The 51,251-nt window shown below is 39.0% G+C and overlaps 3 protein-coding genes across 7 annotated transcripts; 2 read left to right on the top strand and 1 right to left on the bottom strand.

Moving 5' to 3' along the window:
* The first annotated feature begins 3,785 nt into the window (after positions 1 to 3,785).
* LOC121238450 (nodulin homeobox-like) lies at positions 3,786 to 29,652 on the top strand. 5 transcript variants are annotated; one of them, XM_041135297.1, is made up of 18 exons: positions 3,786 to 3,993; positions 7,743 to 7,794; positions 8,001 to 8,126; positions 8,218 to 8,376; positions 12,330 to 12,413; positions 12,489 to 12,617; positions 20,359 to 20,583; positions 20,978 to 21,106; positions 21,250 to 21,345; positions 21,814 to 21,975; positions 22,346 to 22,637; positions 22,767 to 22,892; positions 22,983 to 23,052; positions 26,830 to 26,893; positions 27,015 to 27,083; positions 27,433 to 27,975; positions 28,081 to 28,115; positions 29,070 to 29,652. In XM_041135297.1, exons 2-18 carry the CDS (start codon positions 7,750 to 7,752, stop codon positions 29,581 to 29,583), a joined length of 2,868 nt encoding a protein of 955 aa, XP_040991231.1. In that variant the 5' UTR covers positions 3,786 to 3,993; positions 7,743 to 7,749; the 3' UTR covers positions 29,584 to 29,652. The 5 variants fall into 5 exon arrangements, with proteins under 5 accessions (XP_040991231.1, XP_040991230.1, XP_040991229.1 ...); XM_041135296.1 differs by having other exon boundaries at positions 3,787 to 3,980; positions 27,424 to 27,975; XM_041135295.1 differs by having other exon boundaries at positions 3,787 to 3,993; positions 27,424 to 27,975.
* A 3,647-nt stretch (positions 29,653 to 33,299) lies between these two features.
* On the bottom strand, positions 33,300 to 40,930 carry LOC121238343 (UDP-galactose/UDP-glucose transporter 5-like). The gene is made up of 11 exons (XM_041135181.1): positions 40,816 to 40,930; positions 39,693 to 39,806; positions 39,374 to 39,466; positions 39,147 to 39,212; positions 37,195 to 37,293; positions 36,407 to 36,486; positions 35,802 to 35,914; positions 34,322 to 34,410; positions 34,115 to 34,201; positions 33,940 to 34,008; positions 33,300 to 33,850 (listed from the first exon to the last, which is right to left on the bottom strand). Exons 1-11 carry the CDS (start codon positions 40,927 to 40,929, stop codon positions 33,743 to 33,745), a joined length of 1,032 nt encoding a protein of 343 aa, XP_040991115.1. The 5' UTR covers position 40,930; the 3' UTR covers positions 33,300 to 33,742.
* Positions 40,931 to 45,156: 4,226 nt separating this feature from the next.
* Positions 45,157 to 46,351, top strand: LOC121238106. Its single transcript, XM_041134960.1, has 2 exons — positions 45,157 to 45,306; positions 46,160 to 46,351. The coding sequence occupies exons 1-2, from the start codon at positions 45,157 to 45,159 to the stop codon at positions 46,349 to 46,351; spliced, it is 342 nt and encodes a 113-aa protein (XP_040990894.1).
* Positions 46,352 to 51,251: the final 4,900 nt, after the last annotated feature.

The raw sequence follows: 51,251 nt of genomic DNA, 5'->3' as shown, positions 1-51,251 counted from the left end.
ACAGCCTTTAGATCATGAATCAAGGCACACATCGACATCAAATGCTTAGTCATGATATGTTTATGGTTTATAATATATTACTCAAATTTCAAAGAGAGAGTACAGAGCCTAGTAGTTGATGTCTCCCTATATGTAATTTTCAGTTGGTGTCACATATCTTGGGTAGTTGGGCAGTTCTCAAACTCCTTGATAAGATCATTGTGCATATTGCTGCCAAGCATGGTAAAGCCTACACACTGATCTTTCTTTACCCAAGTATGATAGGCTTCCATATCACAACAATGTCAGAAAATATTCCCTTCCTCAGATTGTATCATAAGGTGTAATAGATTTTCAAAGACTTTTTGTACATTAGCAGATATTGGATTTTCTTATGCCACATGTCATAGTTGGTCTCATCCAGTTTCTCTCCTCTAGTAAGGTCAACAATTATATACTTAGTGGTCATTATCACTACATTCATTGCGCGAGATTAACATTAGCACACATTTAATTTTATTTCAAAATCTAACTAGACCATGAAATTCCTTCCTACATAGTGAAACCGAAGATTTTGCTAAAATCTAGTAATCTTCTCCCATTATATAAGTCAAAATATAATATCTAATTAATTTTGAATAAAATTTATAGAGTAGTTTTTAAAAAAATACTCAAAACTCGTGCACATATTTGCACATAGGGTCCACCTGAAACCTCATTAATAATTTGGTATATCATGTAAATGTGACCTTAAAATATATCGATAGACGTGAAATACATCCCTTTATATGGCCTCAATAATAAAACTACATTCCCAACAAATACATACATTATACATAAGCCCAGCAAAGTATCATTGTCAACTCTATCCATTTTAATTAAAAATAATGAATTTAAACATTCAATCATAAAAATATGCATGATAGTTCAATGGATAGAGAACCCACATTCCCAACTAACGAGAATGGTTTAATAGGTCAGCAAATCTATGGACACATATTCAATATAGACATGTATTTAAAAATATCAATTCAACACATGCATCAAAAAATAATCTATATAATTTTTCATATAACACAAAAAAAAAAAAGGACTTGAGAAAGTATGACAAGTGTCCCAAAAATGATAATAATTATTTTTTAATAAAAATGATTTAAAAAATATTTTTTCAACTCTTTGTCTTAACAAAAAAATATGTGAATAAACTTTAGACACTAACACAAGAGTACACATGCTACATGTGTCAAAAATTGGACAACGGAAGCGGCTGCATGCGCCCCCACGTGCCTCCTACGACTGTGGGCTTCGTTTTGGCTCTAGAGGTTGTCTTGCTTTTGGTTCACTTGCCGCGACAGAGAGTGTATATTACCTCTGTCATTCTCGGTATTTTCCAATATCCACACACAAAGTTCAATCATCTTAATGTGTATGTGTGTCGATAAAGTGAGTAAAAATGCACCCTAAGTGCAATGGTGGATCACACTCTCCATCACCGAGAGTGGAACTGGTAAAAAATATTGTGCATCGTCTTTTTCCTCTACCCAAATTTCTGATTTTTTTCGATTTTGACTTTCTATTTTCAATCGATCATAACTTACTCATATTAAGTCCAAACTAAGCGTATGATATGTCAAATTAAAACTTATGAACCCAGTTTTCTAACCATATAAGAATTATTTTCGAAAAAAAATAAGATTTAGTTGGTTAAAAGTTGGCTCAAAGTCATGTCCCAAACATGAACTTTAAACATGGTTAAGAGACATGGTTCTGACATTATAATGAATAGTTTCTTGTAGAGAATTCAACTTTAAACATGTCATATCGTAGTCTCTAATGAAAAATATAAAACACAAATAATCATGACATATCATCAATTACATACTGTTAAATTTATTCTAAAGTATTAAATAACATGTAATCATATTCATATGGGTAAAAATAAGCAACATAAGCTCTGATATTAATGTTAAATAAGGTTAATTTGAATACCTCAAGGAGCAGAATTTCCACAAGCCTAAATCTTTACTTGTCTTACAGCCCACATCATTTTATTGTTTGCACCTCTACATCGCTTAGGAGGCTACTAGAGTCTTCTAAAAAATTTCACACTTGAGATCAAAAGATTTAGATGGTTTCTTTAGGAAAATTATAGAGAGAGAGAAGCTTTTCGTTTGTACGTTCACTTTTTCACTATTATTAATTTAACTTACATAAAACTCTTATTTAAAGAGTTTTTTCATGGGAGGTTAATTAACTTTCTTGAAGTAAGTGGTAGCTGTGGAGAGTTAATAATAACTCCCTCATCTATGTGGACACAACATGGGTCATGGGGTACCCACTATCAACATAAATAAATGTGATAAAGTGGTTAAGAATGTGGAACAAGTCTTGCTTAGGGGTGGTGATTATAGAGAGCCACTCCATACCATCAGAAGCAGCAATCTTTCAGAACAACAAAAATCAATCAAGACGATAAACAAATGTCCTGCCTTTGCAATTGTTTCTAAGACCCTGCGACCATCAACACCAACAACCCAAACATGACCACGGCTCCTTATAATATAAGTCACCTAGAATGCCAAGTCGCAAGAGATTCCAGGATAGCACATTGCAATCCCATCCAAAACAAGGTCAGCACCAAGGCTTACTTCACTGACCAAAGAAGGTTCTTTGTGTTCAAGACCACAACCATTCCACCTTTTTCAATGTCCACTTCTTATGGAGCCTCCTCACAATTTAGTGCCATACCATCTTTATGTTCCTTCTTTGGTTCATACATTTTAAATTTCTTGTCAAGCTTGACAATTCCATTGTTCGGTTGGTATCCAACAAGGATCTTAACTGCAATCTCATCCAAATCTCATGGCTCACGAACTTAGTTGAGGATCCAGTGAAGATCCCATTAGAACCTAGAGAGTAATGTGTTTTGTTTTAATTATTCTTTCCAATTTTACAAATATATTTCATCTTAGTCAATTAGGCTTGCTAGTTGGGCCAACCGCCCTTCCATGTCGTGGGGGAGTTTGCCCCCCGGGCCCGACTCTAGCTCTAGTTAGCATATATCAAAGACATTCTAAAATTCTTATAGCAATTCTACTATATAGCACTTTTCAAAAAATTATGATAATCATAAATCACAAGAAACATGGTGTTCTCGGATACATTGTTGTAATGGTTTATTTACTCGTATTTATCCTCAAGACCTTTAAGTTTTTGCTAATGCATCAAAGAATGAGTTTTTGTATTGAGAAGTGCAACATCATAAAAAGATTTTATAAATATAATCTCATAAATTAATGTAGTTTCATGCTATATGTCAAATCTATTTTACTATAAAAATAATTTTATAATTTAACATACCACATAAAAACACGTTAGTTTATAAATTTATTTTTGTTAAATTATTGTGACTGAAATATTTTTTTAGAGTAATATTATATGCAATCATAGATTATACAAACGTCACGCAATCATTTTGAAAAAGAGTAAAGTCTATTATTAAAAAATTAATTTTTTTATATAAATTTCGTATTTACTTTTTTTTCAAAGAAATTGTACAGCGTTTGTACGCTCCCGGAAAATATGATTTCAATTGTTTTTTTATTAAAAGGTTTATGAACTTTTACGTTAGAAGTGGTACGAAATCCTCTACGGTAATGTCTATTTGAAAATAAAAGATAAACTGACGTGTCATTGTCTCATTAGTGGGTGTTAACGTAACCTTTGCTGGACGTCCGGTCAGAATATGGAACTCAAAAGTAAAGACCACTTTAGAAATAAAAGCTTGACCAGCGCACGTTAGCTAACAGCTAGTCGCAAAACAGCCATAACCAAAATAAAAACAGCAATAAAAAGCTTACAAATAATTAACGTCAGTCTTTCAATCATAGCTTTTACTTCTCAATCCCTACATCGTCGTGTGCATTAACCCCTGCACTCCCGCGAAATTTCTCTTCTTCTTTGCTTCTTTACTTTGTACTCGAAGCTCGCCGACACGGACAGTACGGTTCCCAGGTCAGCTTTCTGATTTATTTATTTTAAATTTGTTCAAGTTCTTTCTATTTTTCAACAGACTTGTCCCCGAAGCTCGCTCTGCTTTTGTAGGTTGGTTATTTTTTCTTTAACGTTCAAGTTACTTTGCTTGCTCTAAATCTAGGGTTTCCTAAATTGTGTTTTTAGATTTGTCTGTTTTATTTCACTTTAGCTTTTCTTGGTTGTGTTTGTTTGAATATGGGTAAGTTAGTATGTTGTGTAGAGAATTGACGTGCAACTATAGTTTGCCTGCTAAAATTTTCATTTTTTGTACAATTTTTGACTATTTGGGTGCTAGCTCTTACTATGAACTTTTGCTTTTCGGAGCTTGTTTGGGTGATTGGAGTAGGTTGGCAAGACAATGCTGAAATATCAATCTGTGATGACAATTAATCATTACTATTGCTTGCATCAATAAAATCATTACTACTGTCTACTTATCGAAAAATTTCCCCAAGACAAGATGTGCAAATATTTCAGCAACTTCGCACCATCTTTTGGTTTGGGATGTGAAAGTTTCAGGAAAAATCTCATTTATTTAAAAAAAAAAAAGTTTTCAACTTCAATCAAAACATCTTTTACACACCAAAACAAATTTTCATTTTTCAAAGATAATTTCCATCTAATCATTTTAGTCTAAAACTTCGCACCATCTTTTGGTTTGGGATGTGACAATTTCAGGAAAAAATGTCATTTTTTTTTTTTTTTTAAATTTTACCTTCAATCCAAAACATCTTTTACACACAAAAAAAATTTTCATTTTTAAAGATAATTTCCATCTAATCATTTTATTCTATGATTTTACAAACACCGAAAGCAAAACAGCTATCACAAAATCCAAAAACAAAAAAAGCTCACAAATATTTCTTTTCCAAATATCTCACAAAATTTTCAATAATTATATCTCAAAAACTATGCGAATAGCCTTTCAATTTTGAATAAAATCCTTGATTACCTATAAAAAACTATTTTAATCCAAACATATTTTCTACTGGCTCCATCTGGAAGTACCTAAGGAATGCGTTAGCCACATCTGTACTATAGAATCAAAAGAATAGTCAAGCTCAGTTTCACCTAGTAAGTAGCAAATGTTGGACTTAGCACTCATGACCACCTTTTTAACTAACCCACTTTATGTGCTTTATTCCTTTTCTTGGAGAAAAAAAGTGGGACTAGGGGTTGACAAACTCTCCCTCTAAGAATATGGACCATAGTTGGGGCCATGGTTTACAATGCTCTAGAATCACATGGCTAGCCTTACTAGGTGGTCTAATATCATATGTAATGGCACAAGGAAAGCGATGGCCAATATGGACTATAAACCCTAAAATATTAGTCAATTTGAAGATTTTGTAGAATTACTCGTAAAGGTTACTAAGTAGGCAATAACACTCGTGACTACTTTTATAACTTATCTTTTTTTTTTTGATAAGTAAGAATCTTTATTGAATAGAATGAAACTAGGCAATGCCCAAGTACACAGGATGTATACAAAGTGAGACACCTAATTACATTCTAGTGAACTGAAAAGAACATAAAAACTTATGGGCATTCCCACCCTTCAATACAATAGCAGAAAACCACTGTAAAAGAGAGAATACAAAAAGATTCCATATTTCCACCACTGCACGCTCCTTGTTGTTAAAATACCTATCATTCCTTTCCGACCATAGACACCATATTAAGCACAAAGGTATCATTCGCCACACTGCTGCTAGTTGAGCGCTATTATGCCTCCTGTTCCAGCACGCTAGTAGTTCCACCACACTCTTAGGCATTACCCAACTCAGCCCAGCTCTATTAAGGATACCAGCTCATAACTCCCCAGTCATCTCACAATGTAAAAGCAAATGATCTATTGATTCCCCATTCCTTTTACACGTGTAGCACCACTCTGTGACCACCATACCTCGCTTCCTTAGATTATCAACCATCAAAATCTTCCCAAGTGCAGCTCTCCAAGTAACTTATCTACGCTACGTGGATTATTCATTTTCTCGACGTGAGACTAGGGTGTTACATCATCACTTTCACGAAACCTCACAAAAACCTCTCTCCTCAAGTTTTTCCCAAAGATTTTAGAAATGATCAAGAAATTCTTTAATTCAAACTAGCCCTTAATTGTTAGGGCATAATTGAGTTCATGGTCTCTAGGGTATTGGTTTTCTTGTGTTTTGTATATAACACTTCACTTGCTTTGGAAAGAAGATGCCCCTTTTTTTTTTTTGGATTGGGGGGGGGGGGGTAATTCTATTTACGTATGCGTGTTTATGTGCATTTGCACTCGCGAGCACATATTGTAGCTAAGCTAGTTACAAGCTCTAGGAAAGTTGTATCGATTTCTATAAAGCTAGTTTTTTTTTTTATTGGCACCTGGTGTTTGAGAACAGTGTCCCGACTAATCCTGTGGGTGCACAGGCCCTCGGCAAGGAGTTTCCTGCAAGTGCACTTCGGGTAATTCAAGGGGAAAATTCTCCAGTCCGATGGTCCCTAAAGATTGTTTGCACCTAAGAGGATTTGAACCTTAGATCGTGGAGGGAGCATACCACCAAGACCAAGGTCTTTACCACTTGAGCCAACCCCTAGGGATTTCTATAAAGCTAGTTACACTCTAGGGGTAATGTTGTAATTGAATTGAGATGAATAAGAAGGATGTAGCTGTTTGGGCTATTTGTGTTGTGGATGTAGATCACTGTGGTCGAACCCATTCACTTTTTGTTTTTGGTTTCAATTTTTCCTATCTCATTGTTGTGGCTTTCATTAGATTTTTCTAGCAGCATAGAACACTCATAGTGTCTAGAATTCCTAATGTGGCCTCCATTGGTTTTTCAGTGTATTTTATATCTTACTCTTTCAAGAATTTGTTGTACTTTCTATATAGCCACTAACCTCTTTCTTGTTTTTTTATCAGCTCATTTTTTCTAACATGACATGGCCCTTCTTGGCCACATAGCACATAATTGATAACTCTTTGTGTTTTGTTTTCGATATTTTTTTTTTTTTTTTTTTTGTTAAATTTTCTCACGGTAATTTTTTTTCACATTTGCGTTGGCACCACGGCATAAATCCCATATCATTGGTTGCCAAGCATGTCCATGTTAACATATTTGGATTTTTAGGAGATTAGGTGTTTGACCATCCATATACATGTTAGATATATTAGTTGGATATGATGTAATATAACAGTTTCATTAATTTGGGATGGCAAGATCAACTTTTTCCAACATATGATATTGCTTAGTATAGTTTGTCCATGTGCAAAAGTTACCAGTATGTCATCAAGAACTTAACATTCCCAATGTTGAAGAGTAAGGTTCAATGACATTATGATGTGTGCTTGTTGCACATACTAAATATTGATGTCTTTTTGCAACTAAAAGTAAAGTACATTCTGGAATGATCACTTTAAGTTCATTTGACATTTGGACGGCATGGGAAATGCTTTTCCTTCTGGTACATTTTTTTTTGATAAGTCGCTTTTCCTTTTGGTCCATATGAAACTATATATTTATTTATAAAACAAAAAACATATGAAACTATATATCATTTTGCTTCTGTGCAGACCTCATGTCTGCCTCACTATCTAGCACTTAAAGTGGCTTCAACACATTCAATTCTCAGCTTTTTCCTGTAGTTTTATACGTATTAAATGCCTTATGGTCTTGAATCGTACTTGGTACTTATTTTCTATGCTTTTTCCAACCATATTCTTTTCTTTTTATTGGCTCTAGATTCCCCATGATGAGGCATGCAAAGGAAGAACCGTCATGTAGTGCTGCACAAGTAAGAGTTATAAATTGAAGTAAACTTTGGTGCTAAATACATTGAGACATACTTACATCCACACCCACATATGCCAGTTCATTTGGTTTGGAATTGGATGTAGACGTCTCTTTTGCATCCTTTCAAAAAGTTTGTGTTCAAGTTCATTTTGTTCTTGGGACCCAATTTCTATCTCTCATGTTTCGTTTAATTTACTGTATGAACAGGCCATTGACTTAATTGCAGCAGTGAAGGAGTTACATGGGCTTAGTTCTCAGGAACTTAACAAATTATTGAGGGATTCTGAAAATTTTACAATTCACTACCGTACTGAAAAAGGATCAATGATAAAGGTCAAACAAAACCTTTAATATCATTGTCATCTTGCAACTCTGATCTTATATTTTTATCAATATATCTTATTTGATATTATCAATTTATCAGATTGATATGGACAAGCTAGCAACCTTTCTTCCTTTGCACCTTCTTGGAGTTCTCATATCATCTGATAGGGAGGAAGCTCTTTTCAGATATTTGTTATGTGGTATTCGGCTTTTGCATACCATGTGTGACTTATCACCTCGTCATGCTAAAGTTGAGCAGGTTACTTTTAGCAATTCCTGCCATAGTTTTATTTCTTCTGTTCTGTTTTGTTGGTTTTTGTTCTTGTTGTATCTGCAGCCTATAAATCCTAATGTCATCCTTCACGATGTCCCAACATGCTTGGAAAAATGCCATGGAAAAACCATCAGGGCCCGGTGCCTTGTCCTTTGTCATACCTTTAACCACATCAAGAACTTCTTCTTCCTCAAAAGTTTGCTCCAACCAATCTGCACTCATTTGATCAATGGACTCAAACACCAGCCCCTCTAACTTTGGTCTCCATGAATGTTCTTCCGTAAAAAGCTTCTCATAATAACTCACATTGTGATCTTCAATCTCCCCAATATCGGTAAGAACATTCTCCCCATCACGAAGAACTTCAATAGCATTGAATCTACGATGAGAGTTTGCCATTTTTTGAAGAACTTTTGTACAATTGCCTTCCTTCAACCAAAGAATCCGGGATTTTTGCCTTCACGATATTTCCTCCATAAGAGAGAGCTTTTCAATTTCTGCATTCACCTCTTTTTTCTTCTCCTTCTCCTCATAGGAAATACCTTCCTACAATCTCCTTATCTTCTAGAATTTGCAACTGTTCCATGAGCTGTTGTCTTTTATTTACTACATTACCAAAAGTCTCTGCATTCCAACCCTTCAAGTCTTGTTTAAGTGCTTTAAGTTTGCCCACCAGAACAAAGCTTGGAGTGCCAGAAAAATTATAAGAGACCCACCACCTCCTATCCCTTTCAACAAAGCCCTCATCCTTCAACCACATATTTTCGAATTTAAAATATTTTCTCCCACTTATGACGCCCCCACAGTCCAAAAAGATAGGATAATGATCAGAAACAATTTTCTGCAACCTTTTCTGCCTCACTTCCGGACCACTTACGATGCCCCCACAGTCCAAAAAGATAGGATAGTGATCAGAAACAATTTTCTGCAACCTTTTCTGCCTCACTTCTGGAAATAAGGCTTCCCAAGTAGCCGAAATAAAAAATCTGTCCAACCGGGACCATGCTCTTCCATTTGACTATGAGAATTCTCCTCCTGGCATGGGTAAATCAATCAACTATAGCTCGGAAATGAGATCCGAAAAATTTGACATAGCTTTAGTAATATGATAATCCCCACCTCTTTCACAAGGAAACCGAGTAACATTGAAGTCCCCACCGAAGCACCAAGGAAGATCCCACCAACAGCAAAGACCAGCCATTTCGTCCCACAAAATGCTCCTTCTAGAGTCCGAATTTGGCCCATATACTCCAGCAAATGCCCATTCAATTCTGTCATCTTAAAATGACATGCCACTAAATAATTTCCCACATAATGATATACTAATTCCACAACCCTTCTATCTCACATAATAATGATACCTCCCGAGGCTCCATTAGAGACTAACTCAACCCAACCCACCCAGCAACAACTCCATAGGCTATTAACCACTGATTGATTAACCAACTTCAATTTAGTTTCTTGAAAACAAATAACATCTGCCTTCCACTAACGAACCATATTTTTCACATAGAGGCGTTTCCTATAGTCATTTAGCCCTCGAACATTCCAAGAAATAATCTTGGGTTTCATGAAACCCTCTCCTTGCCTTTATTTCTAAAGGCACTCCCTTCCCTGGTGTTATAGTTGATAGTACACTCCAACCTTTTCAACTCCCTTTCCTTTTTGGTAGCTGATCTGGCCAGAGCAGGTTGGCCAACCTCAATGGCAGTAAGAAGAGCTTAAATTGTTCCTCAAATCCGTCACAAGAAATCCCCATACAATTCCTAATTTCTTCCACCTTCCTTAACACCCAGTCAGAAGAATTATATGGCCATTTGATATCAGGATTAATAGAACACAGAGGAACAGGATCAGAATCTTCGTCTTCATCTGAAACAAACAGCTCACCTGATTCACCAGAAATAGAGCCTTCGCCTCCACCAATCACCATCTGTAAATTAGAGAGATCAAATTGAGCACAAGGAGCCACAGAGACAGACTTCTCGACCCCCCCTCAACCCCTCACAACTGACATCTTCTTCCACACTTGCCTTTCCTGGCACTAAAGCTAAGGAAGACGCCTCATTCCTGTCAATTGAGTAGAATCTTAACCCCATAGAGCCCCCTGAAGAATCTTCAGTTCTATCCATCCTTCTCAGAAACATTTTTTTCCTCCTTGGCCGTTATGGATTTGGACCTAACTACGCCACCAAACTGGCCTTGAGAAGGATCTGAATCAATTTATGGATTCACTTGAGACAAACCAGTCATCGTATTGCTTCCAAGGGGAACGCTGTTGACCGTCGACCTCTTTTGTGAAGAAAGAACATTTGTTGGTGCTGCCACTTGAATGGTATGATTCGCAGACTACGTTATGATATGAGAAGGTCCATTTTCCAAAATAATCGCGTTGGAACTCACCACCGGGGTACGCCTGGAGTATTTGCCCATCGCTGTCGACCCATTTTGTGATGACGGACCAACCTTCAGAGCTGCCGCGGGCATGGGCTGAAGCTTCTCCACCCTTGGGTTTATTCTTCTCTGAAGCCCACCATTGTTGGGGACTTTCTGAAAAACAGGCCTCTTAAATGGGCCTCTATCTGGCCCATATCCTATATTAGAATTCCCTAGACCCATCCATCCCCCCCTTCTTCTCAGCAGAAACTTCAATAAGATCTTTAGAAACAAAGCCTAAGCCCGAACTAAGGCCCAATCCATCATCTACAATCTTCAACAGTGAGTTCAACTTCACCTTCCACCCCAAGAGCTCTGCTTGAACGTGCCATAGTGACCCTTCGACTTCTCCTAGTTTCTGCAACTTCTGGGAATGCCAATCGTTGACCCTACCTACAAGAGGCTTCCTACTACTCACTTCCTTCAAACTTTCCTTGTTATTTCTTGCATTCATCACTACCTCATTATGCTTGCTATTAACTTTTGACCAGGGATATCCTGCACTGGAACTATCAAAGTTGACAAGTAAGGAGCTTCATGGGAAGAGGAAGCCCCTCTATGAGAATTAGCCTTTCTCGCCTCTTTTCCTTTAAGAACCTTATAAACAGCACCGTTGTTAAAATCTCCTCTGTTTTCATAAACAATAACAGAGGAATTTGAACCAACAAGTTCTCTCACCTTCCTCACAAAAACTTCCCATCCACTTCCAGTCTTCCATTTCTACCTTCAGGAATTGCAATGATACCCTTTCCTTTGCCCGTGCCGAGCTTAGCCAATTTAACAAACCTACCATACGAGTTTTGAAAAAGTTGGATCAGAAAAACTCTGTTTCCCTCCCTTCTGATCTGGTAAGGAGCCTCATTGCCCGAGAACTTCAAGCATTCCTCAACCGCCTTGCCAACCAAACCACCACATCTCAACTGAGGTATATAGCCTTCGTGAACTTTCTGCATTTCTCCACAAAGCAAAACAGATTCCCCCCCCCCCCCCCCCCCCCCCCCCCCCCCCCCCCCTTCTTATCACAAACAGCTTAGCTTCGATCCAAACACTACACTCCATCAATCCCTAACGCTGAAAAATTGAGAAAGAAAAGAGATTAGGGATTATTCCTGGCTAGAGGCGCCAGAAATAGAAGATGAAAAGTCATAAGAGAGAGGGAGAGAGAGAGGGGGGAAGTCACAATCGCAAGATCATGTGTATCGATAAATATGAAGCACTTCAAGTGTAGAATGATATATGTCATTTGTGTTCCTATCTAAATCTCCATTTTTGCTACTCTAAGGTGTATGGGATTTTCTACAATTACAGTCAATGTGTAAATAGTTTTCACACGATAAAGGGACATAAATGCGGATGCTTTAGATTTTTCTGGTCAGTTGCATAGTTTGCCTGCATATCTCTCTTTCCACCTGTTTGGATATTTGTTTAGAAAATTTTGAAGATTTTGGGAGTAGAATAAGAGAATAAAATGTGATGATCCTCACCTGATTGAAATATTACAGATTTTGCTAGACGATGTAAAAGTGTTGGAGCAGCTTCTTGACCTGGTGTTTTATTTGCTGATCGTTCTTGGTGGCTATAGACAGGTTGTACTTAATTCTCACCTTTGAGATCTATCTTCCATACTATTTATCTTTACTAATGCTTCCTTCGTGACACAGGATAACCATAATTTTGGTCCCATTCCCCTGGTGCATTCAGCACTTGTGTCAAGCAGTCTATATCTATTAACGGGATGCATATCTTCACAGTGGCATGACCTTGTTCCTGTATTGCTTGCGCACCCTAAGGTACAATCTTGACCACTTGATTTGTTAGAGCTTCTATTCATGGAAAGAGGGTTCGGTCAGAAAACATAACTTTTCTCTCTCCAAAGCTACCTGTTTGCATGCTAATGGTTCTTCACTTGTTTGAATTTGTTCTTCTATTACTTAACCCTTATTTTCAGCTCAATTAATCTTAATAATGATTACTAAAAAATTTCTGTTTTGTTTGACCATAGTTTTGGACCTTACTCTATTTGTGGACTCAAATCATGTATTTTTTTTCAAAAAAGCAAGTCCATTAAGTTTTAATGAAAGTGAGATATAATAATTTTTTATAGGTAAAATAAATTTTATTAATAACAGTTAAATATTATCATTACCCTGCCCTACCATCCTATGCAAATGTCAATTGCTGATGTGGTGGACATTTTCTTTTGTACACGTCTTTTTGAGATTGGCGTCGTTCGTGAGGTTTCATGTTGGTCTCCCGAATTCAAAATATATTGAGATACATCAAGAAGTTAATATTGAAAAATGGTAAATAGAAAAAAAAAAAAAAAAATTACGGTCACAAATGTGCCCGTGACATGTTTTCAATCGATCTGATTTGTGAAACTAGCCTGTACTGTAATCTGCCATGTCAGATTTTTTTTTAATTGATAAACAAAAATTTTATTGATCATGAATTACAAATTAGACAAAAGCCCGAGTATACGGGACATATACAAGAGCGTTGCCTATGCGTTCTAGTTTAGCGATACAAGGAATTCATGAAAAGACATGCCATTAAAATCAATTGCAATCGACCGATGGAGTAAAGAATTGAAAAATAAACTTCTAAGCTCATTCATTGACCGCCCTCGATCTTCAAAGCTTCTTGCATTCCTCTATCTCCAAATACACCACCATAGACATATTGGGACCATCTTCCACATTGTTGCAATGTGAGGGTTGCCTTGGATGCCTCGCCAAGAAGCTAGGAGATCGATTACCCTTTTTGGCATCACCCATCACCCAAACTAATCCCATCCAAGCAAAGAAGTCATTCCACAAGGTCATAGCAATCTCACAATGAAGTATTAGATGATCTATGGACTCTCCACTCTTTATGCACATACAACACCAATCCATGACTATGATGTGACGTTTCCATAGATTGTCTATTGCGAGGATCTTCCCTAGTGAAGCCGTCCATACAAAAAAATTTGCCTTCAGGGGTGCTTTTGTCTTCCAAATACTCTTCCATGGGAATGAATTTGTATTATGCATGATCATGGCTTGATAGTAGGAACGGACTGTGAACTTCCCTTTCTTCGAGGATGAAGTTTTTTAGGTGATTCGTGGGATGGCTAAGGATAAAGCACCGTGTCCGGATGGGTTCTCTATGGACTTCTATCATGATTGTTGGGATGTGGTTGTTGAGGATATTATGAAGGTCTTTTACAAATTTCATTCTTTGGAAAATTCGAAAAGAGCCTTCATGCGACTTTTATTGTCCTTATTCCTAAGAAAGTGGGGGCAGTGGAGGTGAAGGAGTTTCGACCCATCAGCCTTGTTAGGGGATGTTTGGAAATCATTTTCATCTCATTTTATTTCATCTCATATCATCCCATCTTATATTCTTTCCAAGCACCATTCAAACACAAACACTTTCAAACTAATCATTATAACTTTTTCAAACTAATCATTATAACTTTCCTAAGCTTTCAAACAAAAAGCAATTCATCATTTTCAAATCTCAAAACAAAAATAATATTAAAAATTTATATTCTAACAATATGTTAACTTTATAAATTTTTTTGCAACTTTTCCTCTCTCCTTTCCCAAAACTCCATAAACAATTAACTCAAACTATCTTATTACTACTCACAAATCATCTTACTACTATTCACAAAATTTTGATCTCATCTCATTACCTAAGCATCCCCTTAATGGGGTTGTATAAGATACTTGCCAAGGTTCTTGCTAACCGAATGATTGCCATTATGAGTAGCACTATTTCAAAACCTCAGAATGCTTTTGTGAAGGAAGACAAATCTTGGATTCAGTTCTAATTGTCAATGAATGTTTGGATAGTAGAATCAAGGTAGGAACACCTGACATCCTTTGCAAATTAGACATGGAGAAGGCATATGTCATGTTAACTCGTTTTGTGTTACTTGGGAGATGTGGTTTTGGAGAAAGATGGATTTCATGGATTAGACATTGTATCTTTACTATTTGTTTTTCAGTTTTGGTGAATGGTGCATCGGAGGGGTTTTTTCACAGCTCTAGGGGATTAAGACAAGAGGAACCTCTTTCCCCTTTCCTGTTAGTCATCGTGATGGATGTAGTTAGTCGCATGTTGTGTGCTGCTGTTGATGGAGGCTTTCTTTCTGGTTTTACTGTGGGAGGTGTTAATATTTCTCATCTTCTTTTTGCTGATGATACTTTACTTTTTTGTGAGCCAGACCGTGGTCATCTTCAATATTTGAGAGCTCTTTTGCTTTGTTTTGAAGCTGTTTTAGGTTTGAAGGTGAGTTTTTCAAAGTCTGAAATGGTTCCTGTGGGTACAGTGTCTAATGTTCAAGGGTTGGCAGACATCCTGGGCTATAAGGTATCGTGCTACCCATGAAATATCCTGGTCTTGCATTGGGGCTGCTTTCAAGGTGAACTCTATATAGGAAGGTGTGTTAGAAAAGATTGATAGAAGCTTGTTAGGATGGAATAGAATTTATTTATCAAAGGGCAGTAGATTAACTCTTATCAAAAGCACTTTATTCAACCTCCCTACATGTTTTTTGTCTTTATATCCATTACCTGCAGGGGTGGCAACATATTGAGAAAACTTTTCGGAGTTTCCTTTGGGGAGGTATTGGGGAGGAAGCCAAATTTCATCTTGTTGGGTGGGATAAAATATGTTCTCCTGTAACTTGTGGTGATTTGGGGGTGCGCAACTTGAGGACCTTCAATAAAGCTCTTTTGGGGAAATGTTTGTGGAGATATCATTAGGAAAAGAAAGGCTTGTGGAGAATTCTTATAGATTCAAAATATGGGAGCTTGAGGGGGGTTTGGTGTTCTAATAAAGTTAAAGGCCATATGGAAATATATTTGTTCCGGATGGGAGGGTTTCTCCAACTTTTTCAGGTTGGTGGTTGGAAATGGTCATGGTGTTTACTTTTGGCATGATGGTGTGGTGCAAGGGCTCTTAAGTATGTGTTTCCGTCTCTTTATCAGATTTCTAGTGATAAAGAAGCTATGGTGGCTGATTTGTTGGTGTGTTCTAATGTTTCCATTGGAATGTCATATTTTTAGAGTGGCTCATGATTGGGAACTTGGAATGTTTGCTGATTTTTTCGATTCCTTGTATGCTATGTCGTTCGGTAGTGTGATGTAGGATAGGATGATTTAGATTCTTGGTGGAAGTAATAGGTTCTCCATGCGATCCTATACAAGGTTCTCTCGGGATTCTCTAATGATCATTGTTTCCCTTGGAAGGCTATTTGGAAGTGTAAGGTCCCTCCAAAGATTGTTTTCTTTGTATGGGCCGCTTCTCTTGGGAGATTGCTCACTACTGATATTTTAAGGAAACGTGGCCTCATCATCATGGATTGGTGTTTCTTGTGTAAGAAAAATGGGAAATCTAGGGATCATCTTTTGTTACATTGTGAGGTGGCTCGGTTCTTGTGGAATGATATCTTTAACGTGTGGCTTGGGTTATGCCTGGAAGAGTTCAGGATATTCTTAGGTGCTGGAAATGAGTTAGGGGAAATGCTCACATTGTTGCTGTGTGGAAAATGATTCCTCTCTGCATTATGTGGTGTTTGTGGATGGAGAGAAATAAGAGGTGTTTTGAAGATCAGGAACGTTCCTTGGATGAGCTGAAGAGTTTCTTTTATAATACTTTATTTTCTTGGGCTTCAGTCATTAGTTGTAATGATGACAGTTTTCATGATCTGTTTATTTCCCTCACTAGTGCTTAATAGTATTTAGGCATTTTCTGTGTATACTTCCTGTGTACTTTGGCTATGCCTATTTCTATCAATAAAATTTCATTTTTACTTTAAAAAAAATTCCCTTTCTTAGAAGGGCACCAAAAGATCCTATCTTTAACTCCCCTCATTATACGGATAGAGTACGCTAGGTCATATAACTCCTAGAAAGCGTCAACTTCCCAATCTTGTGCATCTCTGTAGAATGTAACGTTCCATTGGGGAGTGCCATGAGATAGGATTAAGAGGTCTGCAATTAAAGCTTCTCATTCTTGCTATGCCATAGAATTCTGGATAAGCTTTAGTAAGTGTCCTATCGCCACACCATACATGAAGCCAAAATTTATTTTGGACCCATCGCCCACCTCAAAACGAATATTTCTTGAATATATGTCCCATCCTCTTTTGATGTGTTTCCATAGTCCCACCCCATATGGCCCACTTACCTCATTCGAACACCATCTCCCCAGGTCACATATTCGATTCTATGACGGCTCTCCTAATGCTCCCTGTTCGTTGTGGTATCTCCATAGCCATTTGCCAAGGCAATGCTTGTTAAAAGATTTCAATTTCTGAATACCCAATCCTCTTTCTGGAATAGGGGAGCACACTGTGGCCCATTTACCAAGTGAAATTTAAACTCTTCATTCATCCCCCCCCCCCCCCCCCAAAAAAAAAAAAAAAAAAGAGGAAAAACAAAAAGAAATCCCGTTGAAGTTGAAAGTTTCTCCATGCGATGAGCCACCTTGGTGGGAAGCGGAGAGAGTGATAGAAATGTTTTTTTGTAAGTATGGTGGATCCGTGGGAAAGGAGTGATAGAATTAAGTTGGCAAGTTGGAAATGGTACTTTCGATTAAAGTGACCCTACTACCTCTGGATAAATACAACTTTTTCCAGCTAGCCAATTTCTGCCCCATTTCTTCTAGTACATCATCCCAAATCGATTTCAATTTGAATGGAGCACCCAAAGGAAGACCCAAGTATTTCATCGGCAGCTGGGATATCTTGCATTCCAGAATGTTTAGCCATGCTCTCCACATTCGGAAAATTCTCCACCAAGACTACTTCTGATTTAGCCAAGTTCACGTTCAACCCCAACGCAACATCAAAGCATAAAGGAAGTGCCCTCAAAGGTCGAATTTGATCATAACTGGCGCCACAAAAGATTAGGGTATCATTAGCAAATAATACGTGAGATATGTGAAGTGAACCAGTATTTTTGCCTCCCCTAGCAAGAATTTGGATAAGTACCTACCCTCCATGTCACCTGAAATCATCTTGCTAAATGCTTCCATTACAAAAACAAAAAGTAGTGGGGATAGAGGGTCACCTTGTCTCAAGCCTTGTGAGCTTTTAAAAAAGTCCTTTGGTGTGTCATTAACCAAGACAGAAAAACAAACAATAGAGATACACTATTTGATCCAAGAACACATTTTGAACCAAAGCCACATCTCTCTAGCATGTAGAGCAAAAATCTCCAATTAACATGGACATAGGCCTTCTTCATATCAAGCTTACACAAGAGCCCCAATACTCTCGACTTGCATCTACTATCCAAGCATTTGTTAGCAATAAGCACCGAATCAAGCATTTACCTACCTCGGACAAAGGCGTTTTGAGGCTTTGAAATTAACTTCTCAGCCACCATGCTCAATTGATTTGCCAAAACTTTTGAACGGATCTTTTAAATCCCGCTCACCAAGCTAATAGGGCAATAGTCTTTTACCTTTACAACGCTGGTTTGGAATGAGAGCAATAAAAGTTGCATTGAGACTCTTTTCAAACAAACAATTTTCATGAAACTCATGAAAGACACCCATTATATCTTCTTTGATCACTTCCCAACATGTTTGGAAGAAAGTCATAGAAAATCCATCCGGGCTTGGAGCTTTGTCACCTGCCATGCTTCTTAATGCTTTTCTGATTTTTGTTTCTTCAAAAGGCCTCTCAAGCTGTTCTGCTTCTTACAATTCAAGAGCGTCAAAGTGAAGCCTGTCTAGTTGCGGTCGCCAAGAGAACTGTTCTGAAAGCAAGCTCTTGTAGTAGTTGACAATGTGATCTGTGATCTCGATTTGGTTGGAAGAAACCGTTCCATCGATCATCAACATCTCTATGGCGTTGTTCCTCCTATGCAAATTAATCACCTGATGGAAAAACTTGGTACATATATCCCCTTCCTTCAACCAAAGTGCCCTCAACTTTTGTCTCCAAGATATTTCTTCCAATAGAGAAACCCTTTCAAGGTTTGCGGCCACTTGAAATTTGGTGAGCCCTCTCCGTTTTAGATAATACCCTCTCTTCCTCTACTCCCTGAAATCCTTTTGAGTTCCTCAAAGAGAGTAGACTTTTGAGCTTCCACATTGCCAAACGCTTGCTCATTCCAAGCCTTCAAATATTTCTTCAGAGACTTCAATTTACATGACATGATGTAACTTGGAGTGCCATGAAATTGATAAGAAGACCACCATTGTCGAACTCGATCAAGGAAACCATCTGATTTTAACCACATGTTTTCAAACTTGAAGTACCTTGGGCCACCATGAATACCTTCACAATCAAGAAGGATGGGAAAGTGATCTGAATACCACCTGGGAAGTCTCTTTTTGATAAGTTCCGGATAGTGTGCTTCCCATTTAAGTGATACTAGGAATCTATCGATCCTTGACCAAGTGGGGTGTTTTCGGTTGCTTGACCAAGTGTAGGGGCCACCTGCAAGAGGAAGGTCTAGTAAATCTTGTTCATATATGAAGTTAGAGAAATCTACCATTGGTGACTTGATACTAGAACCACCTGATTGTTCACCCGGGAATCGAGTAGCGTTAAAGTTGCCACCAATAAACCAAGGTAAGTTCCATATACTGCTTAGGCCAGCCAATTCATCCCATAGTATGCTTCTTGCATGATCTAAGTTAGGACCTTAAACACCTGCGAAGGCCCACTGATATCCATCCACAACATTCTTGAACAAACAAGCCACCATATAATCCCCCGTCCAATCTTCTACCTTTTCCACCACTCTTTTACTCCACATCACTAAGATGTCACCCGATGCTCCATTGGATGGTAAATAATGCCACCCTACTTGATTACAACACCACAAACTCCTAATAGTGCTTAGGGGGATAGATTCCAATTTTGTTTCTTGTAAGCAAACGATGTCTACTCTCCAACTATGTAATTGATTTCTAATTTTGAGACACTTTTCCTTCTCATTCAGCCCCCCATGAAACGATTTTCAGCTTCATAAAACGACGTCCGTTGTCCTTCCCTTCAATCTTCCACGGTTAGAACTCCTCTCTCCTACTCCATCGTTGACTGTCCACTTAAGCCTTTTTAATTCTCAAGCTCTCTTCTTTGCTGAGTTGATCTCACTTGGAGAACTAGAGAAAGTCTGTCCAGCCTCTATAGCTGCGAGGGGAGCTATAAATTGGTCCTCAAAACTGTCACACAATATCCCCACACAATGCTAAATCTCCTTGGCTTTGTGTAAAACCCAGTCAGATACCTGAATGTTGCTTCTTGGGTGATGTCAGAATTGTTACTAAGTCTACCCAAAAAAAAAAAAAATCATTTGTCATGTATGTAATGACAGTCTGTACAGTGATTATAAGGCATGTTAAGGATAACCTCGATGCGATTTTAAAATTTGTAGTTCTAAATTGGAATAATCAATAATTCGGGAAAATTTGGTATTTAATGCTTAGTTAATAGACCAGTCACATTTTTTTGCCTTTGATTTATAAAGTCTTTCAGGCGGCCATAACTATGTACTGATCATGCAGCTTCTGTGGCAGGTTGACATCTTTATGGATGCAGCTTTTGGAGCAGTTCGCACAGCCATTGGGTTACTTGGGATCAAGCTGGCAGCCCACCATGCTGATATTTATGCAAATCCAAGTCTGACTGCTGAACGAATAGTTAATATAAACTATTTATGCCAGCAATGTGAGGTTTCATTACAGTTTCTTCAGTTGTTGTGCCAGCAAAATATGTTTCGAGAGCGCCTACTCAAGAATAAGGTTTCTTCCCTCTCTGTTTTATTTTTCTTCCCTCTCTGTGTTTGAAGCAAAGTCATATGTTAGGAAGCGCCTTGTTATGCATTCTTATGCTATCAAACTGTAAAAAGTGTACTGGATATATATTACTGAAGATATTGCATTTGCATGGGGCTCAAAAGTGAAGGCACAGAGTTAGTGGACGAGGAGATTTAAATTATCAAAATCTTCACTTGGCAGACAACAGTGTGATTGCAGCTGTAAAGGAACAATGTTGAAGAACATCTCAGTATTTCAATCTTTTCGTGGAAGATTATATTGATAGATCTCTGTGAAGCTTTAGGTCCCATTTTATTTATGTTTGCCAGTAAATCCCGAAAGTATTTCATGTTTTTAACTTGTATTGTTACTATTTCAGGAACTATGTGGAAAGGGTGGAGTTCTTTTTCTGGCTCGAGCTATCTTGAAGTTAAATGTGCCACCTTTTACCGGGTCCTCTAGAGTTGTGGCTGCTCTCTCTAGGATGAAAGCTAAAGTCCTATCAATTGTGAGTGTCATGGATGAAAGCTTACGGTTCACATCTGCTTAGAGGCTTAAGATGCTTTTGAATCTACTACAGTTTTCTATTGCACGGTACACCCGTGAATGAACCTCTTTGATCGATCCATTCACAACTGTCTTTTTTCTCAGCTGTTGAGTCTGTGTGAAGCAGAAAGCTTTTCCTACCTGGATGAAGTTGCCAGCTCACCAGAAAGCCTGAATTTGGCAAAGTCTGTTGCACTAGAGGTTAGTTTGCTGTAATTTTCAAAGTATTTATTCCTCTCTTAGACCATAGCAAATGTTGGTACAACTTGTTGGTTTCTTCTGCCAAGATAGACCAATGGGGGTCAGCTTTTTGACAGTTTTTGCCTGGGTCTAGTGCTCCAAAAAATGTCACTTTTTTTAAATGCTTGTCTACTAGCTCAAGTTTCACAATTCTTTGGGCACTGAACTCCATAAGCAGAGGCTAGGTTTGTTGAGTGCCCAGCAAAAAGGATGACTGCTTCAGTGGAGATCAAATTCCATGTGGAATATCCCTTGGATGCTCTCATGAAAAGGTGGTCTGCAAAATGCATTATGTTATTGGTACTACTAAACTTTGTAGATATTCATGGTTGAACCATTGTTGATCTGGATACTCTGTTCTATATACATTCTATATACAACTCCTGCTTACTGTCAATCTGCTTGCCATTGATAATTGTCATGATGTAGGTTCTTGAGTTATTGAAGAATGCTCTTGGTAGAGACTCCACACATCATAGTTCTTGTCCCGACAGAAGTTTCCCAATGGGCTTTTTGCAACTCAATGCGATGCGACTTGCTGATATTTTCTCCGATGATTCTAATTTTCGATCTTACATTACTATACACTTTGTAAGCCGTGTTGAACCTTAAAGCCTGGTTATGAACTTCTTTTTTTCTTCCGCTCTCATCTAATTACCAACAAAAGAAATCCTTGCTTTATTTCCTTTATCTTACTTTTCTTAATTACTGTGTTGACTTTTATAACACTACTACACTTTGATATGTTCAAAGAATACAGAAACTATAGTTTGATGATTCACTAAAAAGTGAGAAATTTACACAAAATTGAGTTACTGTCTTTTCCTTACACAGTTGAGAAAGTCATTGTGTGGTATACATGTAAATTTGATGGATATAGTGCGCATTCATCTATATTTTTCCATCAGAGCATTTGTCTTGATGAGGTTTTTGACTATCTTTTCTGTGTGTGTTACTCCAGACTAAAGTTCTGACTGCAATATTTTCACTTCCTCATGGAGATTTTTTATCCAGTTGGTGTTCATCTAATCTCCCATCGAGGGAAGAAGATGCTAGTGTTGAATATGATTCATTTGCAGCGGCTGGATGGCTTTTAGATAAACTTTCATCATTGGGCCTACCAAATAGAACAAATTTGGGATTTACCCTAGTTCCAAATAACATGCCCCAGGCTTCCTATGAACATCAGAGAACATCCTTATTTGTCAAAATAATTGCAAATCTCCATTGTTTTGTTCCCACAATCTGTGAAGGTTGATTCTTTATCGTAAATTTTATTACAACTTTTACTTATCAAAAAAAAAAAAAATTTTATTACTACTTTTTTAAAGTACATTCCTGTACTTCTTGAACTTATTAGTCAAGCTTTTTTGTTACTGCAGAGCAGGAGAGGAACCTCTTCCTTCTCAAGTTTTTGGAGTGCTTGCAAATGGACCTATCTAAATCATCCCCTGAATTTTCCAGTAGTCCTGATGCTCTGAAAGCTGTGATTGTTTGCAGGAACCTTCGTAATTCTCACTCATTCAATTGTTTTTTTCTTCCTAGCGATCATAATTGCTGATATTGTCACATTTCTCATGAGTATCTTGTATGTACAGGTTCATTGTTAAGCCATGCAGAATCTTTAGTTCCTATCTTTTTGAATGAGGATGATGTCCAGCTTTTAAGGTGTTGTACAAGTCGTTCTTTTTCCATTTTTTTTTTTCAATTTTTTGCTAGATTTTTGAAGAATAGCATGACAACTTTGGATAGCTACTACATTGATGTCATTTATAATTAATTAGCAGCCCTTTACACAAATTAATGAACATAGACCTATCATTTCTATAGCCTGGCCGGACCTAGCAACCAAATACCTTCCACTTTCCTTCAGAAAGATGTGATGGACAAGCTTCTAGATCTTTTTTTTTCCTGTGGGTTCCACACTCTAGTATGCTAAGATGTTTTAGGGTGGTTCTAGTCAAGCCTTATGCTTTGGCTCTATATACACCTGGCAGAAAACTGCTTGAGAAACACCCAGCTCCTGATCTTTACAAATAGTGCCTCCTCGCCAATAGAGGAAAAAGGAGGGATGTCATTCGTTTAATCCTATAGGGATATTTGTGTTGTGTTTGTGTATCGAAAAGAAAAAATCATGTACCTATATTTCTCACCAAACTCAAAGTTTTGATGACACTTTGTAGCCATGTTGAATATTGCCACCCATAAGGATTCTGCCGACATGCCATCAACTGCACTACCTTCTAGGCCCTAACCCACTCAATCCTAAACATGCTGAATATTGCCGCCCATAAGTCCCTAGTGAACTCACAGTGTAGCAGAATGTGATCATTGCTCTCCCTATTTCAGCTTTCACATAAAACACCCATCCATGATTACGATATGCCACTTCCTCAAATTGTTTATATCTTTTCTAAGGCCAACCAAACACACTTTTAAGGAAATGAAGAGCCAACTGGAGGGAGGAGCTCATTGAAAAAGGATTTAACCTCAGACATTTGTCTTTTTGATGGAATCCAATATATTTGATCATCATTACCTCTTCTCCACTGAAAGGAATATGACTTGTTCAAGAACAAAGAAACATCTCCATCTCCAAACTGGTTTCTATAATAAAAGTTACATTGCATTGCTGCATATTGTCAGAAATTTGCAAGTCTTCTGTAACCGAAGTATTGCTGCATTGGAATAAGTGAAACAACTCTCTGGGAAGCAAGTCTTAAAAGGTTATCGAACCAAAAGTTGATTTTAGACTCGTACCAATCTCATGTCTAATAAGACGGGAGAACTCTCCCCACCCTCTTCCAATATTTTTCCACATGGCGTGTGTTAGTGGAAACACACAAGAAGGATGGTTCAGTAGCTGAGCTCATGGATTTACTTAGTGGCTTATATTAATGGAATGTTCAATGTTGATTTCATCAGAGTAGCATAGGATTGGGAGTTGGATGTCATCACTGAGTTCTTTGCTTTATTATATTTCACAAGAGTGATAGTGGGAGCTATAGACAAAATCAGTTGGAGCCCCTCCAAGAAAGGTAGATTCATTGTTAGATCATTCTACCAGATCCTGACTAGCCAAGGCCAAGGGATGAATGCCTTTCCGTGGAGGAATATATGGAAGACTAAAACTCTTCCGAAAGTAGCTTTTTTGTCTGGACAGCTTCCTTAGGAAAGATCCTTACCATAGACAGCTTAAGGAAACGCGGGATCATTGTGTTGGATTGGCGTTGCATGTGCAAGAAGAATGGTGAAATGGTGGATCATTTGCTTCTACACTGCGAGTTGGTCAGGACCACATGGGATTACTTTTTTGCAGGAGTGGGAATATCATGGGTCATGCCTAGAAGATTGGTGGATTTCTAGCAAGTTGGAGAGTTGAAAGCTAGAGATCGCAAGAGCACAATGAATGAGTTGAAAGCTTTATTTTTTAGAACTTTGTTCCTTTGAGTTGGGGCAATTGATTTTAATGGGCTAAATGTTCATGAATTTCTTATTTTATTGGACCAACTGGCTAGATCGACCTTGAACCCTTGATTGATACCTCTCCACATGAAATCCCACAATGTTGGGCTACTTCTATATAGATAAGGAATAGAAAAAGTTAATAGGTCAACTGAGTTAGAGAGAGTACTCCTGCTCAATGCAACCCACACACCTTTAGATAAGCAAAGCTGCTTCTACTTTGCTAGCCAATATTCGATCTTTTTTATTACTTTTTTCCAAATGGATTTTGCCTTAAATGGTGCCTCCAATGGGAGACCTAGATACTTCATGGGAAGGGCTATATAACCAAGGGTATGTGTGAAACCACCAATGTTATCCACTACTCAATTTGGTACTAATTAGGACTTGTCCAAATTGATCTTCAATCCTGAGGCAGCTTCAAAGCATAGGAATAAACTACACAAATGGTGGATACAATCCTGGATAGCCTCTTAAATGATCAGAGTATCATTAACGAACATGAGATGATACAAGACAAGCTCTTCCTTATTTCTATTCTCCACCGAGAAGCTTATTAAGAAGCCCTTTGTTCATTGTAGTTGACAACATTCTGCTCAGTGCCTCCATTGCCAGTACAAAGAGCAGTGGTGATAAAGGATTCCCATGTCACAATCCCAGAGAACTGTTGAAGAAACTCAAAGAGGAGCCGTTTATCAAAAATGAAAAACAATCAAGGAAAACAATGTGTTATCCATTGGCACCATCTCTCCCGAAACTGCATATCCTGAGTAAAATAGCAGGAAATCTCAATTCAAATGATCACGACCTTCTCCAAGTATAGCTTGTCAAGCACACCTGAAATGCCTAATCTGATTAAGCTATCAAGGCATTTGCTAGCTATGAGAATTCAATATAATATACGTTGCTTCTTAATGAAAGCGTTACGAGAGCTGGAAAGTATCTTTTCCAACACCATCTATAATCGATCAGCAAGGACTTCGTAGATAAATTTATACACTACCAACCAAGCTGATAGAAAGAAGCCCTTAATCTCCATTGCCTCAACTATCTGGGAATAAGGGCGATAAAGGCAGCGTAAGACTGTTCTCGAGCTTGCCTCAAGCATAGAACTTATGGAATGCATTCATCAAATCTTTGAGAACCTCCCAACAGGTCTAAAAAAGGTTAGCAATGAACCATTAGGGCCTGGGGCCTTATTACCACTAAGACCCTTCACCACCTCAAAAGCCCCATTCTCTATGAGGACTCATTCCAGCCACCCTACATCCTAGTCAGCAATAGGGTCAAGCTAAGACCATCCAACAGGGGCCTCCAGGAAAATTTTTCTTCATGTCTATGCATTCATAAATAGACCTATTTTTCTTCGGACATATAGGTCTATCCAAGGATATATAGAGATAAGAGTACTGCAATCACTTTGGTTACACTTTCGCTTTGGATTTCAAGTATTTGTGGATTTCACCAAGTGAATTAAAAGGTGGGTGCTTAAAGCCACACGGATGAAGGATCAAATCTCTTTTGGAAACAATAGAAATGTGGCTTTCAATATCGGGAATAACCTGATGGAATTGAACCTAACTGGAATGCAAATCACTACCTGATCTGCCTAAGAAGTGTGCATCTCGAGTGAGAGATGGAAAGGAAAATATAGCCCCTTTCAGTTCTCTCTTCTATGTAGTTTGTCCCCCCTTCCTCTCCCCAGAGTTGCTGGGAACTTTATCACTTCCTAGTTAAAACCACGAAGATATGGTGGAAAAGCTTGTCTGTTATGTTTCTACAAGTTGGCTTTGTTGTCACTTGTGTGGCTTCCTCATGCAAATGTGGATCTGCCCCTCACACAATCATATCTTTATATCTCTGTATTTGTTATGCTCTCTATACCGTTTTTAGTGAACCTGTATATGTGAATACGGCACAAACATCATCTCTTCCTGGATTAGCGTCATAGTTTTATTTTTTATACAAATTTTGTTGCAGGGTGTTCTCTAACCAATTGCAATCATTGATTACTTCTGGAGAGTTGGAAGAAAATCAAGTCCAAGTAATTTTTTGTGCTTTTACTAATTAATGTCGTATTTATGTTGTTCTTTACTCGATCAATTTCCTTTATTCCCTTATGAATAATTTATGTGTTTTAACCATACTGCTGATGCAAATTCAAGGATAACAAATTTGAGGATTCAACATCTTGGGATAAGTTTTCCAAACTCAATGCCAGTGAAAATCATCAGGTGAATGCTGTGGTCAGTGATCACATTTTGACTGATGTGGAATTTGAACTGGATATTTGGCAAACAATTTTATTTGATATTCAAATCACCTGGGGAGACTTATGATAGAATACTTTCTTGATGGCTATAAAATTGAACTTAGGACAGTCATTGTGGACTAAACATAGGTACAGAGTTAAGTAAATACGTATATTTTCGTGTTAGTCACTAATGGTATGTGTCTGAAATCTTGGAACAACATGAATCTGCCAATGTGTAAGTTGGCTTCTTTAGTTTTCCGGTCATGGTGTAGCTTTTTCTCAGCATAATGACCTCAGAAGTAACATTTGATTCCTGGTAGGAGGCCCAGAGTACTGGGGGATGCTCATCACCTTTACTGAGAAGAGAACCTTCAAAATCTAAGTACAAAAGAGGTAACTTGAAGGAGGAAATATCGGAGAACTCTGATTTTCAAGAAGTGGAGCAGTATTATGTCAAAACTGATCGTGGGGATCAAGGTGATGATATAATGAGGCAAGATAGGAAGGAGGATAAAGGTATATCTGGTAAGGTTGCATCTCGAAGTTTGAGGGTGATTGATAGAGATGTTCAGAATGTTGAAACTAGTGGTTCCGACACAAGCTCTTCAAGAGGAAAGAATGCTGCTGATCAAATGGAAAGTGGTGAGTTATCAAAATTCCACAAGCACATCAAAGAGAGGGCATTTGGAGGAAATGCAGAGGATGAAAAGGTTCCAATGGTTCAATCTGAAGAAAAGCAGCGGAAAAAACGGAAGCGGACTATAATGAATGATAAACAGATAACACTGATAGAAAGGGCCCTCTTGGATGAACCTGATATGCAGCGAAATGCAGCTTCAATACAAACATGGGCTGAAAAATTAAGTCTTCATGTATGTCAAATGCACCTTATAATTTGGTAACTGTTCGAGTAAATTCTGTTTGTAAATAAAAGCGTGCTTTCTTTCTTAAAAATTTTCCTCCATCGTCTTTTCCAGGGTTCTGAAGTTACGGCTTCGCAGCTAAAAAATTGGTGAGAATGCCTAAACTGTTCATGTTAGCTTTGGCACCAGTGGTTTATTAGCTCTTTCCTTTTTGATGTTTAACTTAAAGATCCATATGATAATTAAGATAACAGGTTGGAGCTTCTTTGATTCTTGCAAGATTTTGTCAGTTGCTACGGCTTGCTGTGAAAATGTCATTTTAGAGGTTAATGTATAGCTGGGAATCTAAGACGATGCACTGTCACCCTTAATAACTTCATCACAATGCTGGCAAGTACTTTGTGACAGAAAAGTAAAGATATCCTAAGAGGTGCAAACATTCTGGAGGGGATATGTATCAGTGAGATTTATATCTTTTTAATGTGTCTGGTACCTTTGGACCATTTCCCTTGTATCTCCCTTTTCTTCACTTCTACGGACAGTTTAGGTGAAATTCTACTTTGAAGACAGACTTGATCCCTTTGGTTGTCCACAAAATGTCACTAATTGTTGGTCCTTGGGGGGTCCCAGAATCATAATAGGTGTTGCATCAGTAGATGTTGGAATAGATGTTTGCTAATAATGAAATATTTGTGGCACCACTGGGTGTTCTTTGGGAAATTTACATTGGCAAACTGACTTACCAAAAAAAAAAATACATGGTCAAACTGGGTTCAAAGTCACCCAACTTTTCCTCCAAACCAACCACAATTCTAATGATGACTTTTACCCTCTACTCTTTTGGACATTCTTGAAAATCTTGCCAAATCTTTTTTGTCAAGCTTCTATTCTAATAATTTATATAATCTATTGGGTGATGATTGAACTCTGAAACTTACTTGGATGTCTCGTTTATTGATAAATGCATTTCCTGAAATAAGCACATTATTTGCACTGCAGTATATTTTTTAATATTACATCTAGCCTAGTATTTTTCACATCTTTTCAGGTTTTGTTTGTAACTGAAATTTGTACGTGTATATATGTTTTATGTTTATCAACAGGCTGAATAATCGGAAAGCCAGGCTGGCCCGCACGGCTAAAGATGTACGTACAACTTCGGATCTTGACAATGCCCTTCCAGACAAGCAAGGTGGGGCAGGACCAGTACCAAGTGAAGATGCTAACGCCAGAGCGAAGGAGAGAAGAGATCCTCGAAGCATGTTGAGAAGTGTTAATGGTGAGAACTCTGGGAGTGCCATGGCTGAGTTTGTTGACATTGGCCCTGCAGAATTTGTTCAATGCAGACCAGGTCAATTTGTTGTGCTTGTAGATGTGAAAGGAGAGGAGATTGGTAAGGGAAAGGTGTATCAGGTGCACGGTAACTGGTATGGAAAGAACCTGGAGGAATTGGAGAGATGTGTTGTGGATGTTAATGAGCTCAAGGCCGAGAGAGGGGCGAAACTTCCATACCCGACCGAAGCCACCGGCACTTCATTTGATGAGGCTGAATCAAAACTTGGGGTAATGAGAGTATTGTGGGATGCTAACAGAATTTTCATGTTGCGGCCTCAATGAATGTAACTGATTACTAAATGGCTGTATTTTTTGTTGCCTGAAAGTTGATAATTTCACATGTTATAATCATTAAAACGTCTTTGAGGCAGGAATTTCGCGTGCACTCGAAGCCGGATCTTGATAGATTAGGGTTTGATCAAAGAGCTGTCAACACCGAGCTTAACTGGGGTAAAAGTAAATAACCTTTTCCTTCATCCCCCACCCCACCACCTTGTATTTTTGCCTAGTTCAAACCTTAGAACTTATGATCAGCTTAATCCTTGTAGTAATATTAGATATAAGTTCAGGATGTACAAGCCCTTTAGAAAAAGCGGATCAACTACTAGAATGTGGAATTTTTCGGATGGGTTATTATTATTATTATATTTTTTCAAAGAGCTTCTATGGGAGTTACGCGCCATCTACCTGCACAAATTTTCCGCTTAATCCTCTTCCTAGCTCTCGGTTCTGTAAATTAAATCTCCCCTAGAGGACTTGATAAGTTAACACTGATTTGCTCTCTTCAAGCAGAGCTCTTTTAAAAAAAAATGAGAGGAAAAATGAGAGAACAATGAGAGAAGATTCAACTAACATTACAGAATGTCTTACACAGAATAACGCTGGGTACCTATACCTTCATGAATCCTACAGGAACAACTAAGTAAGGTCCTGGGCCCTCAAGTCCACCTAACCAAATAAACATGAAGTAACAAACATAAAAGAAATAGAGTTCTAGGTCTGTAATTTGCCTAGCCCCAATTAAGGAAATACAACTAAAGAAATAATATAGTCTGGTCTTCTGAGCTCGTCAAGGCTCTGAGCCCAGCCCAACTAAAATAAACTACTAATAAACTACTAGATCTAATAAACAAGAACCATGCAGGTGAGCTTTTTAAGCCCAAGTTGATTGGATTTGTTACACTCACTTTGATGTCCATGCAACAGGTCGATTTATTGTTGTTCAGCTGTAGGGTTGCACATTCAGATCAGATTTTTTTTCCAGTCCGATTTAGAACCCGAAAATCCTGGTGAATCTGGATAGTTTTTGTCCGGATTAGACCCGAGCAAGTAAGATGAATCCAAATCCCGTTACGGATACCGGTTATTTGTAAGCAAGTCTTTTTTTAAAAAAATTGTTTTGTTTTGCTGATTACCCCTTCCTTACGCCGTAAAGTCCTAAGCTCAGTTTTCCTCTCATTATGAACACTCTGAATCTATGAAACTATTGCCCAGTTCCCTCGAGAAGGGATCAACCTATGCTCATGTCGTTGACAAAATTCCTCTAGGAGGATCTAGGAGGACCAGCTTGGGTTTGGGTAAATTGAAGAACTAAGAAATTAAGTTTGTAATTGAACTTTTCATCTAACCGATGGATTTTACATTACTGATGCAGGGGTGACCAAGGGTTTTGCAGCATAGAGTGCAGGAACAGGCAAATTGTTTTGGATGAAATAAGAGAACTCGAAACTTCTACAAAGCGAATGCTGGCATCCTATAGGCATTGTTGCAGTAGTGGTCGATGTGAGACTCAGATCCTCCTAGAGGAATTCCATCAACGACATGAGCATAGGCAGATCCCTTCTCGAGGCAACTGGGCAATAGTTTCATAGATTCATTGTTTATAATACCATAGTTTCAAAATATTTGGATTTACGTCAGGTTATCGCCTAGATTTTTTTCGAGCTTGTCCAGGTAGATAACCGTCCGATTTTTAAAACTCGGATTTGGATCCAGTTATGACAGGGTATTTGGATCCGTTTCTGGTTTTACACCCCTATGAATAAGTTGTGTAGTGCGGTGGCTAAAGGGGTGAGGTTCGGTAATATTTGATAGAGGATGAAATTGCTATTCATTTCTTTTTCTCATTATAGGTCTCTTGTCTCGACGATAGTTTGTTGATCATATTGATTTCCTCTATATGGTCGCCAGTAAAGATTGGTCTTCGGTAAATGTATAAAAGTCCGTTTGGATATTTAGAATATTTTAGAATATCTGTGAATAGTAGTAAAATGATTTGTAAATAACAATGAAATAGTTTGAGTTAAGAAGTTTTTATTGAGTTTTGAGAAATGAAAGAAAAAGTTGAATAAAAATATTATAAAGTTAAAAAATGTTTGAATATAATTTTTATTTTAAAATTTGAAAATGTTGTATTGTTTTTTGTCTTTTGTTTGGGAGTTTGAAAAAGTTATAATGATTAGATGAAAATGTTAAACATTTGAAATTGAAAATATTTTGTGTTTGAATGAAATTTAGAAAAGAAATATATGAGAATGCTTGAGAATATTTGAGAACTTTGTATTCCCGAACAGGCCCTAAGTTTCTTTGTTTTGTTTTGTTTTTTATTTTCAAGTGGCAAGGCCTACAAGCATGAAGCAACCATGGCGATGACTATGCATGATGCAACCCTCTCTCATTGGCGAAGAAATGACATATGGGAATAGGTCAAGTAGTCTTATGTTTCTATTGGCTACAAATGTCTTATCCACTCGGAAACTTATGAAATCAGTACGGTTGAGTTCATTGCAGCACTGATTAAGCTTCCATAATTCACGCCTAAAAGATAAAGTGACCAAGGTACAGAATGCTCGATGCTTGGTCTAGGTAATTGGACAAATTGGAGATTTGATGAAAGATAATGTTATATATTACTCCTGCCTCTCTACCTATGTTGAAACTATCCAATCGTTGTTGTGACAGCTCATCTAATTCTAGATCTATGGATGTAAATTTAAACTAAAAAATTAGAAAATCAGTCCGGACAAGACCAAACTGGACCTGTTAGTCCGGTTTTGAACCAGTTCAATCTGAAACTGGTTTCAATATTATGAAAACTGGCCAAATCTGGTCCGGCTTTGGTTCCGTAGTTTCTGAGACTGGACCGAACTGGACCAGTTAGAAAAAATATATATATAAAAATTAATTTTATATATTATACAAAATATTTATATATATAAGTTTTATATATAATATATAATTATATATTAAATTTTTATATATAATATATATAATTATATATCATATATGAAATAATTTTATATTATAATTTATAAATTATAACATAAAATGTTAATCTTAAATATGAACATTTGTAATTTGTTTGATCATATGTTATTAATATAATTATATATAAGATAATGTTATTATAATTTATAAAATAAAAGTTTAATCTTAAAGATGAAAATTTAATTGATCATATGCTTTAAACATAATATATATATTAAATTATTAGTAACATTTTATCATAAGAAGTAACAATTTATTATATGTCTTTTACATTTTAAAAAAATAAAAAAATGGACCGGACCGGACCGGAAACGGGTAAAACCGAAGGTACCGGTTTAGGAGGGTAGCTGGGACGTAATCAATTTTGAAAAATGCAAAATCGATACATACCGGTTCGATTTTAAATTTTGTTCAAAACCGGACCGGAACGAACCGATTACACCCCTATCTAGATCAACTCTTGAGAGAGTAAAAAAGTGGCATTTTTTTTAATGCTACTATTCCTCCTCAATTTGCCCATTTATACATTTAATTTTTTTCTTAATAGTTAAGAAAATGACTATTAGTATATTTGTATTTTTTTTATTTTTATAAATTTTTAAACATGTTTATAAAATGTTTGAAAAAAAAAGTAAAAAAAAAAAAGTACAATTTACATTAGGCAGCAAAGTGAGTAGTCACATGCAGCGGTAAAGTAGCACCTCTCTTTGATAAATATATACTATGAACAACATAGAATGCATGTTTTTTTATTAGTAAAGAAGAATTTTATTAATGAGAGAAGTAGGCATAGACTAAGTACACATGACATATACAACATAAAAAATGTATGTTACGCCCTCAAAGTGCATAATGTGCACAACAATAAACCTCAAAACCTTTTCTTTCAATCTCTCGTTCATCATTCCCATTCAAGACTACATAAATAAATTAAACAAATGTGGACTCGTAGGATCCTTTCAATACTGTGTATATGAGAATTGATGCTGCGGATCCAGAGAGATGCGTGTGCATGCGATGCTCTCTCTAGGTTTATATGTTAAATCACTTGTGCATTAGCCTTTCTCAGTTTCCAACATGCAGCTTTATGCTTTAAAATTAAAGCTGCCTATTACCTATATGTTAGACAGTCTTGAATTCCAGACCTCATAGCTAGGAAACGTAAAACTGACCCTCATGGATTCAGCTTCACAGGACTAGAAGCTCCATTTTCCGAAGCATCTGAAGGTTTTTGAGGTGGTTTCAAGAAGCCTTTTGCATAAAGGGCACCGAAGACTGTAACCTGATCAATATATCCAATGTAGTGTGGTTGGACTCCAAAAGAAATTTGAAAAAACAAATGACCAGGATAGGATTCAACTTGATGCTTACAGCTCCGATCCACTGTTCCCAGCTAAGGGGATGGGAAAACCACGCACAAGACAGCATGATGCTCACCAACTTAATATAAAACGAGAGAGATTGAGAAGATACCATCACCAGAAACATAGTTGTGAGACACAAACGATAGAAGATGAACCATTGCTATGGAGATTTATACGTTTACCTGTCTCGTCGTCATTATGGTGGCAAATGTAAGGGACCCAAAATTTCGGATTGTGTAAGAAATGAAAAATTGACTTATTGTTGCGACCTGTAACAAAAATAATCATAAAAACAGAATATGAAACAAATGGTAATAAATTCTCATAAATACTGATAAAACGCTGTTTAAAAAGGGAATAAACAAAACAAGAAGATTAAGGTCACTTACAGTGGAAAGCAATAAAATGTCCAAGAAACAATCATTATGGCGAGAAACAAAATCTATTGCGGGAAGTAGATGTCCTTGTAATATAAAACCTAAATCAAAACAATGAACATCAAAACAGACCAATCACCAACCGCTAAAGTGCAACAAAGAAAAAAATGTAATCTAAAAGTAGTACAAGATGCTTGTGCACATACTTGCTTTTGTATGTTCCAAAATTTATTACTTACAGAAAATTGAAATACAACTACATTATTTGATCAAATGGAAATTGAAAAAGGGAAGGGCAGTCATCCTACCCCAGTTACATATTAGAATACTTCCATTTATAACTTACCGTATAGCATAAGTTTAGGTTACATCTGGATAAGGCTATAACTCTACACAAGACGTGTTGTACACAAAATACAAGCTTTACTGTGTTTGGTAAGTGAAGTAGTCTGAGACTACTACACTACTATTCAATACTATTAACAAACAGCTCACTACTATTCACAAACTATTCACTACTTTTTTTATGACAAGGAACCCTCTGAAACTGTGGAAATGCATCATGTCTTTTATTCAGTTAAACCCCGGATCCGTGCAATGAGTACCAATCACATGAATCAGGTAAATGATCAGTTTTCACCAATGGGATGTGGCCCCTTGAAATTGTTTACACCCAAGGTTCAAACTTTAGACCTAGAAGGAGTATACCACCAAGACCAATGCTCTTATTACTTGAGCCAACTTCAGCCTACTTCCATTATAACACATTCTTGAGCAACGACTCAATTTTTCTTGCGTGCCTACGCTTATGACAGAGGCCTAGAATTCTAGAAATCTATTGACATCAAAGAAAAAGATGCCTGATAAGTAAAGATAGTGTCCTTCGCAAAAGTAGTCTGATAAATTGCACCATATTTTCCAAGTGCTTATATGACACAAATTTTCTGTCACACACACATAACAAAAAAATATCCAGAGTTTTGCTTAGATGTCCCACCATGCAACATGCGTTAGTGCTTAATGTGGTTTCCACGACAAAATATGTCGCAGTGATTGACATGGCTAAACTTCAGTAGAAGTACCATCTCACAGACTTCCAATTATCAATTCAGAATGATAGCAATTTAGTTGGGATAAAGCCTTAGAAGGGTTAAGTTGAATTCACTAAACTACATCAAATATTGAGAGAAAGCTCAACTGGCATAAAATCTTTGATCTTTATTATATGATAAGAAAATCATATCTCAAGACCAAGCTAACACTAATCAATTACTGAAGGTAACTTTCATAGTGAAATAACAAAATCTTGAGCACATCAAGCATATGCCATGATAATACAACATTCTTAATGCACTCAAACAGAGTAAAGAAAAAAACTTTGTACACATCTATAATGCTTCTTCATGCAGCCCATGTCCCATATATATCCTCAATCAAAATGTAACCTGAGTGTTTAGGAAGTCACAAAATTGACATAACGCAAAAAACTTACCTGTCAAGCTAAGAATGCAAGAACACAATGTTGTGTAGAATATTTGGTTGTGTATCTCCATATCATAGCCTTTAAAAAGTTTGTCTTGGAATGTGCTTGTAAATCCATCAAACCTGTAACCACATAGATGAACATCTGAATTCACAGGAAATGAATAAACACCTCTCAATTATCATTTAGAAGGTAAATTCTAAAGTGCACTGCAACACATTCAGAAAATGGAAATGCCAAATGTTCCAACCAAGCTGATGTGAGGATGACAAGCAATGAAGCATCAAGGGAGTAGTATAGTATTGCCGTAATGGAATAGATGTTTATTTGTATGTATGCAATTTAGTTTAATAGGCAGAATTGTTAGAAAAAAAACCATTTATACAACTCCATGTGTGAGAGCCAAGCATCAAGGCATAAGAATTTTAACAAAATAACAATAATTTTCATGATTTTTTGTTACTTATAAAAAAAATAATGGAGCATAAATATTTACAACTTTTACGTTATAATATTGATAAAAAAATATAATTAATAGCTAATACCAAAGAAATTTTCAATTATAGAGATCAGTTATCCTAATAATGAGATGATATGAGTTTCACGTATGATACCCGAGATAACCAATCATTAGGGAGACACCCCAAACGGTGTTTTCCCTTCCTCTACTGTATGGACTGATATCGGATGCTGCCTACAGAAGCAAACACAAGAATTAGTTCGGATCATATTCAAGTTAAAAACAAGTTAGTCAGGTTCTTGTGTGTCCTCAACAGAGTCCACATGAATTAACAAGGGCATTAATTTATAAAGCAGACATGTGAGAACAAAATTCACTGCAGTAGTGACTTTAAATCTACTACTCCATGTGCTGTCAAATGACCTAATCAAGTGTGCATACTCGAATGACAATGTGGTCATACCATCATAGTTAAGGTTATTTAGATAATAAATTCCGTAACTTAAAGATATGCCATCCACTTATTTTTATTAAAGAAATAAATAAATGAATTGAAGATAACATTTTCAACACAACAAAAACCATTTTAAATGCTGAAACGTATGAAAACAATCCACAAGGGTGACTAAAACATCAAAGAAACTAACCTAGGGTAGCTTGCTATTTCTTCCATTGTCACACTCAGTTCTCATGGGAACTTCATGTGAAAGGAAATTAAACCAAGTTACAGTAATACATAAAATATAGTTCCATGTTGATTTGAACACAAGAAACACAAACATCAACTTGTGCACAAAAAACCTTAGTCAAGTGAAGAAAGGTGGGCTAGGTTTTATGTTCATTTACTTATACCAAAAAACCAATTGAAAAAAGGGGAAAAAAAAGAGGGCAAAAGAGTCATGAATCAGGCAAATAATTCAAGAATAGCGCCACTGTTATTACCGGATATAGAATAAATATTGAACAGCCCAGCATCACTAGAAAAGCCAACAAATAGTCATGTCCTCTGTATATCTTCCGCATAATTATGGTGCCCCAAACCTGTGTGATACACAATTCATAATGAGAAGCATAACATGCAGAAGATTAAAGGTTCTCCATATAAAAAAACAGGAAAATTGATGCAACTCATCAATTGACTGAATGAACTTCATGAGGGGAAAAAGTTCAAGGTAAAAACAAAGAGAAGTTTAAGCAAAGCCATCACTTCACCTAATCTTCAGGAATGTCTCAATCAACTTCCCATTAATAGAGATGGAAAAGCTAGTCACTGAGATACATTCCATGATCCACTGCCCTCTTTTAGAAGTTATAAAACAGTTTTTCTTTACATACTTTTTTTCCTATAAAAAAAAAATAATTTAACCATCCCTGGCCATCATCCTCTTCATTTTTCTAATAAGTTTAAATTGTGAACATATAAAACTTGAGATCAATTGAAGTAAATATTGATCAAACACCCCCAGCGCACGCGCGCGAATTCCTCTCAATCTCCAGGCGTTTCTCTTGAATTGTCTACTTAAGATTGATGGTTTGCATGGCTATCCAGATTTCATATTTAATTTCGTTCATTCAGACTAGAGCCACACATCCTATAATTTAACAAGCTTTAATGACAGATTGGTGTAGCAAGACTAAAATTTTCCAGTAACTGTAGGGCCTGTTTGGGTTTACGGTAGGAGTCTTAAAAAGTGCTTAAACAGCTTTAAAAGCTCTTTAATGGAAAAATTAGGTTGTTTGGGTGTTACACATTAAAGCATTTTTAATCTCAAATAAGTTAAAAAGTACGTTTGAGGAAAATATCATTTTGATGCTTTTTCTCAAACATGCTTTTCCGGATAATGTGGAACGTAATTCAAATTTTAAAAAGACTGTAAATGGACAAAAATACCCATACAACTTTTAGATAATTACAACTTTCAAAGATATGATCATAATCTTTAAAATTTTAAATAATCGTCATTTCTACCTTAGAAATCACTTTTTTAATTTGTTTCCAAACAAACGTAATATATTTAAAAGTGCTTTAAACATATGGTTACCAAACAGTAAATAACTTTTTAATAGTAGAACTTATTACTTAAGTTATAAGCTATAAGCCCTAAAGTTATAAGCTATATTTCCCACCGCAATCCCAAACATACATGTAGTTTTGAATGAGGAAATTCAATCTACCTAAAGGCAGGGGATGAGACCAAGTCATAATTCACCCTCACAGCAGACTGGAGCTAAAAACAATCATTTTCTCATAAGTTTCTGCCTCATAAGATCCATCTTGATAGTAATGAATGTGCGTGGAACCACCAAGTACCCTTCTCCCATCCCCATGGAAAAAAGGAGAAAGAAGCAATCAACAAGAAAGAAAAAGACATTATGAGATAAGAAAAGCAAAAATGCATTGACTCTCCAGTAAATTCATCACTCATAAGCACTTATTGAAAGAGAGAGAGAGAGAGAGAGAGAGAGAGAGAGAGAGAGTCCATAAACTGTGTTTCAACAATTTGCTTAGCAATTGAAGCAAACTGCAATAACTAGAGTTAATAAGTTCAGAAATGATATGAAATTTACAAATTATATACAACAGTGTCAACAAGAATTTAATTTTAACTGCTACGTTGGAAATCTAAAGAAGATAAAGAGTGAGTGGTTGACAAAAATCTGTAATCAATTCCCAAATTTAAAGACTCACAAGGGATAATAAAACAGAAGAACAGCTGTTCTCCTTCCCACTCATATAGAAATAGCACTAGAAGAAAGCACAATGTGACGCACCCAAAACAAGCAGTTCTTCAGTTATAGAGATAGGAATACATTATACAAAAAATGAAAAGATTGTACAAAGAAATTAATGAATACTGTCACTACCAGAATAAATAAATGCACAATTAACTTACCATAACAGGTATCATTTTCGCACATTTAGCAAGTGTCTGGACAGGAAAGCTGACATATTTGAGGGCCTGTAACAAGCCTTTGTCAATAAAGTGTGTAAAATCAATCAACTAGCAATAGAAACTTCTTATTCAGAAAAGTAGCAAAAAGGAAACATAGAAAACAAGCAGATTAGTTTTGCCTATGGAGTGAGTAATAATGCATAGAAATGTGAATCTAAACAGCTTACCTCATACTGACATGTGGTGGTTAGTATGTTTGATATTGACACAAGGCAGTACTTGTAAACTGGAGCCACTGGGTCCAAGGCTTGTTTACTTGCCTAGAACAAAAAGGAAAAAAAAAAAAAATCACAAATGAAAATAATAATTATAATCCGAGAAGTTGCTGAATCAACCAAAGCCACTCTCACAGCACAGCACATTAGATAGGTTGCAGTTTAAACACAGTTGAAAAATCCATTTGGGTGATCATCAGTTTTACTCTCTAGGAATCAACGTCAACTGACCCTGTAAGCCTAAAAAAATATCACAGTAACAGCTCCTCACCAGTAAAGCACCTGCAGATACAGCAGATGTTGTGATGCGGTTGCAGAAAACAAGAAACAGCGAGTATTTAAAATATTCTTTGTTCACCCCATATGGTACTCTCATGATCTTTTCCTGCATGAAACCAACATTTCTGAGTTGCTTCGAATAGCATGATTGACCACTTTTAGACTATAACTAATTACTGTGTCATATATATGTATGTACATATAGGATTGGTAGGTTACAGATGCACTCAATGATATTGACCCACAGCCTCACCCTACACAGTGCACCTCATTCTTTTTCTTTTCTTTTTTTTTTTTTTGGGGGGGGGGGGGAGCAATTTTACAGAACTCATGTTTACAAAACAGACAATGACCAGTGCACATTCTGCTTCTTCTTAATAAACTGATTTTGTCATTTAGAAAACGGGAAAACAAAAATGCATCAGCTCTCACGGTACAAAATGTGGCCCCACCAGTGACAATGACTTGGCATTAAGCAAGCATTCAAATCCTGACCAAGTAAGGATTGTTTATTTATGTATTTATCAATTCATTTTGTGTACGAGAGAGTCAAATGGTTCAATCTTTCTTGCAGATCAGAACAAATTTCATTTTAACTTTTCTGTGTTACTTATCGAAAAAAGATTTATGACCCAGAAATCTGGGAAAAAATTGTCAGTATAATTTCAACCATGGCCACTAAAATTTCAAGGAAATAGTTTGCTCACACCCAAGTAGCCAACGGTGGCTCACATTTAAGATTCTAGAAACCCCTCACTCCAAATTTTGAAACTGATCATCTAAATCTTCAATCATGCCATGCACCAGTAATGGAAGTCCTACAGACATCGTCAGCGAATTATATCACTCAATTTCATCGGCTTAACATAAATGGCGCATATATGACTCAATTTCATCTATTTGCAATATAGTCCAAATCAAGATTAGCCAGAAAAATCAGTATTTCAATTAGTTAATAGTTGAAATCGAAATTTAATTGAACGCAAAATGCACGTATGATTGGGAGCCAACACTAATCACGTAACATAACTAGAAACAAGACAAAAGTCATAATCTACAGAGGATATTAAATATAAACAAAAAAAATAGAAGTTTTGGAAAAATGATGTTGAAACCTGAAAGACACCGTAGGTAACAAGGGTGGTCATGATTCCGACCACGGAAAAAACCATTTTCCATAAATTGCTCTCTTTCCAAGTGACACCTGCAGCTGCTGTTGGTTCCGCCATAGCCTCCATCCACACAAACAAAACCGCCCCCCCCCCCCCCCCCCCCCCCCCCCCCCCCCCCCCCCCCCCCCCCCCCCAAAAGGCCCCCCAAAAGAACCTCTCTTCCTATGCCTGTCTCCCTCTCTCGAGTGCGTGCGCTTGCGGTTCAATATCTTTGATCCTCTATCCTTGGCCCGCTACATTAGCTGGTCGTTCTCTCCGGCAATTCGCGTCACCGATACTCGGTACATCTCCTTCTCCATGTTTCTTAAACGACGCCCGTATTAGTGTAACTTTGGTGAAATTATAGTCTCTCTGAATGCCTCTTAACGACCAATTAATGTTGGAAGTTGGAACCGATGAGGAAGCAGTGACAGACTGATTATTGAGATCAGTGATCACCGACTGAGCGAGCGTTTCGTTCCCTCCGGCGACTCGCTCCTACCCCAAAAAGAATAAAGATGATAATTTTATTTTGAGTAACGTTAGGCTGTCAGCAGTCATCACTGGGCCAGCCTAGACAAAACTTATCAGTTTTTATTTTATTTTTTCATATTTTTTAAAAATATATATATATTAATATATAAATAATTACTTCCTTAATTAATAAATAAAAAAATTAAAAAAAATTTAAATACGTCAAAATAAAAAGACAAAACAAGAGAGTAAATTATCATTATTATTTTATTTTCCTCTCAATCAAAAGGAAAGTTTGAAAAGTCACGTCAGCCATGCCATCTGGATGCATTTTTAAGGGACAATCTACCGTGAACGTACACGAGTCGAGATCAAATAAAGTTAAACAGTAGATATTATAGTTTAGTTATAATATACTTTTAATCTAAAAAAGTTCTATTATATTTTTTTAATCAATATATATTCTATAATGAACGTAAGGGGATTTTCCTCCGATCGGCCTTTGAAATAAATTCACAAGAGATCATTAGGAAAGTAAGTCAGAAAGCTTGGCCAAATTCAATCAAGCCCAACGACCCTCTTTTAAAATGAGTTAGTGTGTCTCTGCAGGGTATTCGGTCTATAAGCAAAACTCACATGGCAACCCACGCATAGGGAAAGTGGACAGTAGGGGCCAACAGGACTACCTGCCCTGACACCACCCTAATGACAAACTACCATCAGGAACTTGCACAGGTAGGTGGGCAGAAAATATGGAGAACACGTAATCTCCTGACAGCAGATATGAAGAGGCTTAAAAGGGAATGCCTACTGGGTAAAGTGAGTCAGAGAATCACACTGTATTAATGACACCGCTTCCTTGACTCAACGCCGCATTAATGATGCCGCCCCAAAATCCACACCGCATTAAAGAATTCTTATTAAAAAAAATAGTGGAAAGGATATATGCCTCTCAAAGTTAGAGATGAGTTGTCTCCACCAGAAACATAGTATAAAAGTCGATCATCAGGTACGAAAAACTCTCTCTAATTCCTCTAAGCTTACGCACGAACTACTAAGGAGATATACTAACTTTAGAAATCGGAAACTCTCTGGCCACCACCAAGGCCCCCCCACTCTTCGTGTTTACTTAAATGTGCAGGTGAAAGACCGAAGACTCAAGGTGTTGGAACCCAGTCCAAAGGTGAGCGAAACACGACATTAACAGTCGCGCCGTCTGTGGGATCTCTATAGAATTCACATGTCTTTCGTATGCCTGCGACAACCCATTCTCAGACAACTCGGGGAGAAGAAGAAGTAACGTATACAAACATGGAAGCGAGGCTCACCGCAATGGAACAACTAGTAAGAAAACTAACTATTGAGGTAGAGACCCTTCGAAAAGAGAATGAGACGCTCAGAGTAGCCACCAACGAGCCAGCAAACAAGGCAGGACCCCGAGTGACAGCCAGCATGTAGGATCTAGAAGCGCAGGAGGGGGAGGTGGTGCGGAAGAAGAAAGGAAAAATATGCAGAACGAGCTGAAGGGGAAGTATGAGGAGATAGCAAAAAATATAGGCACGTCGTCGTCGGTAGACCAATTACTCACCAGCTCGGGCCTACCCTACAGCGAGGAGGTGATGGTTGTGCCCCTACCACTGAAGTTTTGAGTTCCCCTCATGGACATGTATGATAGGGCCAGAGGCCCCCTTAAGCACCTGGAAACCTTCAGAGTCCACATGACCCTGCATGCTTTCCCAGGAGAAGTGGCTTGTAGAGCTTTCCACTGACCTTGAAGGAGCCGGCAAGAGTATGGTTCGGGTTTTTGACACTTGGGTCCATAGACAGCTTCAAGGAGGTGGCTCGTCTATTCCTCACACAACTTATGGCGAGCAGAAGAAGAAGGCACCTCAAGGCATATCTCCTTACCATCAAGCAAGCGGAAGAAAAGACTTGAAAGTATACTTATCTATGTTCAACAAAAAGCGCATGACTACAGATGACCAAGACAAGAAAATAACCTTGGCAGCACTTTTGGGAGGAATGTGGCCCCAGTCCCAGTTCATGGCAGAGTTGGCAAGTTGAACCCCCGCCACGCTGCAGGAGTTCATGGATCAAGCGGACAACTTTATTAACACCGGAGATACACTTCTAGCCTTGACCGAACCAAGAAAGAAAGAACTGAGGCTAGCAAACAGGAAAGGGAAGGCACCAACCAAGAGTAAAATTGGCGGGAAGCCAGAGAAGGCACAAAGTGACAACAGGAGAGGGAAGCCCATGTGAGAGGCTCGAGGTTTCAATTTCACCGGGCGACGTTCACCATCCAAAAAGATGACCAGGAAGCTGCCCAAGAAGACAGCTACAGGAGCACTACTCGCTGCCATTGCACCTATCATCAGTCTACCACTCACAATACAGAAGATTGCATCACCTTGAAAGAGGAAATAAATCAAACTGGGAGACCGAGGCCACGGTATTCTCCCACCTGGAGACCAGAGCAAGAGTGGAGAAGAAGATCGCATGAAAGAAGTGCTGAGAGGGCCGACAGGCCGATGAAGGAAAGGAGCCCAAGACAAAGGGAAGGTGCACAGAGCCCCCGCACACCACATCAGGAAAGGCCACCCCAGGGGGAAATCAAAACCATCACAGGAAAATTTGTTGGTGGGGGCGCGCCCTCATCCAGTCGGAAGGAACATGTCAGGCAAGCGAGATACCTAGAAGTATATTCAGCAGAGTACCGCCCCACCAAGTACAGGAGGAGTGAACCGACCCCCGTCATTTCCTTTGGAGAAGATGACGAGGAGGGGGTCATCTATCCGCACAATGACGCCCTAGTGGTGACTATACTAGCTGCCAACTTCACTACTAGGAGGATCCTTGTCGACAATGGCAGTTTCATAGACATCCTCTTTTGGGAAGCCTTTACCCAGATGAGGATAAACACTGTCGGACTCCAACCAGCTCTCATGCCGCTCAAAGGTTTCTTTGAGAAAATGTTCTAGCCAATTGGGACCATCATGTTGTCCGTCTTGGAGGGCAGTGCCCCCTGCACGGCTTCTATCATGGTTAACTTCTTGGTAGTAAAGGCCCATTTGTCTTACAACGCCATACTCGGCAGGCCTACCCTCAACATCCTAAGGGTGGCGACGTCGACCTACCACATGAAGATGAAGTTTCCAACCCCTCGAGGAGTGGGAGAAATCTGAGGGGAGCAAGTCTTGGCACGAGAATGTTACGTGCATGAATTGAAGACTAGGAGCGTCAAGGTGCATGTGGTCCACCCCTCGGTTGATGACCACGGTCTCCCACCCCTGCTCGAGCACACCCCGACAGATAGGGATATTTGAGATGAGCATTGGCTCAGGAAGGTGGAGATGGACGAACCGCTGGAGTTGATCCCCTTGAACCCAAGTAGTCCGGAAGCCACCGCTAGGATTGGCAGTGGGATGACTCCGAGAATGAGAAGCGCCATGCAACAACTCCTCACAGAACACCAGGATGTCTTCCTCCTGGAGTCACGAAGACATGCTTGGGATCGACCGAGACATCATGCAGCATCGTTTGAGCATGGACCCAAAAGCTAAGGGAGTAAGGCAGAAACTCTAAAACTTCAGTGCAAAAAAGAATGTTGCCATTGGAGCAGAAGTTGATCAGTTACTCGCGACGGGCTTCATACGTGAGGCCCATTACCCAGACTGATTTTCCAATGTGGTGTTGGTGAAGAAGCAAAACAACAAGTGGAGAATGTGCGTTGACTTTACTGACTTAAATAAGGCTTGCCCAAAAGATAGCTTCTCGCTACCCCGGATTGACTTGATCGTCTACTAGGCGGGTCATTGCATGATTAGGTTTATGGACGCCTACTCCGGGTACAATCAGATTTGCATCAACCCGGATGATGAGGAGAAGACTTCGTTCATCACCGATCGAGGATTATACTGCTACTCTGCCATGTCGTTTGGGCTGAAAATGTGGGAGCCACGTATCAACAGTTGGTCAACCGTATGTTAAAAAATCGGATCGGGAGAAACATAGATGTCTACGTGGATGATTTGTTGGTCAAAAGTGGAACCCCTGAGCAACACTTGGATGACCTCCGCTTCACAGAATTAAGGCAATACTAGATGAAGTTGAACCTGGTGAAGTGTGCTTTCGGTGTAGGTTCCGGGAAATTCTTGGGTTTTATGGTGTCGAAACGGGGGATAAAAGCTAATCTAGAGAAAGTGGAAGCCATACTCCACATGCATAAACGAAGTGCATAAACTAGCTGGATGGGTAGCATTCCTTAACAGATTTGTATCAAGGTCCACCGACAAGTGCCTACCATTTTTCAAGATTTTGGAAAGGTGCGAACATGGGATGATGAGTGCAACCATGCATTCGAGGCTCTTAAGAAAGACCTCACCAGCCATCCACTCCTCAGCCAACCCAGATGTAGAGAAACTTTGGTCCTATACCTATCAGTCTCCCTACAAACGGCTTCCTTGGCCCTAGTATGAGACGAAGGTGAGGTCCAGAAGCCCTGTACTACACCAGCCGGGCATACAGAGGAGAAGAAGCCAAATATCCACACATAGAGTAGCTCACCTTCGCCTTGGTGGTGACCACCTGAAGACTCCGCCCGTACTTCCAGGCTCATCTAGTAAGGGTCCTCATTGAGACCCTCCTAAAGAAGATCATACAAAGACTAGATGCCTCAGGCCGCCTTACAAGTTGGGTCGTTGAGCTGAGCGAGTTTGACATCGAATACACACAACGAAATACTATTAAGGGGTAAGTTTTGGTAGATTTTGTACCAGAATTCACTAGCTTCCCTGAATGGTTTGAACATTCACCTCCCATGAAGCCCTGGCAGGTCTTTGTTGATGGCTCGTCCAGCCGGGCTGGAGGGAGAGTAGGGGTGCATATAATTACAGACGAGGGTGAAGAGCATAATTATCCTATCAAGCTAGCATTCAAAACCAAGACCAATGAGGCAAAGTACAAGGCCCTGTTCTCAAGTCTGGCAGTTGATAGATCTCTCGGCGCCAAGAAGGTCGAGGTGTGAGCCAACTCTCAAGTTGTGGTCAATCAAGTAAGGGGAGAGAAATTGATGCGAGCGGCATCTAGGCAAGAAAATTCTCCTCTGCCAGAAGGGACAGTGATCAAAACCGTCGAAATACCAGCCGTGGGAATTGAAGTAGTATAAGTGAAGCCAGGAGCTCCAGAATGGGTGTTGGATATTATCAGGAACATAGATGCTAATGAGGTGCCCAGCAACAGATACAAAGCAGAAAGATCAAGAATAGAGCAACGCGTTACATCTAGTCGACGGGGTCCTATACCAAAGGGAATACTCCACACCTCTCCTGAAGTGCATCTCAATTGAAGAAGCCCAATACGTGCGGGTGGAAGTACAAGAGGGAATTTGCGATGACCACTTCCAAGGAAAGGTGCTGGTAGGGTAGGTAAAGTGATGAGGGTAGCCTCACGTCCTATAGGATATCGAGGAGTATGTGCGGAAATGCAAGAAATGCCAAGAATACTCCAAAGTGCCCTATTGCTCGCCAAAAGAACTGACGTCAATCACCTCGCCATGGCCCTTTGCCCAATGGGAAATTGACTTAGTAGGTTCCATTCCCCCCGGTAAGGGAGGAGTAAGGTTTGTAGTAGTGGTAATAGACTACTTCACCAAGTGGGTAGAGGCCTAGACGTTAGCGACGATCACGACAAGCAACATCATGCGCTTTTTATAGAAGACGGTCATCTACAGATTCGACATTCCCCACGTCATCATATCAGATAATGGGAGGCAGTTTAACTCTAACCACTACCAAAACTAGTGCCAGGAACTAGGATCAAATTCTGCTACTCGTTTCAGGACATCCTCAGTCCAACGGGCAGGTGAAGGTGACCAACAAGACGCTGATGGGGATACTTAAAAAGAAACTTAGAGACAAAAAGGGCACTTGGGAAGAGGAACTTCCTGGAGTTCTATGGGCCTACCATATCACAATGAGGACCCCTATGGGAGAAACCCATTCACCCTCACTTACAGTCATGAGGCAATGCCTCCAGTCGAGATTGTGATCCCTACCTTCAGGGTACAACACTTCAAGCACAACTCCAAGGGCGAACAATTAGAAAAGCAACTTGACTTGTTGGAGGAGGTCAGGCTTGAAGCCGAAGTAAGGACAACCATCAACAAGAGGAGAGCATAACGATGCTTCAACAAACGTGTACGACCAAGGGCATTCAAGATCAACGATCTCGTACTAAAAATGATGGGAACAACTACCCAGGACAAAGGAAAGCTGGGCCTTCGATGGGAAGGCCCCTATGTGGTCACCGCCAACAACTACCCAGGCTCCTACTAGCTTTGAGACTCACAAGGGAACGAGCTGCCACACACCTGAAACGCCGAGCACCTGCGAAAATTTTATTACTAGAAAAGTTCATGACTTCTAATTTACATTTCCATGTCAACGGTGTATACTCTATTAATGAAAGTGTGAACTTTTAGGAACAAAAAAAGTCTCACGTATCTCAACTCCTTACTCCGTCAATGTAATATCCATCAACGTAATTTCCATCAACGTATCTCCATCAACGAAATTTCCATCGACGACTACTTACCTCCTCGCGAGGCACCAAAAGGATGAGTTACGCCTAAAACTGCTTTATCCTTCTCACGGCAGAGAATGGTCCAGCCCTCGGCTACCTGACATCTACCTTCCTTGTGAGCGTCAATAGGTGAGAGCAGACTCAGTCTCAAACTGCCCGGTAACTTATCTCCTCAAGAGATGTAAAGGGCGAGATGCACCTAAAGCCATCTCGTCCCTCCAGCGACGGAGAGCGGGTACAGCCCCTTGGCTGCCCGACAACTTACCCTAACCTCCGCCACAATGAAAAGTGGGATTAACACCAACCTGACCCAACACTTACATTCCCTGTGATGTCAATGGGTGAGAGCGGGTCCAGTCTCAAACTGTCTGACTACTTATCTCCCCATGAAGGCTAAAAGGTGGGCAGGCGGCCCAACCTTCCTCGTGGGGAGAGCGGGTCCAGTTTCTCAGCTACCAGAACAATTTATCCCGCCCCTATCACAGTGAAGAGTGGACCAGCTGCTCAGCTATCCGACACTTACCTTCCAACGAGGTACCAAAGGGATTAGCCCTTGGCTGCTCAACACTTACCTTCCCTGTGATGTCGACAGGTGGGAGTGGGTCCAGTCTCAAACTACCCGGCAACTTACCTCCCCGTGTGGATCAATAGGTGGTAGACAGCTCAACCTCCCTCGCGTGGGAGAGTGGGTCCAGTCTCTTGGCTGCCTAACAACTTACCCCACCCCCATCATAGAAGAGCGGATCGGCTTTCCAGCTATCCAACAAACTACTTCCTCAGGGGGACTAAAGGGGCGGGCTTAGCCTAAGGCATCCTGATCTTTCTCCTGGTAAATGGTGGGTTTAGTCATTTGACTACCCGATATTACACCATCTCCAAAAATGGAATGCCAAACGAGCAATGCTTTGGACTGCTCGCCTCGCTCCTTCTCTACCAAACGGAATGCCGAACAACTAACGTCTCACGTCTTTGGCAAAATGACCTAGGTTTGCAAATTTCACACTCATAGATCGAGGATGAATTATACTAACTTATTTATTTTGTCCAGTGATATATTAGACATCCCCACTCGCTCACAACGAAGAGCAGAACACCTTTTCAGCCGTCTGGCAAACTACCTCCTTGGGGGGACAAAAGGACTGTTCCCCATAGAATATAGGACCGTTCTCTCCATTACCCAAGAAGGGGAATGTTCAACTGGCAAGGTTGGCACTGGCAGGGTTGTCTAAGAGTGCGCTCGGGTTTTACTCCTTCCCTATCGAGGACCCTCGCTTTAGTGTCATCGGGTCTGGAGGGAGCTTTTACACTCTCAGTGCCCTCGAATTACTTTGGGAATTTAGGAGCACGTGATCTCTCACTCTCTCCAAAGCCTCTAGATAGCCGTGATTCCAAGCGTCACTGTGTTTCCACGAACTTGGCTCACCTCTTGCCTTAGTTTACAATGTCGGCGAGACGGCCGGGGAGCCAAGTATCGTGTCTCCACGAATTTGACTTATTCCTTGCATTGGGCCCACCAGGCCGACAGAAGAAAAAAGTAGAGGAAAAATAACATCAAGGAAGAAACAAACATCCAAGGCCCAATGACAAAGAAAAAAGACAATTTTATTGATAAGTTAAATGTATACAAAGCATGAGCAAATGGCCACAAGGGCGTCTAAAGATACTTGGTCAGAGTTCTTTACAAGGAAAGGAAATAATGTACATAAATTTACAAACAGAAGAAAAAGAAATACATCGGTACTGGAAGGGAAATGTTTAGCTGGCGGGGTTTGTCCAAGAGTGTGCTCAGGATAAGCTCTTTCCATATCAAGACACCACGCTTCATTGCCGCTGGGTCTGGAGGGAGTTCTTGCACTTTCAATGCCCTTAAATTGCTTTGGACATTCAAGAGCACATGATCTCTCATTCTCTCAAAACCCTCCAAGTAGCCATTATTACAGACGTCGTCACGGACCAAGCGAACATGCGACAACTCTTCGCACAGCTGAGGAAGGGTGGTTTCAGTGCTATCAAGGCGAGAGCGCAAGTCCAAGATGGTGGCCTCACGATCAGCTATCACACGATCGGCCTCAGTTTTCTCGAACTCCAAGGACTTCACTCTCTTATCTTTGGCCCTGAGAGAGTCCCTCTTTTCCTGCAAAGACTTTGAGGCCTCCTTGAATCTCCCTTCCAACCACTTATATGACTGGGAATCAGAGTTGTGTTGTTTAAGCAACTTCAAGTTGTTAGCTTGCAACTGCTCCAACTCCTCATATTGGTGATCGAGCGATAACTGAAGGTTGTGCCTTGCCTCCTCAGACACCGCTATTTCAAGACGATGCGAGCTGACCTTCTCCCGGGACCTCGCCAAGTTGGACTTAAGTTGGGCCTTGCGTTGACAAAGATGGAGTATCCTCTTCTGCCTCCACCGCCGACTGAATTGCACATTGACGAGGGTTTCCTCCAACTCCTGTTTTCTCTCCCTCTCTTCTTTGGCACAACACAAGGTCAACCAAGCCAAATATTGGAGTGTCCGGTTCTCGCATTCTAGTGCCTCTCGGTTGTCCACAATGAACGCCGCAAACTACCCTACACCCTGCCACGAACATTTCTAGTTAGAATTGAAAGAAAAGGCACCAAAAAAGCTTAAAAAGAGATATGGTGAGTCAAAAATTGAACTCGGAGAAGAACTCCTTAAGCCTCTTGGCCATGTCTTGGACATACGCAGAATGGTCCTAGCCTACTGCTAGCCTTGGGGCAGCTTCCCCCCTCTCCTCACAAGGGTTCTCGAGCACAATGCCATCACCTCCCCGCCCAGGGACGGACCTCCCACGGCAGGTTCAAGAATCTCTACAACCCTTGTGCCCATGGGAACTGCTGGAGCCTCACCAGCTGACACATGTGTATCGAGGCCAAGGGGGACTCCCTTGGTTTCCCTCGCCACTGTCGTCCCCACCTCGACATAAGCCCCTGTCTACACCAAGGTTGGGTTGGTGTCAAGGAAGGCCAAGGAAACACCAACGCCAGCCAATGTGGTTGGGGCCTCACCGCCCTCACCAACTTTGACCTCAACTTTAACTTCCATCGAAGCCAAGGCTGGGGTGGTGTAAGTGAAGGACAATGGAGCCTTGGCATTGGCCGCAATAGCCAAAGCTTCGCTGGCCTCCATTACCATCGCTGCAACCTCAGTCTCGGGTGCATCTGTCAGAACCCCCTCGGCCCATGAAAAGGCCCTCGTTATCTCCCTCCCCTACACCACGTTCTCGCCCCCTCACCCTCCAAGCTAGGCTCGGTCGAGACAACCTCGATTTCAAGGAAATAAGTGATGGAAGAATTCGGGATGGAAACCCGCTCAAGGAGATCTT

Source organism: Juglans microcarpa x Juglans regia, chromosome 7D, assembly GCF_004785595.1.
Source record: "Juglans microcarpa x Juglans regia isolate MS1-56 chromosome 7D, Jm3101_v1.0, whole genome shotgun sequence".
Classification (NCBI taxonomy): domain Eukaryota; kingdom Viridiplantae; phylum Streptophyta; class Magnoliopsida; order Fagales; family Juglandaceae; genus Juglans; species Juglans microcarpa x Juglans regia.
Note: the sequence above shows the minus strand (reverse complement) of the source record. Positions and strands in the feature narration are given on the sequence as shown.

Excerpts from the sequence above, each read along its gene's own strand:
- LOC121238106 (XM_041134960.1), top strand. The coding sequence starts at position 45,157 with ATGGACGCCTACTCCGGGTACAATCAGATTTGCATCAACCCGGATGAT. Across the intron at positions 45,307-46,159 it reads GTATCAACAGTTGGTCAACC|GTCTTTGTTGATGGCTCGTC; the intron begins GTATGTTAAAAA and ends AAGCCCTGGCAG.
- LOC121238450 (XM_041135296.1), top strand. The coding sequence starts at position 7,750 with ATGATGAGGCATGCAAAGGAAGAACCGTCATGTAGTGCTGCACAA. Across the intron at positions 8,377-12,329 it reads GTCATGCTAAAGTTGAGCAG|ATTTTGCTAGACGATGTAAA; the intron begins GTTACTTTTAGC and ends GAAATATTACAG. Across the intron at positions 26,894-27,014 it reads TGGAAGAAAATCAAGTCCAA|GATAACAAATTTGAGGATTC; the intron begins GTAATTTTTTGT and ends TGCAAATTCAAG.
- LOC121238343 (XM_041135181.1), bottom strand. The coding sequence starts at position 40,929 with ATGGCGGAACCAACAGCAGCTGCAGGTGTCACTTGGAAAGAGAGCAAT. Across the intron at positions 39,213-39,373 it reads CCACCACATGTCAGTATGAG|GCCCTCAAATATGTCAGCTT; the intron begins GTAAGCTGTTTA and ends GGCTTGTTACAG. Across the intron at positions 34,202-34,321 it reads ACATTTTATTGCTTTCCACT|GTCGCAACAATAAGTCAATT; the intron begins GTAAGTGACCTT and ends TTTTTGTTACAG.